At 38.7% G+C, this 72,089-nt stretch overlaps 2 long non-coding RNA genes across 2 annotated transcripts; both read right to left on the bottom strand.

Moving 5' to 3' along the window:
• Positions 1-25,176: 25,176 nt before the first annotated feature.
• LOC135412479 (uncharacterized) lies at positions 25,177-31,129 on the bottom strand. The gene is made up of 3 exons (XR_010429673.1): positions 30,875-31,129; positions 29,508-29,590; positions 25,177-25,308 (listed from the first exon to the last, which is right to left on the bottom strand). It is a non-coding gene; the product is annotated as an uncharacterized LOC135412479 (long non-coding RNA).
• A 5,472-nt stretch (positions 31,130-36,601) lies between these two features.
• Positions 36,602-46,071, bottom strand: LOC135412478 (uncharacterized). Its single transcript, XR_010429672.1, has 3 exons — positions 45,908-46,071; positions 40,764-40,912; positions 36,602-37,214 (listed from the first exon to the last, which is right to left on the bottom strand). It is a non-coding gene; the product is annotated as an uncharacterized LOC135412478 (long non-coding RNA).
• Positions 46,072-72,089: the final 26,018 nt, after the last annotated feature.

Genomic DNA, 72,089 nt, shown 5'->3' with positions numbered 1-72,089 from the left:
TTTGCTGTTTATCCAGGAATGCAAAACCTATCATTACAAGCATGTCACTACCTGGGGTACCCTCACCTCTAAAATGTGTGCCCAAAACAGTCACAAATAGCTCCTGTCCTGAAAAGTGTCAGGATGGAGTTGGCAACTTGCCTGCCCTATCCAGCAGGGAAGCACATAGAAAACAGGCAGTACAAAGACACTAGCATGGCATGTGACAGGCAGACTCAGTACGCTGTGCTATGAGGATTTTTTTGAAGTTAAGTGTATATATAGCTCAGTTGCTTAGACCACCCACATCAATTTACCTAGCCCATCTGAAAAGCTAAGAAAAGAAAAAAAAAAACAAAACAGAAAACAACCCCAAAATTACCAGTAGCCCTCTGATTACAACATTCACCCAGCATGTGTGAGATTGTATTTCAAATCGGTCACACAGAACAAGGATAATAGTATTTATAAAGTGCTTTATCCTCTTTTGGAAGCCTGGAGACCTCAACTACAACACGGTTTAACCAGAAAAAAGCCTGTCTGGAGAGAATTGTCACCAGTAGGTAGAACACTGTATGCGGACAGCTGAGGGACAATTCAGAATGTAAGTTACCAAAGGTGACCTGAGATGACCAAAGGGGCAAAAGGTGGTATAAATGGCTTTAATCATAGATTCAAAGAAAGCTTGAAAATGCAACAATTTTATATCGTATCCTTGCGTACTCTAGATTCAAAACTGAATCGACACATTACACAGCTATTCAGTTTAAAAAACAGAAGCAGGGAGGAAAACAAAACAAAACAAACCCAGACAGGACAGCTGTCTAGATATTTGCATAAACAGACCAGGTTTGCTGCTTTAATTTCAACAAAGTGATGTCTCACTGATGGAGGATCCGGCCAAAGTTTTCAGACTGCATGAAATTCTAACAAATTCCTATTCATGTGAATATGGGGAGTAAGAGATTTTTATTAAATTGTAAATCTGCTGATAATTCATCAGTCTGCTGTGCAGCTGCCAATTATAAAATCCACATATTTTGAGGATAAAAATTAAATGTTTTGACTTTGATGAGACTATTCATGTTTATCACTGTTTATGGGCCCTTCTAGCTGTCGGCCTAACCAAAAATCCTTTATTCTTTAGTGTTACTGGAATAGAAAATAAGTAATAATAGCAGTTTTCACTTTTCTGCAAGAAATTTTAATATTTGGCTTATAGCAGGTATTTCCCTGGGTTTCTCAAGAAACATTAAAACTTAGTGAACCCAGAAGCCTGTTTTTTTTGTCTGCTTATTTGTTTGTTTTTACTGTATTTAAAATCTGATCCATAGTAATACACATAAAAACCATGGGATTTTTCTGTTTGGCAGAATTGGTCAGAGTGGATATTTTTATGCTTATAGGAGATCTGGGGAGGAGCTTTGCATATCTGGGAAAAGAAGCATATGAAATATATCTCCATAGTATATATACTGCAGCAACACAGGAAGATTTAGTGTTTAAGCAATCCAACAAAACCCCTTCTGAATTAATGAAGCAAACTGAGCTACTTTTATTCAAGCAATCTAATACAAAGATAATATTTGGGTTGCTGTTCATCATAGAAAATGTTTGTTGATTAGTTTGGTTTCCCAAAATTAAGAAAAATTATTTTCAAATTACAAAAATAAATTCATCATCTTTTTCATTGAAAATTCAGTTATACAGGAAATTCACTAACTACCTTTGACCAGCTATCATCAACCTATTTATATGGGTTTTACTGCTATAATACACCTCAGCTGCTGACACTCTTACTGGATGAAAACATTTTAAAGACTTGATAACATTTCTATTAATTTTATCCATGTGGAAGTTGGTGTTTATGTAGATGGTACTGAATAAAATTCTCATTTTGTTCAAATTTGGATCCTTGGTTCAAAGTTCCTTATTATGTCAAAATTTTAAGTTCCTAATACAATAAAGTGACAGTCTGAATATGTCCCATTTCTTCTTATAATTGTTTTTCTTGAAAGCTATACGTGTAAGGTTTATTTTCCAGAACATACATGGTCTGATTTTGAACATTCCCTTGAATTATTTAAGAAAGATTCCACATGAATATGAATTAATATTGTTCACTTAAAAAAGGGGAGTACCTTATTTTTTTATAATTTCTGAAATTTGAGATTAAGGAACATTTTCTGAGTTGTTGTTTGATCAACGTATTCAACATAGTGAAAATAATGGTCTGATTTTCAATAACATTTTTTAAATTCTACGTATTACAAGAATAAATTTACAAAGCTGTAAACAATAGTTGAAATGTAAGGGCTTTTGTTTTCTTCAAGCCAGAAAGACCAGGATACAAACACTTCTTCAAAACAGTGCAGTAATTTCACTGATAACTTCTATTAACACTGGAGGAAGGACCATTTTTAAATGGCAAATCCCCAACTTCTGATTCAGAGGATATCACCAAAGCTGAAAAAAAAAAAAAAAAGAAAATTATGAAACAGCATGGAATCTGAGCAAACTATTACAGAAAGACAATTTGCTTATTATTAAGAAGAGGAAGTAAAGCCATCTCTGTACTAATATTACAGAATCATTTAGTCCAGCTGAGAGCTCTAATGCTTCAAGTGCTTCAAAAATTTCTCAACTAGAAATGTAGCAGTGCCAAAATCACAAATGGGCCTTTAAGAAGTCATTCTATGCCATCTGCTATGTTAACACTGCAATTTTTGATCACTGGCTTTAGCTCCAAGAGTTTATGAAATCCCTACAGCACAAACTTACCCTGTTATCTTGTCCACCCAGTAAAGCAAGCAAAATAAAAGGGACATTCTCTAGTTAGACTGCAACATTATTAGCTCATCTGGAAAACACTTGGCAATAGATCACTCAGAATAAGGTAATTATTCCTCTTTTAATCATTTCCAGCTGTTTGAGTGCAGTTGTCATTCCTTCATGCTTCAGACCAGTTCAAGCATTCTCTCAGGACCACCATGGCCCTGTCCCCTTGCAAGAAATAACACAACTAATACAAGGAGTTCTCTCCTCACTGCACAATATGTACACAGGCTCATATACCCATTCTAATTTGGAACTACTAGGTAATCAGACCCCTCTGTAGAATCTGTGCCTCAAGACATAGCAGCAATTGGTCTGATGCCAGATCGGTGGTGATTCCCTTTCTGGTGCTATGCAACAAAGCACCTTCTTCCTGGCCAGTGTATTCCATCAAACTTTGGTTATTCAGTGCTGACTGGAAAGTAATTCTCCTTGTTCTCTGCTCATGACCACCTGCAACCAGTTGATGATTCTCCTGGTCACAGAAGCACAGGCCATTGCAGCAGAGCAACAGAGCATGCTCTCAGGCACACCATGTGATTTCAGGGTTGTCCTGTGCAGGGCCAGGAGCTGGACTTTGATGATCCTTGTGGGTCCTTTCCAGCTAAGGAATGTATGATTCTATGATTTTACTCAACTAGCATACAGACAGGCTTGGTCATGTATCCCTCTGTGACCTGATAAATATTCATGCTCTCAACACAATTTCAGACTTTTCTCACATGAATATATGATTATTGTTTACTGCCTAAAAGTCAAGGTGGGACAGGCTGACTTCCTGCTTGGAAGGCACAGCACCAACAAATGCCTTTTGCTTTTACTGGCCTAAGACTGATATGTCCCTTTACCTCCAAGAACCCAAATAAGAAAGTATTGGGCATCTCACAGGATCTCTTTGATGTAGTGGTGATGCTTTCAAACCTCATTAAGAAACAGCCCCTACAAAGACCCAAGTAAAGTTGTTCTGCTACAAAAGTTGAAGAATGACAATGGTGTAAAGGTAGGTGAAGATACTCCATTCCCATCTGACCTTCAAAAATGTAAGCCAAAATCAAATGCAGCATTATCTAAGAACACCTTTTTTTTTTGCTAAACCACAAACAACCTGGGAACGTACTGCCTTGTAGGGTTAAGTCTCACTGTTTAATGTGAGCGTGCCCAAGTATGAACCAGTCCATTAGCTGTTTACTTAACAGGAGAACAGGCATATCAAATTAAATGTCAGGAACTAACCACCCCCAGCAATTCAAAGCCTGATTGTTCCTACTGTGCCACAGTGATACACTCAACCCAGAAATTCATTCTTTCATTGGTAAATGAATTACTTATAAGTAATTACTTTGGCAAAGCGCAGAAGAATTGATAAATCATGGCAAACAGAGTGGCAGGCACCTCTGCTTCTGAAGCTGGTTATTTGATCATCCCAATTCTTTTCTGAATGCTGCTGGTTTTAAACCGTATTTTACAGGGTAACAGACTGTTCTTCCATCTCTGCCAGGGGAGTAGGGAGGTACATTTGAGGTAGATTTATGAAGTAACAATAGTCCTCGAATCAGTTGCAATTCCATCAACCTTCAGCCAGAAAATTCTCATTCTATTTTGAAGAACCCTGGTGGGATGGAAGTAGTGAAGGCACAGCCCGCTGCTGCGACAAACACAGAATGATTACTTCGGTTTTTAAAGTATGACATGAAAAGTGCATGTAACAGCATAAGACATCTCTGAATCATGCAGAGAGCTGTTCTGAAGCCTCCATCAGCTCAGTTTTTTCTTTCCTCTCCCCCTCAGAAGACACTCATTTCCTGTAGACTCTACATATTTTTCCCCATAGATTTATATGTCTTTTACTATATACAGACATTGTTGAAGCCTGCAGAAGGAACTAAACATACTCCAGCAATATAATTCCAGAAGATGTTCCAACTCAGCTACTTATAAAGCAGTTTATAAAATGACAACTGAAGTAAGCTCAGTAATAAATATTACTATCGACATCCTTCAATTTTTCACCCTGACACATCAACTCTGTCTCACAAAGTGGTTTCTGATTCAAACAGAATCTACAAATCATAGATTTGTGCTAACATACTTCAGTCCAAACACATTTAAAGCTTCACAGTGACCAAAGATGACAATGCCAACACTTGCAAAAGATGTTCTTTAAAACACTCTGTTTGTGACACTAAAATTCTTTCCATAAACAGCCTTTTTTCCAGCATAAATTGTAAGAACAACATTTTAACAGATGTCATATGTTGGTAGTACAGTTTGCATTTCCTTCGTTGTGTTGTATTTTGCTTCCTCCTGCAAGCACTCCTGAAAGTTTTTCTCTAGTACAGTTCCTTGCTTTGCTTCTAGAATTCAGCATTAAAGAGAATATTTTCCAAAACCACAGCCAGTTAATGCTGCATTTCTGTCTTTTGATAAAAACAACCAAGCCTATTCAGCATTCTTAGGAAGTAAATGTACCAGAAATATTTGCAAGACTTTTCAGGAAATCACCTGGGAGGGTCAAAAATTTTAAACCTCTGGCAGGCAATAAAGAACATTTCCCCTCAAAACAGAACATTTATATAATATTCACATGTATATTACAACCAATTCATACATCACAGTCCCAGTTAGACTGAGAGTAACTTTCACAGCTTGATGAAAACAAGTTTTTCTTTCTTGATTTAGAAGGGCCCAATTAAAATGGTCTAGCTGAGCTGCAGAACACCAAAAGTCACAGAAAGTTGGCCAGTGGTTTCCATGTTGAGTCAAAATAATTCACAGGTGCACCAGCACACTCATCTGTCAAAAAGTATCCAGCTACATTTAAAGACTTTACCCAGGGAGCAATATACCATTTTCTGCTTCTTATTTTTCTTGTCTGGCTGATATTTGTATGTCATTGTTTCATAAGGAAATTTTCAGAGTCAGGTATCTCTCCCTCACACAAGAAATTTTAGGCATCAGTAGTTATTTTTTAACTTTTTCTTCAGCATATTAATATTTATACACTCTATTTATAAATTAAAGAAGAAAATCTCAAAAATATGCTGCTTAGTCACGGGGGATGAATAGCATGACTCATAAAGACTTAGATGATAACAAAGCTAATACTAATCATGCACTGTACCAAACGTTCCCATAGACAGGATCTAACAATCGTCAAAATTTTGCTTTCTGTGAAGAATGAAATGGCGTGATGTGTCTCATTATAAGGTTGCTTTAGCCATGGTGGTTTGGTTAGTTTCCGGGATTGTATATACAGTGCACATCAATGAACAAAGGCACCTTTTCATCCATTTTCCATGCAATTTTTGATGGCACATCATCCTGGGCACCTGTGAGTCACAGTGCAGGCTCCTCACAGCTCACTGATGATGTACAGAGATTCCCACACAGCTATCATTATGCCAGGAAAAGGTTTAAGTGCACTTATCATACATTTTAAATAAATGGCTTTCTGCTTTCTCAAACCTTTCAAAACACCTAATTCTGGTGCTAGTATTATAAAACCATCCTTTTGGCAAACATTATTTATCCCTGCACAGCTCATTAACACTTCTCCCTAATGGTTTGATTTTGGACGAAGGACAGGTCCAATTCTTCCTGCTACTCAGGTGATGCTTTAAAAAGGATGGGATCCCCTTTAGGGTGTGTAGGTCATACACACTCTAACAAGGGTTCGTGGACTCCTAAGGTATGCTCATACCATTAAATCCATTTTTAAATGCACTGAAAACCTGTAGACTCTGCTCTATGAAGAAAACTCTAAGGAGTGTTAACATAAGCCAGTCAACACCACTTAGCCTTAAAAGTAAGAACTATTCTCTGGCCTTCTCATATTTAGCAGTAACTACTCTTTCTTATAGCCACAACTAGGGACATTCCTGGGTGAGACAGGAGTGCAGAAAAACAGTTCTTCATTTTGCCTCAGTCAAGACTCAAGTTGAACCCAGAAAGAAATCTTTACGCAGTGTAAAGATTATTCTTGTAGTAAATGAAGAGAGATGAAAGTTGCTTGAGGAAACCACTTGTGCTGCTTGCAAGGTCTTCATGCTCAAAGGGAAAAGCTAGGGGGGAAAAGTATTTGGATGTTAGTGAAGAAAGAGGCTGTGATTGAGGGGGGGTTGGGCTGGTTGGTTTTTAGGGGAGAGGGAACAGGGTATACATAAGTCTTCAAAATCTGACCTAGTTTCTCACAGTTTAAAAGACAAAAATAGCAGATTAATTACATATCCAGATATTAGTTGCTACAAGTGTTTCATCTAAAGCCTGAAAGACAAATATAATTTCATTCGTCACTTTAAAATAGCTGCAAGTAGTGAATTGGCTCAGTGTAATTCTTGTAGTCTCCTCCTCCCTCACTCTATTTCTTTTTCCCATCTTGAGCACTGTGTTTAAAAACAACAAAAAAAATCCCAACACTCTCCCCAAAAAAACAAAGAAAAAATAAACACCAAAGGTAACAAAACAGACCAAACAAATTATTCTAAATATATAATTCCCAACTGCCAGAGACTTCTATTTCACTTTAATTTTAAGAAAAGTATAGAGAGAAAGGTTTGGTTTGCTTCCTATGCCACAGTTTTTAAATTCTATCTGCTCTCCTTGTTTCTGTCTGTTGTAGAACCTTTACTTTTGCCATCTCTTCCATCTATCTGGTATTTTTATTGATGTCCACAGCTACAGCTCAAGTTCCACAGTTCATCATATCCATTCATAATTCAAGTCAGCAATATCACTAGTGCATAAAACTTAATTTCTGTGGTTATCTACAATGAATGCCAAGTGAAATGAAAAAGGTACATCCATAACTCATTCCCAGAAGCCTCTATCCAGTCTTTCATGCCTGTTTCCAACCATGTCACTTGGTGAGGAAAACTAACATTTCTTAGCTTCAAACAAACTCTAAAGTAGTTCAGCTAGTGATGAAACATTGTTCTAATCCTCCATAGTTAGCAAAAGAGAGTGAAATAGATTGAAAAAACTGATGTCAAAATTACTTTCCACAGAGATTAGCATAGAAAGATTAGAAGACTAAGTAGTTTTCCAAAATCAGCAATTTGAAAGAGAAGATTGTGATGAAAATCTTTATATCCTGCATATGGATGAGAAGGAAAATGAATAGCAGACAATTAATCATTAAAAAAGAGGGACACTTCAAAATTGCTGCCCAACTGAAGTCTTTGTACTTTTTCCCTTTTATATAACAATCAAGGAGGAAGAGATAAAATCTGAAGTTACAAAAATTATAAAGATATAGAGAAGGAGGACATCATACTCTTGAAACAGACACACAAAAATTAGACATTAAGAATAAAATGAGAATAGGAGACTTAATTGACATAAGACGCAGTATTTATGCTCATAAACACCAATTAGATACCAAATGGTAAACTGGTAGTTATAGATAGGATTCAAAATAGTTTTGTCCTACAATTACTTTATAAATCATTGAGAGGAACAATTTTCCAGGAAATTTCAGTAGTGAACACACTGCTTAACCCCAGGACATCTGTGTGGGAAGATACATTTGGAGATTCAAGACACGAGGCAGACAGCTTCAAGCCAACATGAACATCAACTGAATTCAATTACTACTAAGTAGAGAAATCCACTGATGACCCGGTTTCTGAACTTTGCTATCAGCTATAAATCTGTTGACTGCAGAAAAGAAGCAAAGGTTCTTGACCAACAGCAGCTCCTCAGGGGTGTTTTCATGCCAGGTATGGCTCTTATTAGTGTTGTCCACAAAGATCGGATCTGTTACCCGGTGTGCAATAACCCAATAATTACGCACTTGAGAGAGACATTGATTATTTATTCTAGAGTTGTGCAAGCCTGGGTGCTCAGTGGTATTCCATAAATCAAACACACCAACTATCAGAACTTTCTGCTATTTATACATTTAAGCAAACATTACTGCTCATTAGATACTAATTAATAAGAGAATTACGTAACTTGTATTTTATCTTCTATTTGTTAATTATTCCCTCTCTTCTCATGCTAATTAGTCCACGTGCTCTGTCTTTCTCTTCTTTTGGGTCAGTGGTCTGTGAGTCAGTGGTCACGGTCTCCCTCTGACGGAATTACCTGTTACTCAGTCAGGGCTGATTTCAGCACAGTTGCTCAGTTGGCTTTGTTGGTTTCTTCCTTATCTTGGGACTTCTGCCAGATGTCCTTCTGGCATTCTTTCTGTCCACTTTCAGCAGTATATCCTTCTTCCCAAGCTTTGTTAACCTCCCTCTAGGTCTGAGATCATTGAAGCATGTCCAGTCCTTAACCTTAACAAGGCAATTCTACCATCAAATAATCTGTTCTTCTAACACATGAACATCACTTCGAGCTCAGTAGCTTAAGTTTAATTAATCTGTGTTTCAAAGATTATCTCTTCCTTCTTGTTGATTAGGCCTGAAAGTATACAAAGATCAAATATTAAAGAGCATCTTTTCTTGATAATATTTGCTATATTCCACATTTTGCAACATTAGTACAAAAAATATTGTTTGGCAGTTGAAAAAAAGAAAAAAGTTGAACAGCCTTAGAAATCAGTAATCAGTGTCAAGAACTGAATTTTGTCTCCTTGACAAGGAGAGCAAAAAACCTATTTATCAATTTTTTATATCTTAGTATTTTATCAAAAATTTTATTTTAACATAGTAAGGTTTTTGAAGGGGGAGGAGAAGGAAGAGGTTAAATATTATATGAATTTTTTCTGAAAGCCTGGCCCTGTTGAAATGAGCGATTTTGCTATTAAGCCCAACCAGGGCAGGATTTCACATGTATATTTTGTGAAATAATCTTACTCAAATTTCACATGCAGCTACTTATGGGAATAATCCAGAGCCTAAGACAAAAATTCTTTCTGGTTTGTGTGAATTTTGGATGAGAATCTGAATAGCATCTTATTTTAGCCTTCTTTTTTTTTAACAAAAAGAAACTAGCAAACACACACACACAAAAATACCAAAATCACCACCAAAGTAACCAAATCAAAGTGAAAAAGGGAAAATGTGAGCTAAATTTTTACTTTAACCTAAAATTATAATTTAATTTTTACTGCAATGTCCTTGGTTTATTAGTCAGTACTCTTATGTCGCACACCTGAATTCATTCACCACCAAAAACTAATAGAAAAAAGGAATTCTGTATATCTGAACCCAACACCAGACCTTGGGGAATGGAAAACCTCAAGTCAAAAGTAACCCAGCTGATTGCTTCACTGTATGCACACTCTAAGTTTACTCTTATTAACTATGGAATGTATGGTGCTTGGGAATGGGAGTGATGTATTATGTGTGAGGATGGGCCTATAAAAATTAAAATTAACCTGTGTTTTCATTAAATTAATAGCCCTGATAAGGTCAAGTAAGAAAGGGTGATATCACTATCTTTCAAATTAAATTCCTGAAATTCACCTCTGTTGAAATATCCTGTATGGGAATGGTGAAGGTCACCACACTGATTAAGAGGACAGCCAGTTCATTGTGGAATTAAAATCCCCTGAAATTATAAGGCTTTAAACAGAGGCAACAGAGGAGGTTTGAGAAGACTGGAGAGGAGCCCACATTGCACCTGACAATGATGTCAGCACTGAGCACAGTAATGTAACTTTTGCAGAGGCCAATGAGAGCAGTATAGCACAGCAAAACCACCACCAATGACTCCCATACTATCTGTTGAGTATCTACCAGGTAACATCATCCCAAGGCAGCAGCAGCAGAAATAGAACCTTATACATGTGCATATGCCTGAATCCTTAGTTTTTAAAGCTTAAATATGCATGCTGCATGGTAAAGAGCAATATAAAAAATATAAAGTTGATCTTTAGAGCTGCAGCACTATCCACAGCTGATCATCTACTGTCAGGGAAACCAAGGTTCTCAGAGCATTTCCAAAGAGATATAAATCAGGATTATGCTACAAAAAATGTAGCACGCTATACTTCACAAGCACTGAGTGAAAATATAGACCTTACTGCAAAATGTTTATGAACTAAATTATAATTAATTGCTTAAACCACATTCTTTTTTTCTCCCGTTGACCATTATCCAATAAATTTTTAATGCAAGCTGGCATAGGTAAATAGCTGTAACTAAACATCTGTTCACCTGATCCAGGAACAGCCTGATTTGTTTAGGCAGATTCAGGTATCACAGTAACATCAAAGAGTACACATAGATTGACCCTATGTTTATGAACTTCAGCTCTCCTGAATACTTCGATATGACCCATTCACTTCACATCAACCAGTCTTCCCTGATGAGTCTTTCTTTAAAATGAAAGAAAATTATCAGCCCAATATTTTGAATTGCAGAAAAGCCTAAGAAAAAACCGTTTGCAGCTCCTGCTCAGATGGAAAACATGAGCAGCAAATTAAATCCATATAATAAATTATTCCACAAAAGCCATGTAATCCTCTGAACTATGCTCATATATTTTCTGGTTTTCATTTTATATGGACACTGACCAAGAAAGCTATTTATACAGGAACATTTTAACACTGCCTGCAATTTGCATGCCACCAGTTTTGCTGCTGACTTCGAAATGGGAAGTAGAATAGACTGACATCCGTGGTGTGCAGATCACAGTGTGTTGGACAGTCCACAAAAGAATTGTTTATCAGTCTCTAAAGCTGGGAAAATATGTTAATTTGTTCCTGGGCCTGTGCATACTGAAAACACTAACGGTGCTAGTGCAACCTTAGAGAAAAACAGAGATTTTTAAGTCAGATCACGACATATAATCCTCCTCTCTGAGCCTGATATCTTATATGCCTGAGCAGTAGGCATCAGGCTGGCCTTTTCTATTATTATTTTTTTAAATAATGTCAGAGTGCTTGAAACCTATTTTGAAACTGGGACAGTACTTGTGTCACCTCTGCTGCTGCTGAATTGATTAATTTCTCATTGACACAAATGGCCTGAGTATGCTAAGGGTGGTTGTTCATTTCCTGCTGACAAGGAGGTTTTGAACCCAAAATTTGATTAAGTCTTATCTAGTTTTGGAACAATTCTCCAAGTAAACCTGATAGGCTATATCATGCATTCTGAAACTAAGACCCAAAATAAAATAACATTATAACGGAGTCTGTCTGTTTCTGAATGTTAAAGTGTCTGCAACAGGGAATGAGGATGATTATTTGTGCCTTAAGTCTGAGGGGATAAGGGGCCAGAGAAGATATGACCAAACACAGCTAAAATGATACTGCCTAAATGTAATACACAGGAATTCTCTGGCTGAATAGCAAAATAATGAGAAAAATGAAAGAAAAGATATACCGAAAAAAATGGCAGTAACATCCTTGATTCCCCAATGCCACTAACAGAACTGCAAACAAGATGCCCAGGCAGTCTAATTTGCAAATCCATCCCCAATATTGTCAAGCTGACAAACTTGCAGAAGGGTTCTAATTCATCAATATTGATAGCTACTAAATATCTTTTCAAAGCAAAGCAATGCATGTAGCTACATGTTATTTCTACGTCTGGAAAACAAATCTATCAAGAGGTAAATAGGGCTCTTGGATAAACTGTCTCCAGCAAATTTTGCAGCAGATTAGATATCCAATGTTGGAAAAGCAGACCACAAGTGAGCATAACACATAAACCACCTAAGCCATGCCACTCTCATGTGAAATAAAGGAAAGTGGATACCTCAAATAAAGCACTTTAAAAAGAACATGCATAATGTTTGACAAACGTAGATCATTACAAGGCAGATGTCCTTCCTCCAGAAACCAGGGAACAAGAGGGTAAAAAAGACTGCAGTAATGAAAGGATACCAAACAGCTACTGTATTTAAAGAGATGTGGCACAAAGATAAGAAAATAATTTGATTCACAGCCAACTCAGACAGAAAATGTGTTTGGGTAAAATATAGTTTACTACAGTCTCCAAGTTGACAGGTCCAATAAAATCATAGTATAACTGACAAAACATCCATAAATGTGATTAGAATTGAGACTTTTATATCAGAGCAAAAGACAGGACAACAGCCAGTTAACAAATAGCTAAATATTACAATTAGCCCAGTGAGTTATTCAGGTGATTTATCTTTCTATCTTGATATTGTTCATCGATACAGCTCTATAGATTTTCAGATATTCTGGTATTAAATTTGCTAACAAAACAGTTTTTATTGGGTGCCTTGTCAAAGGGAATCCAAGTTTTTCATGCAATGACTCATAATTTTTTATAATCCAACTACAGTGGCCTGAAATTGAATACAGATTTAAAAATTCACTTTGTGATTAAGACTTCATAGCTTCATATTCAAATTTGATGACTAATTTAATGACTAATATCTACACTCTAATAAACTAATCACAGTTACAAGGCTTTAGATAATTCTGGTCACTTTTTTAAATTTTCTTGGAACTAAAAGAGAAAACTACAATATTTTCACCTCTCCTTTTAAACAAGAATCAATTTTAGTATTGATAGTGGAGACAAACTTACTTCAGAAACTCTTCAAAGTATACTCTTTTTGTGGAATTTACAATGTCATATTATACGATCCATCATCATGGTTCCCTACTTTTATTTTTGTGTCCTGGTTTCATTTCCAGTCAGAATGCGCACTTTTTGTTCAACAAGCTGCACAAGCAATTACTAATTTTCATCCTTTCTCTTAAACCATTATATAAAAAACTGCAAGTCTTGAAAAGAAGTTCTTCTTATATAGTATCCATTATCTCACAGAAAAAAACCTCCAAAATAAAGCTTAGATGAATCTTACAGAAGAAGGTGTGAAAATTTACCCTATGTGTAATAGACACTTATAATACATATATTTCCCACAATTCTGATTTTGATTTGCATTCTCAACAGACAAATCATAAAAATCAACACAACTTTTTATTCAAACATGAGCTTAATGTCTGACTGTGCACTTCCAAGAAAATATAAGAAATTTTAAAGAAAGAACTCAGCCAAAATCTACCAATTTACCTCAGCCAAATATCACACACAAGAACCAGAATATCACACACTCTACTCATTTTCGCTGAGGTTGCACAGAAACATCTTCAAAACTATTTGGCAGCATGCTGCTATTCAAGTAGGTGTCATTTAAATATTTACAACATGATTACTTAGATAAAATTTCAATAATTTCTGTAAGCAATTCCTGGGGAATCAAACTTGGAAAAACATGGAAATTACTAAAGCACTACATGGTCACACCTGCGGAAATACCAAATTTAATGTGCAGCATGAATCATTTTTAGCCCTGCTCAGAGCTTGAAATAGGAGGAAGTTATCTAGGCTTTTTAATCAAAACAATTTTTTGAACATGCAGGTCACTCCATAAACCAATAAATAAACAGTCTGCATGGACAAAACATACCTAGCTCAGGACATGCTGCAGGAAAGCATGTAAAGAAATAGAACATACAAATCAACAGTTTCAACCAGTCAGCTTTATAGGAGCTGATTCCAATTTGATTTATACTGGTTTAAGTCAGAATCTCATTATATCTACATAACAATCCATCTTCCTGACAAGAGGCTAGGTACCTTTGCAGGCCCAGGCTGCTCAGCAGTTGCTGCAATCCTACAAAGAAATGTTAACTTGGCTATGCTGACTTATTCCAGCATTTGATTTATTTCAGCTGGCAATAAGAGGAGACAGAGTGTGTCTGTGAGAGGTGGAATTTGGCTGGGTAACTGTCAGGTGCGGAATGCCTTTGGTTTGTGGGTTACCTCATTATCAACAAAAAGTCTGTCACCATCCTCCACCTTCCCAGAGCCTTTGCTTGGGTGCAGAAGCCACAGAGCTATATTCCAGCCTAAAGGCTGTCAGAGAGCATGGCGGTTCAGAAAAGCAGAGGAACTCTGCACACACCTTCCAAATCACAGAATCATAGAATCAGCTGGGTTGGAAGGAACCTCCAAGATCATCAAGTCCAACCCCTGATCCACTACTGCTGCAGTTGCTAGACCATGGCACTAAGTGCCACATCCAGTCTCTTCTTAAAAACCTCCAGGGAGAATCCACCACTTCCCTGGGCAGCCCATTCCAATGACTGATTACCTTCTCTGCAAAGAAATTCTTTCTAATATCCAACCTAAACCTCCCCTGGCACAGCTTAAGACCATGCCCTCTTGTCTTGCTGATAGTTGCCTGGGAAAAGAGACCGACCCCCACCTGGCTACAACCTCCTTTCAGGTACTTGTAGAGAGTGATGAGGTCTCCCCTGAGCCTCCTCTTCTCCAGGCTGAACAGCCCCAGCTCCCTCAGCCTCTCCTCCTAGGACTTATGCTCGAGTCCCTTCACTAGCCTAGTTGCCCTCCTCTGGACCTGCTCCAGGACCTCCACATCCTTCCTGAACTGAGGGGCCCAGAACTGGACACAGTACTCGAGGTGTGGCCTCACCAGTGCTGAGTACAGGGGAAGAATCACTTCCTTGGACCTGTTGGCCACACTGTTCCTGATACAGACCAGGATGCCACTGGCCTTCTTGGCCACCTGGGCACACTGCTGGCTCATGTTCAGCTTCCTGTCAATCCAAAATCCCAGGTCCCTTTCTGCCTGGCTGCTCTCCAGCCACTCTGTGCCCAGCCTGTAGCACTGCAGGGGGTTGTTGTGGCCAAAGTGCAGGACCTGGCACTTGGCCTTGTTGAACCTCATCCCACTGGAATCAGTCCAACTCTCCAACCTATCCAGGTCCCTCTGCAGAGCCCTCCTGCCTTCCAGCTGATTGACACTCCCCCCCAGCTTAGTGTCATCTGCAAATTTGCTGATGATGGACTCAATCCCCTCATCTAAATCATCAATAAAGATATCAAACAGGACTGGGCCCAACACTGATCCCAGGGGGACACCACTAGTAACCAGCCACCAACTGGATGCAGCCCCGTTCACCATCACTCTCTGGGCCTGGCCCTCCAGCCAGTTCCTAACCCAGCCTTTGTCCAAGCCGTGGACTGCAGCTTTTTCGGGAGAATGCTGTGGGAGACGGTGTCCGAGGCTTTGCTGAAGTCCAGACAGACACATTCACAGCCTTCCCCTCATCCACCAGGCGGGTCACCTGATCATAAAAGGAGATCAGGTTGGTCAGACAGGACCTGCCCTTCCTAAACCCGTGCTGGCTGGGTCTGATCCCTTGTCCATCCTGTAGGTGCTGTGTGATTGCACTGGAGGATGATCTGCTCCATCAATTCACTGTTTGCATTTGCACATTAATTACTGTTTATATTTTCCTCTAATATGCATATGTATTTTACACCATCCACCAAAATTGTGCTTTTAAAATTAAGAGTAATCTTCAATTACTTCCAGCCTGTGTGTAGCCTGCCAATTAATTAAAGAGTTTGCGAGAAGTGTTTAGAAATTAGGCAATTGAAAGGCTAAATACAGCAGACTTCATCTTGATGAGGCAGGAAATAAAAATGCCCTCAGGTAATTTATGACTTTGTTCCTATGTCCACAACAAAAGACTGAAGGGAACACACTACAACTCAATTGGCAGTTTTCCAGGGTGCCAAAATTATGTTTCCTACATAATAGGTCTCCACAACTTGCAAGATAGGGCATTCCAAACTATGAGACTCTTAAGGGCAACAACAGATCAGTCCTTGTTTTACAAGTTACAAATGCTTTTTAAGAGCTTTTTCCTAACAGTCTTTAGACCTTGTAACAGCTGTAATTAATGCTAACAGGAGCTGTGCTCCCTAATTTTTCATGTTTTGTAGAAAGAAAGATACATTACTGATTTAAAAGCTAGAAAGAAAAAAAGGAACTTCTTGTAGGAAAATACCTGGTTCATTATGTTCGGTCACCTAAAAATACATTTTGTAATGGTTCTGACAACTTCTCGTGTTCCTTCTCCAGACTGCCCCTAAAAGTCTGACTGAAATTACTAGCACTGTTCTTCTAATTTCTAAACTTAAGTATATTAATTCTAGTTTATATCCACTTGCTTTTGTGTCAACATTTTATCCTGAATTAATCAGGTAGGATTTTTTTTCAGAAAAGACATAATTATATTGTGGGATTCAGTACCACAAGATTTTGGAAGTATAAAAGCATAAATTAGAAAATGTGGATTTACATAAGAAATACATAAACTCAAAACCTGAACAGGAAGTCCATCAAGGGCTATTAAAAACTTTATGAAGTTCCTGAACTTCAGAGAATGAAAAGTAGGAAAAAATACAATTCTGCACCTGTCAGTCATTGCCACAAGCATCCAATACTAGCTAGTAGCAAAGAAAAGGCAATGGGATAGAAGATACCTCTGGACTGCCCATAAAAAATATTTTCCATGTAAATATGAATAAGCAAAAGCTGTCATACTTAGTCAAAGGTTCTTTTCCACTTAACTGTTTTCACTTTATCTAAATTACAAAAAAGAAAGCCCTTTACTCTAAGTATTGAAATATGCTGAAGGTCTCCATTGCAGTCACTGCTAGAATCTGTAGTGGAATGCCATTTTATTTTAGAAGAAAATAAGAGATAGCAGTGATTAAACGCTTTTTCTGTTTTCTTTCAATGAATTCTTGAAAAAGCCTCTAGACATTAAATAAGAGCAGCTAAAACCAGGTCCATGATGCAACTGTTCATAAACAAGGCCATAAATAGCAACCTTTTGATTAGCCTTGTCCATGTGAAAGAAGTTTTCCTTTGGATTAATTAACTTTGTCAATAACTATACAGAACACTGAATGTGACTTGACAGCACTTGGTGTGACAGTAACAATAAGACCGATCTTTGCTTCTGAATCATGCACTCTAAATGTATTGCCATGGGAACATTTACCCCTTTACCCCTTTTATGCTGAGATTCATTCCCTTCAACATGTCCAGATACATAAGGCTGTTGGCTTGTATATTTTAATAGCTGATGAGGAAAAGACTGGGGGCCATAGGAAGAGAGAAAAGATGCTTATATAGCCTGGAGCAACATGTTTATGTTTATGAAAATCCCCTCACAGTGAACTATGTCTCCTGACTTGATCAGGCTTTCAGTGTTGCCCCTAAACTATGATCAACCATAGATTCTTAACAAGTATCAAAACACATTACCATATGGAGTTAGCAGGCAGGCAGAAAGTCCTGCCAGAAAATTATATCTCCTGACAGATATACTACAGCAACATCTTCTTTATAATTCAATGGGAATTTATTCAGGCAACAGGTGCAATGGCAGCCTCTGAAAAACCGATGCCAGCTCACATGTCCAAAAAGCAGTACATGCTTCTCCAGAGACCAAGGAAAGCAAATGATTAGGCTATTGGCAAGATTAAGGGCTAAAGGGTGTTTTCTCCTCTCCCTGAGTATGTTTTACTATGTTTAAATAACAGGATTTCGATTGTTGTCACAGAAAACTAAATAGTAATCATAGAACCACAGAATGGTTTGGGTTGGAAGGGACCTTGTACATCCTCTAGTTCCAACCCACTCCATGGTGAGCAGGGACACCTTCCACCAGACCAAATGGACCACAAGGGCTCTCTAACTGCAGGTTTCAGACAGCATGTGTGATTTCAGCTGCAGTCTGGAAACAGTGGTACCACACTGTTGTGAATGAGTATTTTAAAGTCACTTAGAGAATTCTTTAAAGCACTCATTCATGATACACACCAAGACCAAAATGCTGATTTCTTTTAAGTTCTTAGCAGAATTCTTCAAATCCTAGGAGCTTTATCGCTCCTATCAGAGAAGGATACTCATCTAGAGATGAATGTCAAAGCTATTTCCTTGCCTGGAAAAAAGTTTCTAATTTGTAGTTACGTATTGCTATTCCAGAATTATCTAAAATACAAATGTATACATTTTCATCAAGGTATCATAGTTGTTTAATGAAGTAGAAATCATTTATTTACTTATAAATTACTGCTGTTCTCATTTAGATTTTTTTTAAGAGAAAAAAAAGTCATTGTTTACATCAAGTGACCATTTCTGGACTTTAATTCTTATGTGGTATTTTTACCTTGCAAAGGTTTTTGTAGTATTTGTTATCTTGAAAACTTCATCTCATTGGCTCAATTCTTTTCCTCCAGAAAATGCATCTATCCAATTTAGAGAGAGGCACAACCACTCCTAAATCACTACAAACATCCCTGCATCAGCAAAGTGCTAGCTGGGAGTTTCCCATCAGACTGTCTGCACAGACAGGTGCAGAGATCTCCACTATCCATAAACTGCAGGCTAAATGCCCAGGCATTCACAGGTTTAGCTTTCAAGTTTGAGGATTAAATGCAGAAGAGGAGTGCATTTATTTTTAGAGCTGGTCACATATTCTCTATTGCATTAAAGAGAATAAAAAAGCTCCTACCGACTACTGCCTTCAGTTGAGACTCATTGTTTTGAAATTGAAACCACATATATATAATTTTATGATACGCTTCAATAACAAAAGCTTATCTGGAGGGTAATGATGATTTTGGAGTAACATGTCTGAGAAGACTCTGGAGCAAAGAAGAGTCTTTCTTAAGTTTTCAAGAATAATTAACTAAATTAGGAATTTTAATTATGTTTCTGTGCTATCTAAATGTTATGAATGAAGTCTTCTTATATAGAGGGGTTTTCAGAAGTTAAACAGTTTATTGTTATTACACCTAAAAGAAAATTTAAAGATTAAAAAATCTGGAGAATTTTATCAAATCTCATTTTAAAAAGAAGGAAAACTAAGTGAAAATTTACCAGAAAGGAGCAGGTGTTACTCTATGAAGTGACAGTAGAGGAAATGAGAATTACAGCCTGAGAGGAGCTTTGCTCAGAGCCATAATTTCGGGCACTCAACACCCACAATTAGGGTCAGATTCAAAATAAGTTACATGATGTGTGAAATTCTAATATATTCAATTGGATTTTTTCCTAGTTAAAACCTAGCTTTCAATATTAAAATGAGGAAAAAGGAACATATGCTACTGTTTTGGGATGCTGAGCAGTCATTTGTCAGAAACTTTTCAAAATAAATTTTTAATATCATGATATAAAGATAAATTCAAACTCAGTATCTTGCAAAAATAGGACTTTGGTCTGCAAAATATCCCTTAATCATTTGTTTTAACATCAAAACATTTGTATGTTTCATTTCAATACTATTTTATATTTGAAACTTTTTTATTGTACTGCGTTATCATTGCTATTATAATGGAAGTTCAGAACAAAATTAAACAAAAACTATTAAAAAACACACTGTCATTAAAAACAGACAAAAAGAAGACCTCGTTTCCTTCTTAGATATTAAAAAAATGTATGTCTTCAATCAGATTCAGAAAAAAAGCAACGTTCTTTTTCACAGTTCCCATCCTCCACACAGCTCAGCATGTAGCATTTCTGCTGGGATTTCTGCGTATCCCAATAGAATGTCACCAAAAATGTACCTGTTCACCTGAAGTTGAGAGTCAATAAATATTTTATTGCTGGAAAGAATTGCCCTTGGACCCATACAGTGTTACTGTAATTAAGTGAAAAATATATGATTGTTGCAGAGGGCACTTGTTGCCTAGGTTTGCAGAATCTATCCCAGCAATTATGCTCATACATGTCATAAGCTGAAAATTTCTTCAATAACTTGTTTGCTAAATTTGACTCCTACCTACAAAAGTGCTTTAATTCCTTAATTTGAAAAATACCTTAGCATATAAGCATCAAAGCTGTTTTAAGAGCTACAGAAGTGTCATCCACTATAAAAGATAACAGCAAATTAAATTGGGAGTGGGAGAGAGGAGGGAAAAATTATAATGGGTGTTTGTATAGAGGTGTACAGAAAATCAGAGTATTGAGTAAGAAAGGTACATTTAGACTAAAGAAGGCTTTCTTTCAACCAAGTGTACTAACCAGGATTAACCCACTGTTAGATTTTGACTTGGCACTTGGGCTTATTTATGGGAATAGAAGTTTGAGCTGCTCTTAGGTCAGAGAAATCCAGTATCTGTCACTGGGAGACCATATGTTCCCTCCCAATTCAAACTCATCAAACATCGGTAGGTGAGCAAATTTTTAAAGCAGCATGTCTAAAAATATCACAGTGAAGTGAAATATCTCCCATCAGAGATACCCAGTGCAGAGAAAACCACTTCCCAGAGGTTTGGGGGAAGGACAATAGCATGAAGACACAGTTGAGTCCAGTGAATGAGATCAGCCACAAGACAGAGAATGCTGCATTTCTGCAATGAATATTATTGCCTCTGGAAGAAATAAAAGCTGGATAGCATGCAATCTTTATATTTCTGAGAGCTTGAAATTGTTGTCAATCAGAACAAGGTGAACTGCCTGAATAAAAGACACTCCTCTCCCAGAAAAGCACAAAGACAAAACACCAAACTGGCAATAGAGCAAAGAAGAAAGAATTGATGCTCCCACACTATTCTCAATCTCTGCAAAATTTTTTTTCCTGCTTGTTTATTCTTGTTCCATCTTATATAAGTAATCAAGTAACCATCCAAGATTTATTCTTGTATAAGAATTTATTCTTATATAAGTAATCTCTTACTTTAAGAATTATCAAAAATGAGAATGATCAGTGCTGGAATGTAAGAAATTCGGTGTCTAATGACTTTTAGTAGTTCCTACATTTAGTTACTTTTTAAAATCCTTCTTAGCAGGGAGAATTGGATTAAAATCAGATTGCAGAGCAAAAACTTGGTAGTGAGTGACCATGCCAGCCTTCACCATGTGAATGTGGTATACAGTGGCAAGCAACTATAGGCAGTAGATATGATGGAATGAATTATATTTCAAAAGGGAATTTCACATTTCCCAAGATGCAACAGGACATAATGCTGCACTGCTTTACACATATGTGCACAAGAATAAGTTAGAGGAGGCAATATCAATATCTTCGTTTTAAAATATATTTCTTGTCTGTTAACTATTTTCCATATATATCCCACCTTAAAATTCAGTGCATGCCTTCAGTTCAATGAGACTGAAGTGTTTTGCTAAGGAGGATGATTATGAGGAAGACCAAGCTCCTCCCTCTAAGCAATCGTAAATCCGAAATTAAGAAGCTCCAATTGAGGAAGTATGGAGAAAGAAAAAAAGATAACAACCCTTTATTAAAGGATATGGCAGAACAACAAAAAGAACACAAAAACAACTAAACAATAATCCTGTACCCAAAAGTCCCCTTCAAAAAGGAAACAGTTCAGCACTTTCTGCCTTTTGGTGCAATTCTAACCACGACCAGCAGGGGGCACTGTTGGGCTCTGGCGGTCACCGCGTGAGGGCCCCGGAGCGTGGGAGGAGCTGAAATGGAGATTCCCCCACACTGAGAAGGGGAAGGGGAAACAGAGGGGAAAAAGGGGCTCTTCCCACAAACTCACGCTGTCAGCGGCTGGCTCCGGCCGGGACTCCCCCAAAAGTTCCTTCGCAGAAGGGCCAAGCCTCTCCGATGAAATCTGAACAAGTCCAGGCTGGGGGCAGAACAGGGCGCAGGAGAACGGAGGCAAACTGGGGCCAGAAGCAGCCAGATGACCCGGCCGAAAACAAAATGAACCACGGAAATCCCTCTATGAGAAATAAAAATATGGGTTTATAGGCGTATCGCGAAGTTGTAAGATATCCAAGTCTCGGAGTGGACTTGAGTGTCAGGGTCTTTTTTTAGGCCGGTTAAGGGAAATATAAAATTCCTAAAAATTAAAATCTTTCGGGGCCATGTGAGAGTTTGGTACACAGGGGTTTCTTTTCTCTCTTTGGGCTAAGAACAAAGGAAGATCCATCACTTTTGACAGGGTATGGCCAGTGGCCAATTAGAAAGAAGGGAAAGCCCTTTTTCAGAGAAAACAAACCTTTATAGGTAAAAGTGAATATATTAAGCTTATCTGAAAAAGGTGGGATTTTGTAAAACTATAAAATGCATGAAATCTAAACCCAAAGGGTCTTTTCTCCCTAAAGAACTTGGTGTGAGACTAGACCCAGCACACTGAATAAATTCTTTCTTTTTGTTTCCTCAGTTTTTGTTGTCCTTCTAAATTCAAGGGAGAAGTTTTTCTCACAGCTCCACACACACCCCCTCCCTGAGTCAGGGCAAAAATGGAGTCCTCCCGTTTCCTGAGGAGAGATAAAAAAACTCGATCACCTCGACCCGCACAGTCTACTGAGGGCTATCAACCTGGACTGTGGGCTGTGGCCAGTTCTTTTGTGTGTGTCAATCACCCTAGGAAAAAGAATCACCATCCCCCTCCCTCGTTCAACATCCCCCTTTCATAATGATGCAGGGAAAAGAAAAAAATAATCCCACTTGTTTTTTTTACAACAAGTAAACCTATGGCATAATAAATTTAACAATTTATTAGATGGAGTGCACTGACGATTTCTCTAAGTCTTAAAATGAGCTAAATCAAAAATGGAGGAAGGTACTCCAAGAAATTCCTGGGCAATTGTTTTTTCAACCAACTTCAACCCTTCCTTAAGCAGTCACACTGCCTGAGAATCTACTGAAGGCAGAAGACTATTTCATTGTGGGATCTAAACATCAAGCAAATATTAATAGGCAATGGAAGACCTGGATTAAGACGGAAATAATTCTGTAACCTCAGCTATAGGCTTCTGCTCAATGATTAAAGAGAAAGCAGTTCTAACAGGTAGAATCATTAGTGTCATTGCACAATCTCCTCAGAACAGGTTTATTAAACCAACAAAGGTAGACCTGCATGCTTAGAAGAAAAACCTGCTTGTGCCATTCTGAATCTTCTCCAGTAAAATAAGTCCACCTTTGTAAATGGGGACAGAGGAAAGGAAACTTGAGATGCAGGAGAGTAATAAACTCCACAACATTCCCTTTATCACTAGAGTTTTCTTGAAGAGTGTTCTTTCCAAACAAAAAGATATACTGCAAGTATTGAACAAAGTACTGTACTCAGTCATGGTTTTGTGATGCAATCAGGTTTTAAACATTAGCGGGACAGTAATCTTCCTTACGGTGCCCATAGAAATGTGTGTTTTCAGCAAAAAAAAAATAGACACAAAGTCTATCACATCTAACACTGAAGACAGAGAGCCCGTGCCTAATGGGCTGGAGAAAAAGTCTAAAAGCAGTTCATATCTCTGAACTCCCTGAGCGACCCCTGTAATGCCGTTGCATCTAGCAAGACATATTGAGCAAAATGAGCAAGGGACAAGTGCGTCAATGACAGTTAAAACTTGAGCACTTGGTCAGTTTTTCAAAACATTTTGAGGCAAGATGTCAGCTTGCCTCCTAATTCATCTGAACAGCCTAACGTGGCCACCTTCAGTACTGTCGACAGATTAATCTACATGCTGCCAAAAAGCTTAAAGCTAAAAATGTAGCACTTAGCCAAGAGAGCTCTAAATGAGATACATTATTTTCTATCTGTGTTTAGACACTATGTGCAAAACACAAATAGGTGTAAACCTATAGTTACTGCCAAGGCTTTACCAAAGCTTGTAAGTGTTGTACTTCCTACAGCCCCCAACAGCATCACATCCCCAATCTCCTTACACCACAACAGCATCAACAAGGAAGAGCAAGCAGTTGTTACCCCCAAGACAGCCATATTCACACAGTGTGAATGAGACAGTCACATAACCCACTAGGCAAACTTAGGACAGATGCAGTGTCAGACCTCTTTATTGCTGGACACTGCTTTGAAAACAGTACTGGCTCTCCGAAACAGAAGAGATGACCAAGTGACAGAGGGATTACTTTGTTTCATCCAAACTCCAGCAGTCTTTTGCTTTCCAGGTTGTGGCCTCAAAATGTGGAGCACACAAAATCCAAGTACGAATTCAGCTTAGTGAATTTGTATGTTCATTCAACATTCAGTGAATGTTGAAATATTTACCCTAGAAGTTTCTTATAGAAAACCCTGGCAATTTTGCTTCCCAGCTAGACTGCTGTCTAAACCAAAGCAAAAAACCCCAAACAAACCAACAACAAAACAATGAAAAAAAAAGAAGGCAAACCATGCAGGATGGACAAGTCTCCTATGAATTTTGTTGCTTTTCATTCAACGTGGATACACAAAACACTCCAGTTTTGTGTAGGTATGTCTTAGGGTAGGCATGTCCCTGTTCACTAAGAAAAAGGACCAAAATCACAGGAAGAAGATCAGGTTGGCCACTGTCTGCCCTCTGGCATGCTGAATACACCAGCCTGCCTGGTATTGAGAGGCAGCATCACTGGGAAGTCTGGTAAAAAACAGCTTTTCTTTCTGTTGACTGGAGCAAGTTACAATTAAGTTGGTGAAACAGTCAAATTAAATGGGGTGTGAAATTTAGAGGGGAAGGGAGAGTGAGTAGAAGTTTTTTCTTTGTATTGTTCACAAAGCCCAGCATTGGTAAACTCTGAGAAGGGGCAGTGATACAGTGACATTTTCCCACCCTGCAGTTCAGGACTCTATTGCTCCCAGCTGTGAAGCAAACAGAATACTACATCTCCCCCTGGCACATACTTTGTCAGCAGCAGCAGCAGCCTCAGTTGTCCCTTCTCTCTCAGTAGCATTTCAGGTAAAACTGAAGGAGTGAAATGACAGAGTCACTTCGGGATTACATCTGACTTGCCAAGCCTCTTCTACTGTCTGTGATCTGCAAATCAGGAAAAAGATTGTTTTGTGCCAGGTTGTTTGCAAAGCTGGTAGGAAGAATTTGGTGGTTTGGCTATAGGCCCCCTGAACTAGGTTAAAATAAATTAGCAAGTTTTAGGATAAAATAACTTAGCAATTATTTTCTGATAACAGAAACAATTTCCTGAAGTCCCACTTCATTCTCACATTTCCCAGAACAAAAATTTTGCGTGGGTCTTTATATAATAAAGAAATGGACTCAGCTCCTCTATGAGATGGCAATCAAAGAGGTTTATTCAAACTCGGCGCTCCTTCTTATCCCACATGACCTTGTAATCAATGGGGTTGTCTATTTCGGCACATGTCCCTTGGGCTCCTCTGCCCTCAGTGTGTCCTCTGCACCTTTGGACACACCTCCTACACAAAAACATTTTTTGAGGGGAAATTGTCTGCAGAAAGAGCACTAGGTGTTTTGCACCCCTTTATTCCTTAAATTAAATGCCTGTAGTAATTATTAAGAGGCCAGCAAAATAGGAAAAGGATATTGCATCTTCCCATAGCAAGCAGGAAGAAAGGTCATCACTGACCTTTATATTGCAGTTCAGAAACCTTGAAACTTCTGTTGAACTTACTGGTACCACCCCACACACAGAGCCCTTTGAAAAGCAGATCTGTGTCTCTGTTAAGGTCAATTCTGCCAGCAGTGTCCTCTCTCAGGGCTGGAGAAACTCCCAGAAGTCTTCCAATAAATATCCCACAATGAAACAGAAGAGAGGGTTGGTGTTTTAGCTCTCTTGTGATTTTCCTCAGTGTTCAGTGCACTAAGCAATAAAAGGCAACCTTAAAATTACAAATCAGAGCTATATATCAACTCTGCTTGGCTCCACCACAGAAAGAAAATTCTGAACTACATCCCTCCATATTCTCTCTTGCTCTCTGGCTGAGGACACCAGAACAACTGCTCTGCATTGAAATTTTGGCTTAAAAATATTGAGCTGTAATTTAGCACCTGCAGACTACTGTAGTGATGTTGCACAAAAGGCACACATTCTTTTTTCTTAACTGTATTTCTAAGCAGCTTCTTACTGCTCTAACCTTTTTTTGGGGGGGGAGGGGAAGGAGGGCATTATAGAGATTTCCCTGGCATTGAAGAATGCAAATTCTGCCACAGATTTCAATACCCGGGATTAGTTTTAGCATCAGGGTTAAATCTTTACTCTTCGTAGCCTGAGAGGAGAAATTTTTGAAAACTTATATCAGTCAGATCACTGGGGTTTTTACTCCATTCTAAGCCTGGTTTTGTCCCAGAAGACCTTAAGAGTTATGAAGTATCATTATTCTTGTTGCAATATATGTTTGTACCTGGAAACATTGAGGTGAATTCTAGTTCAATCTATTCTAATTCTGATTTTAAAATAATAACAACCCTTCTTATTTAACAGCCAGTTCATTCCTGAAATTCATTTAATCTTGAGATTCAAAGTACTGCCACTCAGATAAAAAAAGTTTTAATTTTACCCAGAAGCAGGCAGACTAGATAGGCAAAGCTTTCTTTTTTTCCTTTCCTTCTTATACAAGAGTAGAACAGAACTTCAAAACAGCTAAGGCAGAGAGGAAGGTCCATAGCCTTTACTGTCACTTGTTTTGAAAGGAGAACGATTCCCCCCCAGCCCCAGCCTTCAAATCCTCAGCATTGAATTCAAGCCCAAAACATATTTCCTGCTGCAATTGGTGGAGGAGCTGAAAGACAACAGAAAAATCCATGTGCTCTGACATGTTCACTTATCTTGAATCAATAGTCATGAAATAGCAGTACTAAGCTCTTATCTATGTGTGTAATAAATAGGGGAGATGAGGTGGACACAACATACCCACAGGGGTGCTATACATCATCCACTTACATCTGGGGAGCGGCAAGAGAAGAAATTAAAGGGTTTTACGTGATACTGAGATAATTCTACATGATTTGCCTTTTATCCCTTCTCTTTCTGCTGTTAGCAATGTCAGCATCACTGACCAATTAATGGACACTTGAGTAATGCTAATCAAGGCAGAGAACACGCCTATTCGATGCATAAAGTTGATTTTACTGCACCAACTTGTCTGCGGAGCACATGGAAACACAGGAAAGGCAGACACCGTGAGAAGCAGGGCAGACCAGCAGAAGGAGGCCCCGACACTCCTGAGGGAAGGTGCATTGCCGGCACTAGCTCTGTCATTGACCAGCTGCCTGCATTTGCCCTCTGCATCTATAACATGAAGACAAAGGTGTTTACTGCAATTTTAAATGATTTTGGGATGTGAAGCATGCATAAAATCTGTCTGGCAGTTTTGCATCCCTACCAACAAGTCCACTGTCTCCAGTTATAGGGGAAAGAAGAAAAAATGAAATAGTAATGGTTTCCTGCGCTATTTAGAAAATCATGCCACATCCCTGGGCCCTGAACTGCCTACTCATCTCTGCTGCATCCATTGACTACCAAATTCTATTTAATATTTCATTAATGTCTTGGATGATGGACTAGAACATACACTTGTAAAATCAGCACAAGGAGAGGGTGGTGCAAGCGGGCTGAGGGACTGAATCAGAATCCAAAATAAACCTGATAAATTAGAGAGATTTATATCAACAAGATATATTTCGATAAAGACAGGCTCAAACCACTACACAGAGTAAAAAGAAACTGAAAACAGAAATACAAACTGGTGATGCAGCCATGCAACAGAAAAAGAGATGAGACCTAAGTTTGTAACACAGAGAGGATACGTACACATCAACCACTGGACAGTGCAGACAAAACAGCCAACTGTAATTCCAAGTACATTAATGTCATGTCACACACCTCCTAAGAGTTATTTTTTTGTCACTCAGGTGAGGCCTCAATATGTAGCCAGTTTTGCATGGAGTGCTTGCAATAGCAAACAGATTGATTTGACATAATCCAGGAGAAAACAAGAGGACTAATCAGGGTGGGGGAAAGAATTAGGAGAAAAGTTAAAGAGATTGATAGCAAACACAGAGGTTTTCTATGAAAGGAGGGCAAGAGGCAGCTTATTTGGAGTGGTCTTAAGAGATTATGGCAACTCTAATCATCAGAATCATGAAACATGGAAATTGGCTGTGTAGGACTGTTGTGGCAGCTCCATAACTGGAAGCTATTAAGGAAAAGGTCAGTAAGGCATAATGTGGGTACGCTTGTCCGGGCATGTCAGAAATATGGTTTCATGACCTATTGTGGTCCAGAAGAGCCCTGCCTAAGTCATAAAGTGGAAAATTCATATTTTTATCTAGTACTGAAAATGTACTATGTATGATGGGAGTTCAGTGTCATAAAATTTTGTTGTTTCATTTTTTGGGGGGATAATTTAAAGTTCTGAGAAATAACATTTATCTAGAGCAAGAAAAGGAACAAAAATGAGGACCAAGCATATTAAAGCAAGGGTAGGTTGAATCTTTACATAGTACTGAGATAGAGATCAAAGAAAATGTAACAGCAGGCAACATAAGAAAATGTGAGCAGACAAGGAGAAGCTACATAAGCCTAGAATGTATGAATCTGTGCCAACACAGCCTGCTGTGGCAGATTACACTGGCATGCACAAGAGAACTCTTGCCTGTTTGGTGTTTGTTCATTCTTTCCCTCATTCTTGCCCCCAGTGCGGAAAACATTCAGCCCTTGAATTTCAAGTGCCAGTGTTTGCCAGCCCCTTTTCTGATTGCTTCTTCTTTGTTAAAATTACAAGCTTTTAGCAGTAAGCACATTGTTTCATATTATGCTACAAAACACCCACCACTGTGCTGATATTCTAACAAAGACAGACAAGACAATGGTATTTCAAAAGGCTGATTAAGAGAAGCTATTACTCATCTCCAGGGTCTCAGAGAATTCCCTTCAGGAAGATAAATAGTGCTACAAATATAGGCCTTTGCGAATAAGGCACTGAGATGATAAGAACTTAATTTCCATAGGAGGAAAGATACACATTTGAGTTATAACTGCTTTTATTTCTTGTGTGGGAGCTTCCAGCCAGAATTTAGCTGCAGCATCACTGAGAAAAAAAAAATTTTTAAAAAGTTGAAGTTATATTAAAGCATACGGCATCTATACATTACTGAAGAGACTTTGGCAGTAACCACCATGCAATAAGAAAGTATGTAGTTAATGCAGAAGTCCACAAGCAAATAAGTTTGTTGAGGGATATGAAACTGGCCTAACTAACCTTGAATCTTACATGAATCTTCCAAGCTTCCAATCTTCCATCTTCAACCACTCTGCCTCAAACAGCTAAAACAAAGGCTCGCACTGGAAAAAAGAAGAGACAAAATAGGCAGTTCATGAGTTTCTAAAGACTCACGAAGACTAGTTTCCCCTTAAGGATTTACTGGTATTACTGGAAGTTAAACGTGCATCCAGAGGAGAAAAGGACTTCAGGTGTATAATCTGCAAAAGTAATGAATGTTCAAAAAGACAAATAGATGAACACTGTGTGCTAAAGGGAGAAAGGGAAAGTGCAAGTTTATGCTATTGAAGTATTCTGCCTTCTGGTTTTAAGAATAAGGCCCATCTGGATTTTTGAGCATTTCACAACAGTGTCAGAAAAAGAAGTACTGTAAATAAAAGTTCCAATTTAAATGACGCTAGTATGTTTTACGTTGTTTGTGGCATTAAAATTCCACTGGGTAGGAAAGTTTGCAGGGTAAGTACACTTTCTACAAACCTATATTTGTTTCTCTTCATACAGCTTAAAGATGTAGCCATTATAAGAATTCTCATAGGCACCATATATACCAGTGTAACTAAGTTGACAGCCTTCACATACTGCATGATATGTTTGACTTGAGTTCTTCCCAAAACTACTAGAACTCCATCATACAGAAAAAAAATTGTCTAAACAGTCCTAGCATCTTTTCCATTCCAATTCGGGAAGCTGGGCAATGGATCCTATTCCCAGCTGCACCAAAGGGACTACTCTGAAAAACCCTCCAAAAAACAAGAGCAAACATTAAATGTGAAGGAATTCAAGGGGGAAGTTGGGCTGAATTTCTGCAATCTGATGCAAGAAAAGTAGTGAGATTCTAAAGATCTCATTTTTTATGACACACCTCTCCAGTGGAGGAATTCTTTACTTTAAAATACTACCACAGGCTGATTTGCCTTACTTTGCCAACACCTTCAGAAACGGAAATCACAGTTAACAGCCAAGGCTGTTTCCATATTAAAACCTATTTAAAAAAGCAGAATTTCTGAAGAGGAATTGTTTCCTAAACAATTAAAAACTCAATTAGCAATTCCTCCTGCATTTTAAAAGACTTATCCAAAGACTTATAAATGGCTATCAACTACCTGGTTATTCAACAAGAAATGTCAAAATGTATCTATGCAGATTTAAATTCCTCCTATTTAGAGGGAAAAAAATACTAAAAAACTAATCACAATGTTCATATACCTTATACTGTCAAAGACCAACAGGACCCAGAAATAAAGATTCCCTGATGTCAAAAAATATCTAGAAAGCTCTTGAGACAGATGTCTTATTTAACGATTCCTTTTAAAACAAGAAAAAAACAGCCATTCTCAAGCACCCACCTCATTTGGGTGTTCATCCAACCAAATGTAATTTCTACTTTCTTCTTTTTCCCTGAAAGGAAATAAAGATCTCAGAGTATCTTTAATGTGGGTTCTAAAGTCTGCTAAACTGAAACAGCAGAACATCTATGTTGCACGAAATTAATTAACTGTGTAAACTGCCAGCATGTGGAACAGGTAGCTGGACTTCTCCTAATAGACCATCATAAAGCCTGTGTTTAAATTTACTTCCATATAATATTACAAAATATAGATATTAAAAACAGCAGCACAGCGTGGTTGTGCTCCATCCAGCATGGATTTCTCCTGATATCTATGGATTTTTTTGATTTTTAGCTTTTTGTAGATTTTAGAAGTAGCTGTAGGCAGCTCACCTGTAGCACAGTAGTTTACACATTTACCCAACCCTATTACCCAATTTCATATCTAATTTTCTAAATGCCTTTAGCTTGTTTAGACTTCTCTCAAGGTAGGCCTTCTTTCTGTTTAAGAACATCACACCCCAGGCCTCTACAAGAAGATACCATGACAGACAAAGCATCCTTCAAAATCCAGAACTTTGGAGGAGCTCCAAGGACTGAACGTGCTGTGATGAAGAGGAAGATGAGGAAGAGGGGGTCTTAGGACCCCCAACTGAATTTCCAGATGGACATGCCAGGGGCAGAACTGGGAGGATCTGGGGAGCGGATAGATCTGGGATTGGATGGACAAACACCTTAAATTGTGGAACTCCCTGGACACATGGCGTGCAAGCATTCTGTACTCCCATGGTGGTTGAAGGCCTTCTATTAAAGCTGCTCTCTTATCTTATCTCTACTAATAATTGCCTGGTGAGTAATTTTTTGGCTCCCGATCTAAGACAACACTCCAGACATGTTAAGTAGCCACAACAGAAGAGTGGGGAGGAATTTAAGTTGTATTTTTCTAATAACAAACATGGAATATGACAATAATGTTCAGGAAGAGATCACCCACAAAGTAAAAACTGTATTTTCTACTCATCAGGGTTATGTCAGGATTGTAGATTTGAATGACAAAAGCGACACACAGCTGCTATTTTTTATTCTGATGAGGTTTGTGAAACAAGAAGAGCCAAGAGAGAAGGAGCCCCATTCTCAACACCACTGCTAATGAAGGCTTATTTGTTCTCTTCTCTATGGAAATCCACTGAGATGACTCTGGAGGCAGGAAAACCTTAACTATTTTCCCTAGTTAACTCTGGGATTTTTTTAGGTTTTACAGTCAGACAAAAAATAAAGTGCATATCCAAATTTACAACTCTTTCAAGCTCCACTGTGTCTCTCAGCAGTCATTCCATGTCTGTCTGCTACTTAGTTCTCAAGTCACAGTGTCATGGACAAAAATGTATCACCAAAAATCTTGATGTGGGGAGGGCAGATACCTGCTGTGACCCCTGCATTTTCACCAATTTATTCTGTCACACTCAGCCTGCCCTTCTATATGGAGGCTCTTTATTTTGAGATACTTGGGGGTACAAATCTCATTAGCACTATCAGTATATTTCTGCACAATAAGTCTACCAACATGTAAAGAAAAACAAAGGGAGGAACACTGCTGGAATTTTGGTTGCCAGAATAATTTTTCAGGCTTGCCAATGGGGAGAAGATATGGAAGCCTTCAAAATTAATATGAAACTCTGTAATGTATTTTCTACCAAAAAAAATTCCTTTTGACAGATGTGAGCTTTCAGGCTTGTTTTTCTGTACTCTGCATATTTAAAAATTAATATTAATATGAACACTTAATGCAGCTTTGATCTTTCTTAGTAATGCTCCCTATAAAAGGGAGTTAGTCCCAAAGTACCCTATTCAGCACATGGCTCAAGGGAATTAGCTTGTTCAGAGCCATCGAGGTGTTAGCTAATACAACACAGAGATGCCTTGACTGTCTTTATGGATCTAACTCAATTATAATTTATTGATACAGATACGAAGTACGTAATTTGCACTTGATATAGTAATAAGGTAATCTACTTTTTTAAAAAGTCTTAATTTTTTTTTATATAAAGTAATTAATGGGGTTTTTTGAATACTGTTTTGGTATAACAGAAGTTTTCTTAGTTTTCAGGCATTCCAGTCCTTTTCTAAGTTTCTGTTTAAAAAATAATTGAAGTTTCTTTTTTATACCAGCAGATAGATATGCTATATAACTATTCAAGAAAAACAGTCAGAAATATTTAATTAGCTGAAGCTCCTGGAGGAATTGGAGGTAAGCAGAATGTAATGACCCAAAGCAGAACTTACTCTCAAAATTATGATTAATTTCTGCAGAGGACAGAGAGAATTTTAGAGGCAATAAATCAATGGAATCTGAACTTTACATCACATTTGAGATATTTTTTTCCAGCAAATTAAGAGACCATTTGTTTCGATGAGGATATGTGCATACAGATGTGTGCACAAAGGAAGAAGAGAAGGGTATTCTTGCCTACTTTAGAATAAAGGGTCAGCATCTAAACAACAGCTGATACAACTCATGATTTTTCCTGGAATATCACTGATTTTTTAAATTAGTGTGATTTTTTTCTTAATTATAACAAAAAATTTTTGAAACAAAAAAGCCACATGGAAATATTCCTATGAGTAGTTTTCAAGAAAATGCAATCCTCATCCATCTCACCTTCTACCTACTGAATTTTTCTCTTACAATGACATCAGTTTCTATATTCATCCACACTCTAAAGAACAATATTATTTACTAATTTCTTAAATTATTTATTTTTTTATAAAAGTCAATAAACTCAAGATTCCTCTTTAAATCCTCTCTCATATGTATTATTGACACAAATGAAAAGATATTTGGTTGGACACAATCTGTCTCGCCCAAGATCCCCTACATTTACCCTTTCAGTTGAGTGAAAAACACAGCCTTCCATACTTTCTTAATTTAGGCAACCACATGCCCCAAGTTTTCTGGCAGAAATCATCAGGAATATGCTGTGACTGAAATGGTATTTCAAGGAAAACCTTGTGGGGAGACTTGGGATTTTTGTGAACCGGTTAAACACACAAGAACCTGCAATGGACCTGGTAAATTTGGAGGTGTTTGTGGCTTTTGTTAGACAGCAGGACATCATTAGCTTAAATTTGGTTTGCTGTGCTCATGCATTTTAGGTTGATTGTCAGGAGAACTACATTAATTTAATCAAGCAAAACTGATTATATGTATGCATTTAGACACTGATTTCTACCAAGGATCTTCAATGCTCTACTCCACACAATAAGAATGACTGCAATCAACATCTTAGGAGTAAACAAACCATAACCCTAAAAATTCCTTTCTTTACCAAGGACTGTGTCATAAATTTTCTATTTTGTGGTAGTGTTTCTTGTTTATAGTAATGCAGTATTCAGAGTAGACTTAATTTTGCATGTCAGCAAGCCTGCCATTATATTCTTACTGGAGTTTTAATTTTTCAATACAGTAATTAGTACATTTGTATTCTAATTGATAATTTTCACTGTACTCTCATGAGCAGTAAAGTTTCTCACGTTTCAAATATTTCAAAATCACTTGAGCTGTAAGATTTTTTTGAGGTAGCTAAATTCTACTCAGCTATGTACTGTCTACTGCAGGGCCCTGCAGGCATGTTGTGGTAAAGAGGTTTTGATGTTCAGCTGCTAAATAACTAGAAGGTAAAAGCCAAATGGAAATTTACTTCAATTCAATTACACTTTATACCTTTGTATTTATATCTAGAAAGTTGTCAGGTGCTGATTAACCAGGGCTGTTCAGAATTCTTTTGATGAGGCAGTCAGAATATGGGGAAGACCAAAAAAACAAATAGATTATTTTGTGAAGAGAAGTAAAAAGGGGGGGGGGGAGGGGGAAGGAATAAAAATTGCTGACATGATGGGTTTGGACATATATCTTTTGGAATTAATCAGCATTATTGCCAGCATTTTATTTAGATGATGAAAATGAAATAATTTGATCTGTCAACAGTAACAAGATAAAACCATAAAGTATTAAACTTTTTACAACAGGACCATACATGGGCACACTGTATAAGCTTCAGCTTGTTAATAGCCTGGGTTTTTTGTACCTATAATAAAGACAGACATATAATTCATCTCTGATGAAGCTTCAAAATCTCCTTAATCAGTAAAAGCCACCTGGATAAAGCAATTTAGACAGCTGTATAGAACCAACTAGTATTGTCAGCATTATTGTTCCCCAGAACCAAGAAACTGGAATATTATAACCAAAACCCACACATAGCCGCAAAGAAATGACACAGTTATCTTAATGATTAGTTTAAATAAAATCATAAGCATAAATGAATAGGCAGCATAAATGAATAGGCAGCTATTCATATCACTATGGAAGTAGCCGATGGGGGGGTTTTGTCGAAATGTGATGTAAAGGATCACTTTTACACAACTCTTGCCCCACAATGCTACAAGAATACCTTTCATATTTCTTTCATTTGCTGTTGGGGAAAGCCTTGAAGGCTTCAGCAAAGCTCAGAGAAGGAAATGCTAAATATCCTTCCAGTAACTGAACACAAGTAACAAAATTGATGAAGTAGAGCTATGAAAGAAGAGCAAATAGGTATATAGTCAATTCAGGTGAGTTTAGAACTACTTATTACCTACAGCAGAAAATGTCTGGTTTTTTTTTTCCTCCACAGATTTAGGATATAAGTAATTTTCCATTAAAATTAATGAAAATTCTCATCAAATTCAATGAAACAGGATCAATCCTATAATTCTGTCTAACTCTAATGGCAGTTATAGCTACAAAACAGGTGCCTAAGGGGACTTAAGGCAAAATGGCAAAATGCTGAGATTATTTAGTGCAGGTGAAAATGACACTGAGATCATAAAACACAAGAATAGAGACTGCTTAGACTAGGGAAAATGAAGACATGGGGGAAAAAAGCTCCAACCTAACTGTTGTTGCCGGTTGTATTGATCAGGATCAGAAAGCAGAAGAACTTTCCAGCACAGAGAGAAGGCAACAAAAAGAGATCTCTAAGTTGAAACTGATGAAGTGAGTGATAGGTTAAAATAATCAATCCTGTCTGCCCCTCCATGGATCAATCCACATATACAATATGACAACAATTCATTGTTACCTATTCATCTTGGTGCTTGCTATCCCAAAGATGGCAACCCCAACATAAAGCTTATCTGGCTTAAAAATTTCTTCCCCAGAAAGAATCCACGCCTTGCAGTCTGTAATGTCCGTGCCCGTGTGAAATGCCACAACCTCTCCTGGGCACAGGGAGGGTGGGACCCTCTCAGCCTGTGAAGAAACATTCATACACTGCTCTGCAGGCTGTCAGGGCTTCAGCTGCCCTCTCTCTATTCCAGTGGTCTAACAGATACAACGTTTTTCCCCACAGTGAGATTACTTCTGATCACCTTAAATCAATCCTTCCTTGTCTTTGTACCTTTGAATATTAGTTTTCAGACTTCTGCTTTGCTTCTCTTACCTCCCAAAGTCCCCTCCACTTCATTAGAATTGTTTTGATTCCAAGTGTGCTTCTAAAAGACAGAATTTAGTTTCAATAAAACACTGTATCTTATCTCTTGAACACATTATTGGGGCTCTCACTTCCTTCTGTTTTTTTTTCCTTTCCTTTTATATTCTGGGGTGTGCACACTTTCCCCTCTGTGATGCTAATAAGGTATTCATTATGCACCTCCATGCTGAGTCCAGGGATTTAATTTCTTAACTTTTTCCTTTCAGGTGGTTTCTAATTTCTTTTAAATAAAAAAAAAGTTTCCTTCTTGCAGTCTACTATTGCTTTTTTACCCCATGGTGTGATACCTCTGAACAACGTTTGAATTGCTGACCTCGCCCTGTCACTCATCTCCTCATAGATGCTCAGAACTACAGAGAGACATACCTGGCATTTTTACCTCTGTCATTGTGGTTAACTGACTTAGTAATTCTACAAAAAAAATTACTTTCACAGAGGTGTTAACACTGTTCGTTTTGTGGAGTAGGTGGAGATCCACAGACAGACACAACCAATACCCATGGCGAAGTCCTGAGGAGCTGTGGAGGGCTCCGGTGCAGTTTCTAACCATAGCTCTTCACACAGCTTTTTTGAGGGCCAGCTCAGCTGCCTAAGAGCATTGTTTGGGCATCTGAAGTACTTTGAAAAATGTTATTTTATTGCTATTCTGTTACTTACCTGCCTTGCACCAGGGCTGCAGAGCTGTATGTATTGTCTCAAGGGAGGGAGGGACCCTGACAGTGGTGTCCCAGCTGGTGACAGGAAAGCGGCAGCTCTGCAACCCGGAGCTCCTGCTCCCGAGGCAGCGATTCCCTCCTGAGGCATGTTGGCTGTGGGGAGAGATGTCCCCTGAGGAGAGACCAGGGCCAGACACACAGGAAGGAGTTGTTTTAATATACATAATGCTTTCAGAGTTTACCTTTTGGTTTCTCTCTAGTGAATTGTGAGGATCAGCTGCAAAATATATACAATTATCAGCCAGGTTATTGAGACAGGTAAAGGTTATTCTGCTAGGTAGAGGGAAGTAGAGAGTGGGGCTGCTGAGGCTGTAGGTGCAATTAAAGTCAGTGTATAAATGTTTACCTTTCATTTAAAAAACTGTGAGAAAATACTTGATTATATTCCTAAATTTAATTCTCCATGGTTGTTGTAGTTGAAAAGGGAGAGGACATTTTCACGAGGAAGAGGCCAGGAGCACTGTGCAATGGGAAGAAATGTGATCTGTAATGTGACCTCTGTGAAAACCTGTGAAACAGTGTGAAGACATCTGTTTTACGATGGTTAAGTAATACCCAAGCCTACTCATTTTCATTTGTGTCAGAGCTGCCTTGCCATCTGACTGTCATCTGGCTTCCTTTCCAATTTTATTACATTAGGGAAGTGGATGGAGAAAACTCTGAAAACACACAATAAGCAATAAAATAAATAAAAGAAAGCAAACTAGATTTATTAAATCAAGCAACTTATGCAACATAAGGCAGTTACTTATAGTGCTTGCATTTTAAAAAGGTCAAATTAAATTAACCATTATTTTTTACCAGCATTGCCCACAATTGTCTCAGAAATTTAATCTAAATGGGACGATATAAAGCATTAATTTGCTCAAACACTCTCAATCACTTTCTTACTGGACACAAACCAAGTGCAATGAAGGAGGAGACTCATTTTTGGATTATTTGTGTATCTGATAGATTTGCAGTTAGGACTGCTGTTATTATTTTTTAGGCATGATCAGAATTAAACAGGCTGGACAGAAACTGTTCTTTCTTATTGTTTCTTTGGGTGAAGTTACAGAAAGCAAAAGAAAATGGTTTTACTCCTGCATAGTAGAAATGCGTTCATAAAATTTTTAAATGGCTCAACTGAAATGCCTACAAGCTTCACTGCTGCCCACATGAAATGAAAAATTTTTTATATGCTTATACCTCCATGTGCCCAATATATTATTTATATTGGAGAAAGATGAGACAAGAGAGAAAAAGGCTGCTGTACTCAGGAAAGCAGACTAAACAGTCTCTTGATAAAAAATAAAACAACAAAAGATCCCTAAGTACATTCAGTACTTTTATTTACCTCTTTCACTATTTTAATTTTAGCTAGCAAAGTAAAAAATTATTTGAATTTGTTACTCCAGAACAAAACAGGAATTCCTCCTCTGTCTATTAGCCACAAATATCATTTTGTCAATGTTTTCTGTGGTATTTTTTCAGAGATATTCAGAAACCTTTGTGACTCCTCTGCTGTGCCCAGGAGAGAGGGAATCACAGCAGCTACCAGACAATACTTCCATTACAGAATATCCAACAATTTCAGAAATATCCTAATATTTTACAGGGAACTTTTATCCCTCAAGGCACATAACATCGCATCTGACATCAATCTCTCCAATAGCTAGTGGCATTTGAGGACTAATATCAAGCATCTACAGAATATGTGAAAGATTACAGAGATGTTGGAAGTGATGCAATTGCTTCACAATTTAAACCAGAGGGTCTGTGAAGTCACCACCACCTTTTTAGGGCTGTTTCTTGTGCCACAAGACATGCACGTGAAAAATGTAAGCAGTGTCCTGCTCCACTTACTGTGCCCCATCTTGCAAATCTAGGCTAGATTTAAAATTTCATGTGATTCTATTTCAAACTAAAGTTTGCCTGTGGTGAACTTAAATTCTTGCTAACTATACTGGCAGGAAAGTTGTCACCTTTCACAGCAAAGAAGCCAAAACTGGAACTAGGATAGAGAAAGAAGAATCTTCCTGATTACAAACTCTTTAAGCAGGTTCCTGGAGACTCTGATGACTAGGTCAGCTTGGATGGATGCACAGAGAAGTGCTCTGTTCAGTCGTGAAACAAGGAGGTAGTAAGCTCTCAAAGGTAACAAACAAGTTGTTCCGAGACAAGTAGAATGAATGCCACCTTTCTCTGTGGATTTGTGTCTTTAAGTTCCACACTCTGGAAGTAAAAATGTCATTTAACAGAGTTAATGACATCAGTTCCCCTTCCTATTCACTGTGCTCTTGCTTCAGTAACCATTAGTCCTATTCCCTAGCCAAGAGAGCAGTATCTCCAGTATACCCCATGCTTCTTCCCAGTCCCTTGCCACCTTCCCTTCATACCCTATGCTTCCTTTCCCTAGTTGCAAAGTGATATGAGGTTGCATTGCTGCAGTTTGAAACTAGACACCTATGCTAACTGGCCAAACATGCGTTGAATGGTGAAGCGACAGGCCAACAAGAACAAATATACTACTTGGCTACTTTTTCCTGAGGATAAAACTGTCACGGTCTCTTTCTTCTACAAAGCCACTGATTTTCATGAAACTTGTAGAAATGTAATTATCTTTCAGATCTCCAACCTTTTGTCTGGAGTGCTTAAAACTTGACATTGCTTTCTGGGTAATGGGTGTGTAAAACTCCGAGCCCGGGGAGCTGCCGGCTCACAGGATTGGCTATGAAGTTTTGCTTTAATATATTGATATAGGGTTCTTTAATACCTCGAGATAGCATCAAGAGAATAAGCCACAGCCTTGTTCCCAAGGAATTTTTTTATTAATTTAAGGGAGAAAATAAGGGGACTTGGCCAAAGTTCAAAAGGACACCACACAAGCTAGACAAAATATTCCACCACAATACTGATTCAACATATACTATTAATCCACAACAGTTAAGTCAAAATCCAGTAAACTAGCAACACTTAAATGAAGATCCAATACACCAACAACACAATGCAAAATCCAACCAAGTCCACAATGCCTAAATTAAGATTCAATCCCTCCAGCTTCAAACCACCCTAACCCTCAAGAAGGGAGCAGAGAAAGAGAAGCAGAGGGATCAAGAGAGGAGAAAGAGGGAGAGACATATTATATAGCTACCACTGAGGCCTTGTAGAAGACCAGCTCTCACAAGTCATTGGACCATAACAGGGCCACGACACGAGGCAAACACACTCTCTTGGTTTTATCTGCTCTGGTCTCTATGGCCAACCCCTCCAGGAGGGGTCTCTGACCCACCAGCCACCCTGGGGGTTCCAGGCCAGGGTGAGTGTCCTCACTCTCCCTGCCAATCTGAGCCTGGCTTAGAGGCTCAAGGAGCTGTGGTGTGTTATGGTTTTCCTGGGCTGTTCGTGACTGACAGCTACTCCAGGGCTTCCCCATGTGGGCTCCAGGGGCTGCCATGAAGGATGGAATGCCACCCTAGGTGGAGGTTCAACCCATCCCTTCACCCTCTACACACACACACACACACACACACATTCCCCACAAGTTGGTTCTGATCCAGTAATAACTGATCTGGTGTCTAACAGGGTGGGAGGAAGTCCCCTGGCAGAGAGCAAACTTAATTTTTCCTTCAGAAAATAAGATAAAATAGTATCTGGAATGTGTTCATCCTAATAAACTTACCCTTGACCAACTGATCATGTAGGTTTCTGGGACGGGAACAGCATCTATCACAAGAGTGAAGTTCTTGAGTGCAGCATATGCTGCATATCTTCCATTCTTGCAGTTGTCTTTACAGAACATGTCTTATTCTTCAAAGATCTCAGAATAATCTGTAAAAATGGAGAAGGAAAGAACATTTTAAGGACAATCACACCCGAAATCAGGGTTAGGAAGAAAAAGGAAATAGGAACAGGGCAGAAATAGGCAACTCTGCATTAGTCAGCAGGAAATCCTGCTGTTAGGCTTTGACAATTGATTTAATTTAGATTTAAATTTAGCCTGATTAGTTTATTTTTAGTTGCTGCAATTAACATATCTATTAAAACAGATAATTAGACTTATGTTTAAATGTAGTTCCTGGAATCAACAAGAACAAGCACAAAAGAGTTATTCCCATGGGTGTTACACGTGTTTGTAACCTGAGCCTATACTCCTGAGTGAATCACTGGGAGCCTGACAGTTGATATACCCAGGCACTGACATGTGTATAACAGGAGTTAAGTATGATCCACATTTGGGTTTCAGGTTTTCTGTAGTTGCAAAGTGAATTGCATGATGTGGGCTACCTTACTCTGGGTGTGAGCAGAACCCATCTAGACCATCGCTACCACTTCACCTGCAGGAAGGTGCTGGGCACCGCATGCTAAAGTTACTGCCCGTGCACTAGGGCAGGGATACAAAGATGTCAGACCTATTGTAGAAGTATGTCATTCCTACATCACTCCTGCACACCAAATCCAGTACTTTTCACAGTGCCAGTCTTCCTGCACAGGACATCGCTGAATTCTTTCCTCTTGGGCGGCTGGACAGACAGCAGCCTGGCCAGACCTAACAAGCAGTCTCCCATCGAGGTCGCTGCCCTTCTCAACAGATGTAGGAAGGGCTCAGAATCCACACTGATAAAATTTCCACGTGCAACATGTTCAATAATATCTAGATGTGGGAGTTTCAAGCACCACACAATGTGAAAAGTTTAGCCCTGAGGCCTCTGGTGAAAGGAGAAAAGAGGAGATCTGGTGGGAATACCCAGATTCTCCGTTTCCAGTATTCTTTAGCCTCACAAGGCATAGGTAATGAAATACAGAGAAATTAGTCTGAGTATTTATCAGCTAGGCAAATTGCAGGCAGGAACATTAGCACAGACACCAGATATTTAATGTATTTTCTTGCTAATCTTAATTTTTCTGACACACTCTACCAATGCATATCATTCTAAGAGAGCTTCAGAATACAAACCAGGTAGAAGTTCATGGTCTACACTGATCTTTTGTCCTAGGTCAAGCCGAAATGCTTCTCTCACACGGACAAGCATCTAAGTTCCCTTTTAGACAGATGTTAGAACAATGTTGCCATGCAAATAAAGTTCTACACTGTCTTTGACACTCCAACCAAACGTTCATGCATTGAAAAAGCTAATTACCAGTTTTTTTTTCAAAGAACACAAATCCTATTCCTTAGGCTTTCTGTAAAATAGCTATATTACGAATACCATTTATGAGCTGCCCAAAAAGCACAAAGCCATGTTCCCTGACAAAGGCCTTCACACTATTTTTATAATTTGACATTTTCAAAACAAGCTAATTAATGGAGTCAGCTCTTAAAACTCTAATTGAACATCAAAGTATGCCAGTTAATTAAATTACAAAGAGTACATTAGAGCCAGGACCTGGACTTCCTTCCAGCATTCTAAGAGTTTGGTACGAATGTTAGCATTCAGACAAAAGGAAGTTTCTTATGTATGTGTATATATATATATACACACATATGGATTTATATTTATAAGGCTCAGTATGGTGGTCAAATTTTTGTCTTCAGTTAACATTATAAAATAATCAACTGTCAACATAAATTCAACAGTTTCACCTCAAATGAGATAAATATTAATGCAAACTTTCTCTGCCCTTTGGGCAGAACAAAACTGAATATACTCAAACTTATGTCTTGATTTTGCAAGTGTAAATTTTTCTGCATGCAAGAGAAAATGCAGGATCTTTATAACATAAGCTTGTAATGTGTGCAAAAGTTCTATCATATCTGTAAATGCTTACATACAAAATCCATATGCTAGGATACAGACGGGCTTAATTTGCTTAAACAAAAAAATATAGAAATAGTTCATAACAACTTGTCATTACTGAAAGTTCAGTGATTTAGCACTAGGTTCTGAGTGTGATCTGGATTTAATTCTGTATCAACAGCCACCATTGATAAAACTGATTCACACTTTAGTTAAATAAATAAATATTTATTTGACAGAGTTTTGTTTTTCAATTAAAAATTTATCCTGACCAAAGAGGACACATTGTTAAAAGAGCTTGCTACTAGAAAAAAAAGTATACATTCAATAATTTGGGGAGGTTCTGACACACTATCTAAACAATAGTTGTATTCTATTTGTAATGTGTAAGGCACTGAGCTAGATGACATTGCATTACAGCTGATAATAAAGAGGCTTTTCCAAAGCAAATATATCATTCATCAATAATTTCAGATCTTTCCACTTGAAAAGTCTCTGGAGATTATGCACACATTTTATATCTATGTATACATACACCTCCTTATAAATAAGTATATAATCAACATCACACTTTGCCAAACCCCCTGCACTCCCAGTAGAACATAAAGGGAATGAAAAAGATCACAAAATCATAGAATCACAGAATGGTTTGTGTTGCAAGGGTCCTTAAAGACCATCTAGTTCCTACACCCCTCCCATAGGCAGGGACATCTTTCACTAGACCAGGTTTCTCAGAGCTCCATCTAGCCTGGCCTTGAACACTTCCAGGGATGGGCCACCCACAACTTCTCTGGGCAACCTATTCCAGTGTTTCACCACCTTCACAGCAAAGAACTTCCTCTTAATTCTAAACTAAACCCTCTCTCTTTCAGTTTGAATCCACTCCCCCTTGTCCTGTACTATATGCTCTTGTATATAGTCCCTTCCCATCTTTCCTATGGTTCCCTTCAGGTACCAGAAGGCTGCAATTAGGTCAACCTGAAGCCTTCTCTTTTCCAGGCTGAACAAACCCAGTTTCCCCAGCCTTTCCTCACAGGAGAGGTGCTCCATCCCTCTGATCAACTTGGTGGCCCTCCTCTGGACTTGCTTGTTCCTTCTGTGCTGGGGGCCCCAGACCTGGACACAGCATTTCAGGTGGGATCTCACCAGAGGAGAGGAGAGGGAGAGAATCACCTCCCTTGACCTACTGCCCACGCTGCTTTTGATGCAGCCCAGGACAAGAAGGGCTTGCTGGGCTTCAAGTGGGTCATTTCCAGCCTCTCATCCACCAGCACCCCCAAGTCCTCGTCAGGGTTGCTCTCAACCTGTTCATCCCCCAGCCTGTATTGATACTGGGGGTTGCCCCAATCCAGGTGCAGCACCTTGAACTTGGAATTGTTAAACTGCATGAGATTCCCACTCTCAAGCTTGTCCTCGTCGTCCTGTATGACACCAAGATAACATTGTTAGAATTAAATGTGTAATGTAATGTTGTAGCGACTGATTTCATGGACCCAGGTTGTATGGACAAACTGAACCTTTTATTGATTACAACCTTTGGTATATATAGGGTTTGGGGAAGGGGTGGGCATGCCATTCCTTTCATAGCCGGGTTTGGAGGAATGGACACACAAGGGGTATTTTTCCATTAAATAGGTAAGCAAGCAGTTTTTCATTACAATTACAACCACTGATGGGGCAAAACAAAGCCATAAAGAGAGCTATCAGGTGTGGTTTACAAGACTGTTGGTTTGTCTTGCTTATCACAGATGGTGCAAGACTTCAATCAGTGAGTGCAAACAGTTCTTCCTTGCTTTTGCTTAAATCCCAAGGCTTTTTGCTGAGATCTCTTCTCACTTCTGCAGTGTCATGAAGAATTTGCATTCCCACATAATATTTCAAAAGCAGTCTACTTGCTTCAACACTAAAAAATATCAAGGAGACTAAATTAATTTGAGCTTTAAACTTAAGAACATTTCATGGCTCTGATTTCTGTATTCTTTGCTATTTGGTATGGAAAAAGCAATGAGATTAAAGCTTTTGAATAAGAAAGTGCTAACTTGTTTATACTATATTTTGGCAATAATCCAAGTGGGGGAAAAGAAAAGGTGTCTGGCAAGAAGCTCCAAACAAAGGAATTAAAAATTAGGTTTCATAATGCATAAATAAAAAAAAGAACTCAATTGTTTTCTTAATAGTCAAAAATTCTCTGAGGTTCAGGATATCCTTGATCAGTTCCCTTGTGATATTTTCCAGAAGAAATCCCACCCCCCCAAAGTTCCAAATTAATATGAAGCATTCACTTCTGCTTGGCAACAGCTAATTATGCATTTGCAGTACAACTCATCATAGAGGAATACAAGGTAATTACTGTCCCAGAGGTATTCCTTGTACTGTAGTTGGGATGACATATACTGTATACTGTAGTTGAGGTGATGCATCTTGTGTCCAAGTATTATTTCTAAAAGCACACACCTCGACTACTCTTCAGGTGCATTTCTCTACTGATGAATGTACTAAAGGTTCTACCTCAATGGGGAAAAGAATTAGCATACTTTCTACCTGGAAAGTGACTTAAATGTTTGCAGTGTAGACAGGTCAGAAACTTGCTGGGTTCCACCTAATCATGCCAAGGAAGAAAAAGTCATGAGGAACATGTGACAGACAGCAACCTACCCTTAGAAACCATGTGTATTCCTCTTATGTCCAGAGGCAGGGTTTTTCGGAGCAAAACCAAGCCTCCAACAAACCAGAGCACTAGTTCTTCTAGACACAAACACCAGAAAGTACAGCTGACACTACTGATATGGAAATGACAAATGCATGGTGTAAGGTTTTTTGTGAATGGAATAGAAGACAGGAGCAGCAGGTTTATGCAGCTGGTGGAGCAGGATGGGGCATAGCCTGCTTGTCTGGAAAACAGACATCTTGACACCACCTTGCAGCACTTCCCTCCAGCAGCCCAAGGTCAGTACATTTCACATTTTCATGATCAAAGATCAACAGGCAGTGTAGAGCAATTCACTCCAGGGAATGCAGAAGGTGCCTGACAACCAGACCTTCTCCATTATTGTGGAGTTTAAAGCAGCACAACAAAATGGCACATTACCCAGACAGCTGAATGTCTCCATCAATGGCTTGAGCATGGCAGTGAGATGCAGCAGAGAAGGCTCTGATCTAGAATACCTCAGATTTCAACTGCACTTCCAGCACAAGCATTGACCTGCTGGGTGATCTTGCACTAAACCCTGTTACCTCCCCAAGTTCGTTTGCTTTTTCATCCTTTCTTAACTCTGAGGGAGCAGGAACTTTGGAGTTTGATCTGTAAGCTTCAAGGGTGCCCTGAAGCACTCCAGGAACTCAAATCAAAAAGTTTACATCAAAAGTACAAAGTTACAGATTTTTTAGTTGTCACCTCGGATGCCCCTAGTGTCCAGCAACCAGCCCAAACCTACACTGAGGGTAAAAGGCAGAAAAATGTCCTTACTGTCTTTCTGGGTGGGCAAGATTGTGAAGCTCCTATAACTAATCTCCACAGTGACACATGTCAACTGATCAGCCATGGGCAATTTTAGACTTAAATGGAAAAAGACAGTGACAATTGAGTAAGAGCAGCATCATCTGAGGCTAAAAGATAACAAAGAGTTGCTGAAGTGAAAGCAGCACCAAATTCCTCTTCTACTTTATCTGTTGGCTTCACCTCCAACTCTTGGCTATTCTTTTGTCTTCCAATACTAAAAGCCATCACCAGGTCCTGCATCAGCCAACAGATGAAGAGCATGTTACCCACTTACTTAGTCAGCAAAGCTCAATGTAAAAGCACAAAGAAAAGCTGACATGCAAGGTTGCAGCAACACAGGGTAGTGAGGGATCACTCAGGAATTCTCACATACCAAGCCAATGTTTAACAGCAGTATAAACATAGGCTCCAGGAATGTCTGTAAAAATGAATCTGCTCAAACAAAAGAGCTTATAAACTAAGTTAAGAGAAAAGTGAAGGAGAAGGAAGGGTGAGGCAGAAGGACACGGGGATTATGTGGTTGCTTGGGAAACTAATACATATCAATAGAAGATAAGACAGTAGAATTGTTTGGGGATTTTTTAAATGCAACTGTCTTAACTTTTAGTCTATAAATAGCCACGGTCAAAAGTCTCCTTAGGGAAACATGCTCAAGGAGTAATTTCAGCAGAAGAATGTAGGATGCCTGTCCTGTGGAAGCAGGCATGGAGATTCTGGCAAAGGAGACATTGGGCATGAAAGGGAAAATTGCAGTGAGCTTAGCTTACTTTGAGCAGACCAGGCAGTCACGACAGCATATGTCAAAGAAACAAAAAGTAAAAAAGAGATGACTTCAAGTGCTGAGAGTCTCTAGACTGAGAAAACCTTAGAAAAACCCCTAAATTACATTTTCTATTTGAATTAAACAAAACTAAGGCACTGGCTACACTCATATGCCACTTACAGGTTTTTTTCTGACTTGTTGGTTTATTTTTGTCCTAGTTAAAATGCAACATAATTAAACGAAATTTAACACACCTTAGTATTTAAAAAATATTATAAATAAATATCTGAAAGGGATATGCCCATCAAAAAACCCAATAGCCCCAAGAAAGCAGTAGGTTGCAAAGAATGTAGATATCAAGCTTCAAATGGTGTGGCAATAAGGTAAGAGGAAAATGTTCCAGCTTGAGCAATCTGAAAAGTAAGTAACTGTCATGGTTTCATCTCAGCCAGCAACCAAGCACCATTCAGCCACTCGCTCACTCCCCCACCAGTAGGATCAAAGTAATTGGAAGGGTGAAAGCCAGAAACCTCATGGGTTGAGATAAAGACACTTTAACAGAGGAAGCAAAAGCCATGCATACAAGTAAAGAAAAACAAATAACTAGTTCTTTGCTACCCATGGGTAGGCATGTGTTCAGCCATCTCCAGGAGAGTATCATGCGTAACAGTTACTTGGGAAGACAAACACCATCATTTCAAACGTCCCCCACCACCACCGCTTCCTCCTTCTTCCACTTTATATACTGATACTCCACTTTATGAGGATGATGTCATATGGTATGGAATATCCATTTGGTCAGTTTGGCTCACCTGTCCCTGCTTTGTCTCCTCCCAGCCTCTCATGCACCCCCAACTTCCTTGCCAGTGTGGCAATACAAGAAGCAGAAAAGGCCTTGGCTCTGTGTAAGCACTGTTCAGCAATAACAAAAACATCCATACCATCATCACTGTGTTCAGCACAAATCCAAAACATAGCCCCACACTAGCCACTGTGAAGATAATTAATTCTACCCCAGCCAAAACCAGCACAGTAACTTTGATTGCCTTTTAGACATAAGCCACACAAAAAAGAAATGTAATGTGCATGGGCCAACGATGGCTCATACATAAGCTTATATATATAGATTATATCCATGAGTACTAAAGCACAAACATGGAAACTGATGCCTTAAGCCTTTAATGGTTTTTTTTATTTTTCTAATATTGGTAAGCCTTATAAGTTTTATAAGTAGATTTTAAAAGCAGCAACCCTTCCTCCCTTGTTCCTTTCCCTCTAGCACCCTTAGTTTACACATTCCTTAACCCTCTTACCCCATTCTATGCTCCCTATATCACTCCTACCCCCGAATACAGCAGAAATGTTTAGTCTTTTGTCAAGGCAAGGCCCAGATTGTTTGGAGAATGCTTGTATCTTGGCCTAAACCACAGAACACGGTCAAAAACTGGGTGACTATATACCCTTTGTGCTCTGATGAAGATGAAGATGGGATGAACAGAGGGTCCCGAAAACCCCCAGACCCATTTCTCAGGGGGTAGACCCGGGGCAGTCCAGAGTAAAGGCCACAGAGTGGACATATCTGGGATTGGATGGATGGTATTATAAAATGTAACATCTCAGGAACGGCCGGCGGGCGTCTTGTAACATCTTTGCCTTGGCATAATAAACCCTTTCTTATCTCACCCCTAGTTAACTGCTCCGGGAGATTTTTTCAGCACCTAACTCCCACGGCAACAAAACACTCCAGAAATTTCTAAACAAAAAAAGGGAAATAGCAGTCATATACTCTGTGTGCTTAATCAGAGAATCACAGAGACCTCTGCTGTGAGAAGACCACAAAACCACAAGCTTAAGAGAGAAAAGTAAACACGGAGAAATTGGTTTGGTAAAGTCTGATAAGCTCCAGACAAATATTCCTGCAAAATCAGGAAGAAATTATAAAGTTGGGACAAACTTTAGTCTGCCAAAAAGTCTGCCAAAGTCCAGATGTCACACACTGGCATCAACACGGTGGCATATACATCTAGTGGATGAAGAAGCAAGCCCCAAAAAGGTGGCGGCTTGCTCAACACAGGTAAAGACGACAAGACTGTACTTACACCTGTTGAAACACAGGAGCTTCTCAAGGACCTTCTGAACATCTATCTACCCATCTATCTACCCTACCTATTTCCTTGCATGTTAGTATAACCCTCCTTTTGCCACCCACACTCAGGGAACAGCTGGCTGAGTCAAGTCTATTGTCTGTCAGTAGGTGACATATTATCCATTTCCTATTTTGAGATTTATGAGGCTGTTATAGGTGAAGGGGGAGGGTGTATGTGTGTTGCACTCTCTCACCAAGATGAGGGGAAAAAAATGAGGGAAGTTGGTGAATAGGCATTCTGCCATTATTGCCACATTTGCAGACAATGAGTAATTTGTGAGCAGCTACTTTGTTTCTGTCAGTCTGAGGCTTCCAGTGAATTCTGAACTGTGTTTGCTTCAGTCTTGGCAACACTCAAAAGACCATATTGAGGAGCCCCAAAAGTAAAGGTGTCCACTGAATTATATAAATAAAAAGTTCATGCAAAATTGAATGTATTATAATGAGGATACTATCTAATCAGCAGCTCAGTTAATGATGGTGCACTGCCAGTGACCCTCTAGTCTGGATAATATACATAAAGTCTGTCTTTTGGTGTTCCTGAGAGGCAGAGTCCAGTGCTATGATCTACTGTCACTTTGCACCTCAGCAAACAAAATGACACATCAGAAGCAGAAACTACTGAATGCCTGACTCTGTGGGACAAATAACAGACACTCTTCTGTCTAAAGGACAGACCAGCATGCACCCAAAACATTGCTTTTCTTTCTCATCTCTGGTTTTATTTCTTTTCCATCCTGTTATTATTCTTTTTTGTATTACCTCAATGTCCAGAGTCCACAGTACTTAAATCATGCAAACATGTAATGGGGAAACAGTTGAGTTTCCAACTGAAACAAACAGAAAAAGATGTAAGCTTAAAAGCACATGCTGAGAACAGAGATGCAGATAGTTTAAGTGACTTGTCCAAAGTCAGAGGTGAATTCTGATGACAGAATTAATCTATGCACTTTCTTTGTGATTAATCCAATTCAGGAAGAGAATTTATATTTTCCCCAAGGGCTGTGTATAGGAGAACTGCTTTGCTGAAAGATCAGATCAGAGTAATTTCTTCTGTAGTGAACAGCATGCACCAACACCCTCCTTCAGAAAGCTAAATTTAAGGTCATGGACTTCAACCAGATTAAAACTAAACACATAATTAAGATCTTGGCTGGAAAGGGGGTTAAGTTAAGCTTGCAAACTGGTGGACAACCATCCCCTGATTTCAGACCAACTGTACTTCTGCAACAATCCCTGTTCTCAGATATGAAAAGGAGTTGCACGCGGATGTATCAACAGGAATCACATTTTTGTGTCAGGAAGGTATAATTTGCTTCACTTAGGAACCAATGGAGTTCTCCCAGATTTTCATCTGCATAATAAAATGAAAATTTCTGTTCCGTTTCATTCTTGATATCTTGCTGATTTTTCCCTCCCACTGAATAGCTAAATTATTTTCCAGATATATTAAGTTCACTTCCTTGAACTTTATTTTTTGTAATATTTTTTTTGCAACATATTTTTTGCCCCCCTCTTCAGCTTCTAAGTGCTTGTGTAAAATTAAACTTGTCCACCCTCACCAGCATTCACCACTTTTCCTGATTTAGCTACCTCTGGGAATTTCCATTTTATTTCTCTTCCAGATCAAAACAAAAGATAATTAGTAAGATCTGAAAGTTGCTCAATTAGATGTCTTTCCTTTGTATCTATCACCAGATATTCCAGTTTTCACACCACGTGACAATACCCTTTATAAGTCAATCTGAAATAATTTTAAAATAAGCATTCAGAAGGCATTTAAACTTCTGTCTCAAATCTCCTGTGAAGTTCGTAGGCACATTCATAGGCACAATATAGTCAATGGTACAATGGGATACCTGTGGAGACTAAGAGGTTTATCCAAATACAAAAGATGACTTACTTACAAATTTATAATTATGGACAGTGTATGGTAAGACTTGGAGTGTGTCACCCTCCCTCCATCACCTTCAAAGCATCTCCTCTGAGTTCCCTCTCTGAAGCCAAAGGACTTTCCTCACCTGATTCTCATCTGTGCAAGCACCAGTTACACAGCCTGAATGAAAACCCCATACTGAGCAAAGAGCTTTTCCTCAACTACAACAAAATAAGTGACAGAGGTTTTTGTGCACACAAATAGCCCTTCCCAACTTTCTAACCTCTCTCATTCCTCTCAGTGGATTTGTTTGTGATTTCCTCTAAGTGCGAACTCTTAGCACTGTTCCTGACTTTTCATTGAGTACATTAGTAGAGAACTCACATTTTATCTCTAGCACACACTGGAATCTCTGTTATCTCACTTAGTAATACATTTCTGCTTCTGTTCTTTAAAGCATTTTAAAACTCAAACATTTTTGTATTTCTTTAAAAAACACAAGTATTTTCCCTAACAGTTCTGTCCCTGCGGTTTCTGCTTTCACATCCAGTATTTTATTCCTGCTGATGTGCAATTTCAAAATGACTAGCACATTAAATTATAAACATCCTCTAAATAGATTATTTGCTGCCAGAGCACTCTATTAAATCTATCAACTCCTCCTTTGGATTACTAATTCAATGCCAATTTTGAAGGACAAAGTTATGAAGGTACATACAGCTATTGCAGCATTTATTATTTAAAATAACCTATTATAAACTCAGGTATCACCACAGACATCTGTGAAGCATGAAAAAGGTAAAACCCACCAAAACCAAACCATATGACCCTTGAAGGATGGCTTCTTTTTTCTGACTTTTAACCAGAACACAGGTAGTAGACGCATGATCATTTATATACATCCCACTTAAAAAACAGATACTTTTACTGTAAAGACCAATTCTTTCTTTATCTTTGTATTCCTTGATTTTTTCACATAATTTAAAATATGAAACAGAATGGAAGATCTTTCTGGATTATTACACTCAGGTAAGAATTCTGTTTTATGAAATTAGAGTCAATCTCAAGAATTTTAAAGTCATTCCAGAGGAACTATGCTAACTAGAACAACAGGGTTAGAAGTACGACAAAAAATATTTCCTTCTTTCTAAAACCAGATTTTTAGTGAAACTTGTCTGCTCTTTTATAATACATATTCCTCCACTTTCCTTCATGAGAAACATCTAATCTGCCACCTTGTTTTAGCTATTCATCTGTGCACACAAACCTGGTAAGAGGTATAAATATGCAAGTTTTTTTTGAAATTTTGAATTCTGTACACTTTTTAAAAGACCAGGCCATAGTGTCTCAACTACTTTCCTCACTGTCTTTAATCAAGTGCCTTATTCAGTACTTAAACACAATACTCACAACTATCAACAAGGTAAAATAGAGAAAACGAGAGAAAAGGATAAGAGCTCTTGCACAGGAAATTAACAGATTTATGACAACAGCAACAATTAAATGTGAATTAATGTGTAACCAGTGAGTGATAAGTCCTTAAAGCAATCTGTCATACAAGTATGTCTGAACAGATAAATCAAGGTAGAAGAGAGATTTACTAAGTGTTTGCTTACATTTGACAGAAAATGTTTATTTTAAGAATAATTCATGATGTACTGTGATTCAACTGCTCCTTTCCTTTTTTGGACTTGGATGTTGTGAATGTTGTGACTGTCATTTAACAAGCTGTACTTATTATTTAAAATAGCATTTCTTCTAGACTCCTCATTTCCAGAAGTATTGGCAGAAAAGAAAAAGCTGAAAAAGGAGCACTAAAGAGATTGACCTACAAGGAAAGACAGATCTGCCAAAATGGATATACTTTCTCTGAAGTACCTGGACAGACTCAGTCAGCTTTTCAAAGGTCTGTCTTACAAGATAGCATAATGGTTCAGTTGTTAGGGCCCAAAACTAGAACTTGAGGCAGCCGGTTTCAGCTACACCTGTCATGGATGACCACTCGTGTGACCTTGGGTAGAGATACTTGGGACTGAGAATAAATCAGCTTAACCCAAAGATCAACTGCAGCTCAATACCAGACCAGTTTTAGATTGGGCACTGTAGCCCTTCAGCTGATGTGACATGAAGTGACTCACTTGAGTGGCCACCCAGGTACCATGTGGCTTTTGCACTAGACTTCAAATTGAAGGTGGTCATACGAGTTTCAAGCCAGCTCAGACAGGCCTACCTTTGGAGCTTTGCTTTTTTTCATTCCCACCTCTTCCTCTAATGGCATTGCAAGTGTAAAGGAAAGCTTGTTAGCACTCAAATTTCAGGAACAGAAAGAGGGAAGGAGTGAAATAGTGTCACCTATAATGGGTAAATATGAATATGAATATTAGAGAAATAACCTGTCAAGTTCGGACTGGCTCAGGAGTAGACTTTTAAGTGAAGCTGCAGAAGTCCAACCATCCATCAACAATTTTCGGACTAATGCCATTGCCATTATAGCTAACACAGAGGAAAGACTAACCACAAAAACATGGAAAAGCTTAGGTTGTACCCCAGTGCATCTGGGTTTTTTACTTTTAAAAGCAGAAAAAAAAGGAAAACATTGAAAACACAGAAAAGAGGTGAAACAGTGACATCTGTCTGATTTTGTGAAGGACCTACAAGAGCTCTCACCAAGACATCCCATTCATTTCCATGTGCATGATCTCAGAAGTCATGATCATAATTTACTGGCCTCAATGATGTCTATGTCAGTGCTCATCAACAAAAGTAAGTTTGGAAAGGGAAGACCATACTCCAAAGTTCTACACTGGTGACCCTTTTATAGTCATGCTCTGAACAAATACCATACAGAAAGAAATAAAACATACAAATACAGCCTACTCTCTTTAAACAAAATCTGCCTTCCAGATCTGGGGAAGAAAAAAAGCAGAGCGCTGTCTTGCATAAGTAAGGCAAAAGCAAAATGGAGGCAGAAATCCAGCACTGGATGGCAGAGGTCTCCTGAAAGATATTTCTCTTCAGCATTATTTGTATAGTGATTTGACCTGCTGCCATCGGAATGACTGGATTTCACACCCTGCTTTCCCTGCTCTCCTGTTAGCTTTTATTTTTGCATGCAACAGTCTGTGTTTAACACAATTTCAAACCATATACAGTACTGTGTATCACTGCTGTAACATGATACAGAAAGAAACAGCTACTCCTCTCAAAAGCCTGAAAGCAAACCTGGTAGCAACCACCATGTGAAAAAAAAGAGAGAATGGCACATCAGAGCAGTGCTGCTCTCTGCAGGACAGGCTGACACTTATCCCAGGTGCCACTGCCTCTGAACCCCTGCCAGACAATAGGTATCTACTTCTTAAGCATCTTTTAATGGAAGCAGGAGTTGTGAAATCCTTAGGAGAACATAAGGCCTGAGATACAAATAAATCTGGGAATAAGAATATATTAGAAAGAATAGAAAATAATGTCTATCTATCTTTTAAAAGAGCTTACTCTATACATCAGATTGATCTACTGGGTGTGCTTACAGGTTTTCTTTGTTAATTAATTTTCTACAGCAACAAGACCTTTGTCTTATAATCCTTCTGCTATTTCTGACAACTTGTGATGTTGTAGACATACTTTTTGAAATGCAGTCCCAGTATAAAATTAGTGGTTTGAGGCTCTGATCTAGGTGGGGACCTCATCTGCCAGGGGTCCTGGAAAGTGTGAACCAATTCAGGCACACAAGAGTTAACAGTAGGATGCTGTGTGATTTAAGGGGGATGTGAATCAACTTGTACTGCCTAAAGTAATAACAGTGCTTTTGAGGCCAGATGAGACAGAAAGTATAATGCCTTGAATTTAGGTGGTTGGAACCATAGGGACACAACAGTGCAGAGGAGAGGGAGGTCTTCAGTTACTTGGTTTTTTACTATACATAAATCTTGTAATTCTTTTTTCTCCTCAAGAGTATATCCATAATTTAGATTTCTAAAGCCCAAACTTAAAATCTACAAAACATGCATTTAAACAGTACAAATAAATTATGTATATGCCAAGGATGCGTAGGTGTAAGTCTATAAGGAACCACAGGATATTCTTGTCTTGGCATTAATAAATCTTGGATTAGGAAAAGTGAAATTTCACCAGCTACCCAAAATTCAAAACCTGTCATCACTGCTCACTCTATTTTCATTTGACTGAGTGCTGGTACAAAAGTATTTAGAACTTGATATTCTTCCTTGTACTTACTAGCCATAAAGTTTCCCATGGCTTTTATATTCTTCTCTCTTTGTCTTGATTTTATCTCATTTAATATTAATTGATATTCTCTTTAAATACACAGAACCGTGGAAATGTGGAAATTAAGGCAGGCAGTGGTCTCTGGAGCACACCTTGGCTGCCATGGAAAAAGGGTATAAGATGTGTCTAAAGGGTTGGAAGAAAGTTAACCCGTCATTCCCATGAGGGCAATACCCAAGGAGCAGGAGGCTGCAGATACTGGGAAGAAAAAAAATATCTTTTGCAAATTTCCTCTTGATTTGTTGAGAATCAATAATTTATTCAGCCTTCCACCTGTAACTGTCTTCCCTCTTGTGTACTTCTGTCCAAGTAGAAAGAATAATTCATAGTCAGGTAAGGCAAATATATGTTAGAACAACCTCAAAATTTCCATAACAAAACCACTTTCCTATCAATTTTCCTACAGTCTCCTGGTGAAGTAGTTGCACGGCTTAACATTTCATTGACCTACAGGAAAAAGAGCTTGAAGGCTACATAAATGGGTCAAGGCCATCACTCTAGGATGGAAAAGCTGTCTCAGTAGTAAAATAAATTATCCCAGGCACATGTCTGTTCTACTATACACAGATTATTACACGTATCCATCCTAGCTAGATTTAAATCCAATTAAAGCAAAACCTAAGTGCATAAGAAATGCCGCAGTGTACTGGAGCAGTCATCCTCCCAGCCCAGCACTCTGTCTGTCTGTCTGTCTGTATGTGGTAGGAGGGCACACCGGTCAGGACATGTCTGGGCACTCGCTGCTATTGGTTCCCCAGCATCCACAGCTATTGCCATTGGGTTGAAGGAGGGCACCCCCCTTCCTGTTCCTGATGACAAAACTTTTCATGAATGTGGTAATGCGTCTTTGATCCTGCTGATACAGCCTGCCCTCTGTCTATGACTCAGCTTCTGTGAGTCTATGTCCTCTTCTGGCAACAAATTCCAGATGTTCACTAGCCCCCAGGTAAGGAAGTACTTCCTTTAACTTTCTCAGGTGATAGTTTTAAGAAATACCCTTAGAACTGAAGTTATACATTTGTTCTATTCACCACCTCCTAGAATTTGTACATCTCAGTCCTACCCTTCTCAGCCTCATACTGTTTAAAACATGTGCCAAACCAGTCTCCCTACTGCCTCCTTGTACAGCAGAAGTTACATCCCCAGCATCAGTCTGGTTGCCTTTACTCATGTCTGCTCTTAGCTTTGTCCTGTCTGAGATGTGGATACCAGAATGGCAGCAGTCTTGTACCCACCACAGATCTGCACAGGAGTACAACCATTCCCTCCATCTTTTCCCACTACCTCTTCTACTGAGCAGACACTGCACAAGGTGTCTGCATATAACCCATTTAAACTGTTTGTGAATCAAACACAGAACAATTTATGTGATTATTCCACGTCCTTCCTTCTGCTTCCTAATTCTCTTTTCTGCCCAAAGCAGAAGTAAAATGGCAATTTTTACAGCAGATCATAATACTTTTAAGCCAAGGGCAACACATGCAGAAAACATATGCATCTTTTTTATCGGATTAGGACCATTTCCATGTTTACCATTAGATCTTTCCTCACAAACAGTGGTTTAACTGTAGCCTCTTCAATGCTAGCTCCAATGCTGTCAGGACAGAGCTGTACAGGAAGGCCTTAATGCAATTTCCCATTCAGGGTCAAAAGGCAGAACAGATCATTAATTTTCCTGAAAGTAAGCAAATATTCAAACACTCAGAAGGGAAATGCTTAAGTGCATTCTCAATATTAGGCACGTTATTTAAATATCAGCAAGAATAAAGGCTCAAATTAGCTACACCAGCCACAATGTCTTTACCAATACCTGTGTCCATTAATTACATCTCATCCTAAACCTTTTCATCAGAGATGACTGTTCTCAAAACATGTTCATCTGAAAAACTATTTTCTGTTTCTCTCAACTGCAATGAGCTGTACAAGCAGCTCAACTGTAAAGAGATTATGAAATGGCAAATATAAATAGTATAATCCAAAAGTAGAACATAGTATCTTTTAAAAGTCTTTTCAATGTAAAATTATTAACAGCAATTAATGCTTTTTGAATAGCCAGCTCACTTGGGTTTTCAAGTTTTATTTTCAGAGCTTTACATACATATATACAATTCTAAGGGTATGCTTTAAAGGAGGGAAAATAAAGTTAATTGCCCAGTGTTAATACATCACAGTCATCTACAATCATCAAGGAACTGTCACCAATCAACAACAAACAGCAAATACAAAATCCAAGAGGAAACCAGTAACATAAATTTGTCAACTCAAAAACTTGAAGTTAGGAAGATAAGTAGCAACTGCATCTAACAGAACATGAAAAGAATACATTGCCATAAATTAGCAGCTACTAAATCAAGCAATCTCATGATCCTGCAGGTTTGAAGAATGAATAACTCTTTGCATAGGCAGAGACTAACAAGGTCGGTTTTTAATAATCTTTTTTATTACTGCATAAAAAAATCCTTACATAAAGGCTGACAGCATTGTGTAGAAGTAGTTCATCTGACTCTTCACATCCAATTGAGCTTCAGAGTGGGGTTTTTTGTCCATCTAGGTCCATTATCAATGGCTCTTTTCAGGACATCTCTGGATAAAACAGGTCCCCAGCAATCTTTCAGCTCTCAAATTTCTTCACCTGAAACTGTTTTCCCATTTTATTTTCACTTCTCCTATTTTGTTATCTGCCTCCATTTGTCAGAGGACAATATTTTTTCTTTAGTCTCCCAACACTGTACTTAATGCCATACTCCTGCCAATATTCTCTGTATTCTCTGTATCATTTCTTGTGCCTTTTCAGACTGGAGCTTCAGGAGGATGCTCTTTCTCTCTCTGTGAATAAGACAACACTGGCATAATTTTTTTCCTAACCTGCTGAAATCTGAACAGACACATATCAGACATCAATACTAAGTCTGACCACAATTGAGAGCTTCTTGCAAGCAGAGCTGCACCTTTGAAACTCTGTGGCAAACAGATTGGGGTCCTTTGATACTCGGTAAATTTACATTAACTACAAATATATTCTAGTGAGAATTAGTCATGGATCTTTCCCCCTTTTTCCTGAAACATCTGTCTTTTCACACAGTTTCACATGGTTTTAATCAAAACAGAGAAAGATTTTACATTTCTGCATGGATACTCAGTAAGAATATTTAGCTGACAAGACCTCGCAGGTGTTCCAATATTTCTCTGCAACAGGAACATATTTGCAACATTTTTTTCTCTACTTTTCAGTTTTTGTAATGCTTGTCTCGCAGCCAATTTAAACAAAACCTCTAAAAAATATTTCAGAACTTTAAGGTTTTTGACATCTATGTTATAACACACTTACCAATGTGTATTTCTGAGCTAATTAAAGAACTGCCCTTAACATATCTATTACTGCAGTTTTACACCTTAATGAAAACTGACAAGAAAAAGATTAAATATTTTGAACCTGCAACCTCAACAAATACCCTACAAGCTGCCTTAAGGCCCATGTTTCTATAGCAATAAGCTACTAAAATTTCTTCCTCACTATCAGCCACTGTTATATGTTTGATTAACTTAGACCCAAAATGTTGCCCTCTCTTCTTTTTTACTAAGAAAATGCTAAGAACTTGATTATTTCTTTTTGACTAACCATTTCAGTTGTCAAAGGTGGTAGAAAATATCTTGGTTTTTTAATAGTTAAATTTAGAGATGCTAATAAGTAAGCTTCTCAAACTTTCAGTCCCTCTTTCTTACAATAATCAGAATTTTTAGGATTCTGTCTCATAACAGCATGCCTGAATTCTCTTACTCATCTGAGACATCTGACATTTACAAAGGAAAAAAAAAATCCTTCCCTAATCAAACCTAAAAAAGAAACATTTTTTGCATATGCAAGATAGAATTAATTTAAATGTGTGAAGAAAGGTATGATTTCCCTCTCTAAGCCGTAAGGATTTGTACAGAACAAAAATCTTCAGAACTACTAGTATATCATTTTTCCCAAAATAATTATGGAACTGATTCACTCTTGTATTACTTCAGTCCCAAAATACATTGAAATCAACTGACTTCAAAATTAGAATTATACAGCAATGAATCAGTTTTTACATATATTTATAAACCAAACTATTTCCAGATATGTGTCCTTTTAATATTAAACACCCTCTACAATGCACGTGTTTCTGCACCTGAATATCAAACTACCTACGTGTGCTCTAACTAAACCTTAGAGATTCCCTTAGCCACTTATTTTTGTTTGTACAAGACACAGAAATTATGAAATACTGAAAAATTATATAAAAGAATAATGAGGAATGAAGAGCTCTATTTTCTCATCTTCCCTCATAATGGCCTGCAAGTTCTGCTCTGTTTTTAGCTTCACAAAGAGGCATATACCCCTTTTCCTTAAGGATCCCTTTCCTGGCCAAGTATTATGGGGCTTTAAAAATCCATGTCCTTTTCAGTATCTTTCCATCTCATGACTACAGATGAATGTCCAAACTAGAAGTTTCCTTACAGTATGTATTTTACAAACTATGGAAGTATTTATGTTATCTATATAACATGGAAACCATCTTGTTCCTCAGCTACTACTGAGGGCAGCCGCACTATAGAAAGGCGAGTGGATTGAAGTTGTACATAGTTTAAGGAGGGTGGGGAGAAAGCATCAGATGCAAAACTACAAGACTCTTGTGCTACTACTGACTTTTCAGGGTTATCTCTCTGTGCACCCTGTAAATAAAAGTATTTTACATACCAGAAGGGAAAAGTAAAAGATGGGGAAAGAGCTCTATTATTGCCTCTTCCAAAATATACTTTCAAAAGTTGTCACAAAAAGAGTCATTACAAAGAAGGTGGGTGGAGTTTTTTAGTTCTGGCTATTCAATGTCATCCACATCACACCAGGGGGGGCATGGGTTGGTGAGGTTTTTTTTGCCAGGAAAAAGAAAGAAACACCAGTGCCGGAAGGAGGAAGGAGCATTCCTTTTCTCTCTCTGCTGCCACCACCAGAGCCAGTATTTTCAGCAGCATAACTCCTTTCAGATGAAACAGCTATCCAGGTTTTGATTTGTCCCTGCTCTCCATTGTTTTTCTGGCTGGGAAAGGGCGTTACACCGTGGAAACTCCTTTGCCGCATTGTTTTCCTTGTTCCCCTGAGCCATGTGGTTTCATCTTACGAAAGATATTAGCAGAACAGTGAGCTTGAATTTCTGCTCAACTTATTTTTTCAGTAGGCTTGCTAAAAGTAGCAGTTACATTTACAGTTAGAAATCAAGAATTACATGAGAAAAAGAAATTTTAAAAAATCCCCACTGCTGAAAATATAGCTACTTATAGACCAAACTCTCTCAAGCTATGCTTGATTTCACAGATAAATCCACTATGTTACAAACTCAGTATCAAAATTGAAATTAAAATTTCACATTATTCATCAATACATACATAAGAATATACAAAGAAAGACACATTTTCTGAGCTGCGTATTCACCTGTCTAACCATGACTTCTGATACAGCTAGAAAATCTTTGTATTTACTCAGTTTTCATATTAAATGTATCAACTCTTTACTGAGTCTTTAGAAAAAACAAGCAGATCAAAACTTTAAGCAAATCACAACCACTACTTGATGATGATTTTTGCCTATGGGCATCTTAAATTGACACAGATATTGGATTAAGTGCTAGAGAAGACAGGATGAGTCTGTTTTCTGTACAATCACAAAGAGCACGATTGAGACTTAGCAGCTTCTGTCCAAGTCTCTGCACCATGTTGGAAGCTCACACTATGGCCATCCTGTGATAATGGCTGCGATAACAGATATTCACTTCTATCTGCCTCCTCAGGCAGTTGTTATTGTCACTTACTGTCTAAGCAGTAGTCAGCAAGGACATATGTGTCCAGAATTTAGATCAAACAAAATAACAGTCAAAAAATTAACTGGTTTTAAACGACAGAAGACACATATAAAGCACTCATGCATGTGGTCTGGTCTGACTGGTGATAGTAGCTCGAAGCAACCAGCAGTTATAAACAACACCCAACATCACTGTGCAAGTTTGGAGTTGGCTTCCTGCCAAATCTCCGAAACTCGACAACAGGGTCTCCTTCCCAGAGAGGGAAGGAAAAAAAACCTAAAAACCAGGCAGCCAAAGTTCTAGCAAAAATATATATATATATTATGTATAAAACAGAGATATACAATGAGAATTATATATATGAATCTATGACCCCAAATAGCTTCCCGAAGTTGAAGGGAAGAGGGGGGAAGGGAGAAGGGAAAAGGATAAAATAGGGTGAAAAGGGACAAATAATAAAACAGATCTACACAATCTAAAAACCCAGCAAAGCTGAAGAATTGGCAAGAGCTCACCATTTCCCTTGAAAGAAAGCAGTACGTCTGGACACGGTCCAGCACTCCCCCCTCACGCGTGGCCGATAACAGCAGTTACTGTAGGCCTCAGCTCCAGATAAGCCAGGCCCAGACAGGGACCACCGTTCTCCAACCTCGCCGGAAGAGAAGAGAGCGAACTCTCTTATCAATGCCTTATTTATACCCTAGGTTACGTAAAGGAATAGCATGGAATACTTCCTTGGTCACCTTCCCAGTTCCTTCCTGGTTACAAGCTGGTTTCCAGGAAGGCCTAGACTGAAACCATCACAATCGCTTCCCGCAACTGCACATTAACACAGGCACTGAAAAGACTTAGGAGTTCTATCTCTCCTGCCTCATATATATATATATATATAAATTCTACTAAAGTAACTAGGTTCTGATTTCCATGGTCCTCAAATATCAGTGAACAGTTCCTTGACAGTTCAAAGCCTCCAACGACTTACTGACAGCAAGGAGCACCAAGAGGAAAACTCCAGCTCCTGCTGATGGGGCAGCCATGTAAATAAGTTGCCTGGGTTTGGCCATATGAAGAAGACAGTAGGAACTGAAAAGTATGGGATGAGGGAGGAATTGGTGACCTAAAGCATTTGTAAGTGTGCAAGTTTGCCAGATTGCAGTCTCCTGTATTACTTTTACTGCTCCACTGTAAGAAGCTTAGTCTGTAGGACACTGGTAATGCAGGACACATCTACAATACTCTCTAAAGTCTACAAAACCTACAGAAATAACCCAACAGAAATTTGGAGGCAGGATTTTTCTCTGATGTGATGCAGGTTAACGTACCACGGCAAGATATTACATAGAGCATGGAGCATCTGATTTATTCATAGGAACATGCTACGACCTCTACTTTAAGTTTCAGATGATCAGAATAAGGTTACTGTTCAATAAGGATGTTGCTGTTCAAAAAGGATACGTGATGCATAATAAAAATGTACAAGTAAACAAAATAGGGTATATAAACCCACAGCATAGTCCATTTTTCTAAGTAGTAGGTGCAGGGGTTTTTTTTACATGCACAATGACAGTGTGAAATGTCAAATAAAACACTACCCCAAGGAATGTGGTATTGATCAAATCTGAGGCTTTAAAAGTAAAGATTGCTGTTGCTGAGTAGATCTTAATTATAAGGAAAGTGAATTAAAAAAATCACTTTTACTATTCGATGGAACTGAAAATAAAAGTATCTTCAGTTGCGAAGCCAAATCAACATGAGTTAATGGTGTTCAACAAGATATTTGCTTTCAGTTTTCTAAAGGACTGTGTGCAGGCCTAGTGCCTGATAAAGAATCCAAAGACCTCAGTGTGTACACATAAACAGCCCAGAATTCAGTACCTATTGATTTGGCTGAAAACCTGTACCTAACTTGAAAAAATGTAAATATATATAAATGAAGAGCAGGTCCTCTTGGACATATTTTTGAGAACATGAATGAGAAAATACTGAAAACAGCCAGCATATATTTACTGCAAGTAAGTTACGACTGACCAACCTGATCACCTTCTAGACTGAAATGAATGGATCTGGGAATCAGAGAGAGAGCAACAGAGGCAATTTACCTCAACTTTTTCAAAGCTTTTGACACTTTATCCCAAAACAGCCATCTATCCATATATGGACATTACAGTCTGTATATGTAACCCACTACGTGGATGGAAAATGGTAAAATGGGCAGGGTCAGAGGGCAGAGATTCATGGTTATGCTCTACCTGAAGATAATAAGGAGAATACTGTCTTGGTCTGAGACAATTTGGAGGGGCGGAGACCTCAGACAGAAGTCTCCTCCCTTGGATTCAATACCCCTGGTTTCTCCAATACAGAGGGAGAGACCAAATACACCTGGATGTAAGTGAAAAAATAACTCTTTCCCAAGAAGAAGGCTAATAACAATACTGATAAAAGTGGGCTAAGCCAACCGATGAGGAGAAACTTCCCAAGCCCTGCACCCCTGACCAAATTAAGATGGTGGCCAGCCTCCTCCATCCAGAAAAAAAACCCCACACATGGCTACAGGACTGAGACAAGATGTCCGCTATTCCATGTGGTTTGCCTCCCCCATGCCTGGAAAACCTGGCAGGAACGGTTGGAGAGTCAGCACTGGGAGGAAATGGCAGATAGCTGGGATTCTATACCGGCAGACAGTTGCACGGCGCTGGATTGAGGCTGTGCTACCGGTACCGGCAGTTGGAGCAGGGCTGTGGATCCCCCCAGGCAACTGCAAGAACCCACAAGACACCTTCTAAGATGTTGCAGCTGTCCCTTATGTTAGTGTAGCTGAGTCTATTACAACTCATTATATCAAGAAGACATTCAGTCTGGTTGTGAATGTTCCAGGGAGATATAACAGCCGAGTCATTTGTGCAAGGAAAAGAAACACTGTCACATCCTGAAGGGTTTGCCCCTTTCCTTACCTTGTTTAACACCCAGCTTATAGCCTGAGATGTTGGATGTGCACACCTTCAGCACCTGGTCTGGGTGGCCACTCTGCACCTTGTTGGCAAAGCAGGCTGAGGATTGAGTCATTAGCACCAATAGTCCAGTCTCTCATAGCACCTGGGCGGTCACTGCAGGTGGTCGAGTGTTTGAGTCAATAATGGCTAGCAGTTCAATCTCTTTAAAGAAGGCAAAACAGCAAAAAGCCAAAAAGACATATTTGGAGAAAAGAGAAAAGAAAAAGTAGATTACCAGAATTTTTGCGTAACCCAGGACAATATTCTTGAGGTCTATTCTGGGATCTGCCCTCCTTCATACAATCATCTGTAATGTGGAGGAAGGAGGCCATGGAGGCCACTCTCATCAAACTTGTGCCAAATTGGTGGTGGTTTCAGTTGTTTCACTTAAGGGCAAGGGTGCCATTCAGAGTGAGGCTGAAAGAATGGACCAACAGGAACCCTGTGAAATTCAACAGGGACCAAGGCCAAATCCTGCACCTGGGAAAGAGGAACCCCTTGCCAGAGCACAGCCTTCTAGCTCTGTGGAAAAGAAACATCAGGTCTTGTCAACATTGACCTGGCTGTGCATCAGCAAGGGCCCCCTGGCAGCAGCGAAGGCCAAGGGCATCCTAACCCAATTTTGAGGTCTCAAACACAACCCAGCCACCAATACATTGGAACAAATTCAGCAGAGGGCCATCAAAATGATTATGTCTGGAGCACTTACCCTGGGAGGACAGACTGAGGGAGTTGGGTTTATTCAGTTTGGACAAGAGATACTTTTTGTCAAGCAGCCTGACAGTGCCTATGACATGGTTATAGAAGACACAGAACCAGGTTCTTTGCAGTGTTGCATGGCAGGAGTGACTTCAGGGTTTAGAGACGTAACAAGAACTAACAGTGTTTGTGTTTTGGTTTACTGACACAATGTCCCAGTTTTGATGTTTGGAAAACAATCAGTTTCACAGATATCGCTATATTCTAATATTGCCTCAATAATTCTGACCTCTATACAAAAAGGCATGTACAATTTTTCTTGTACGACACAGCCTCTGAATACCACATGCATACACATATATTACCATTAAAATGCCATTATTTTAGTAGCTGCAGTGTGACAACAGCCATAAGAATTAGCAGGGGAAACCCTGCAAGTATTTTCATGGAGTTTATTTAAAATCTTTTATTGTTAAAAAGTCTGGAGGATAGAGCCTCCTACTAAATTAGCTGAAGAGTTTATGAGCCTTTGCAGGCCAGATATGCATTAGTCTTTGGCTTGTTAACTCAGAATATAGTTTTAAGCTTACTGAATCTACACAACAATAAAGCTTTGGTCTCTAAAAAAAGTTAAAATGGATATATTCCAAAATAACTTCAAATTCTGACAATCTTAAATGATTAATTAGGCTACTGTACCCAGTTTATTTTAAAATTATTTGCCTAATTAAGAAAAAAAATCCACAGTTTTCTAACTCTTAAGGCCTCTAACCTGATCATTCATTTAACAACATGAAAATATGGCCTTTTAATCAGAGATTATAGAATCATAGAATCGTAGAATCAAACGGGTTGGAAAAGACCTCTGAGATCATCAAGTCCAACCCTTGATCCAACACCACTGTGGTTACCAGACCATGGCACTAAGTGCCACATCCAGTCTCATTTTAAAACCCTCCAGGGATGGAGAATCCACCACTTCCCTGGGCAGCCCATTCCAATGGATGATTACCCTCTCTGTAAAAAATTTCTTCCTAATATCCAACCTAAACTTGCCCTGGCAGAGCTTAAGACTGTGCCCTCTTGTCCTGCTGTTGGTTGCCTGGGAGAAGAGATCGACCCCCACCTGGCTACAACCTCCTTTCAGGGAGTTGTAGATCTGCAACAAATCCATCCTTGACTGTGTTTATGGTTCACATGCAATCTGCCAGAAGGGACACAGAAGAGATACAGTTTCTACAGAGTAAAAAACACTCTGAACACAGTAGGAGCCTCTCCAAAAAAATGTGTTACTGAAAATGTTCTCCATATATAGCATATGAATATAAAACCTTGATTTGTTTTGTTATTTCAATGCCCTTATGGGCATAGGAGCATGGAGAAGAGGTGGTATAGGTAGATTTTCACCTGAAGATATGACTCTTCCCTGCATTTCAGTTGTTTTTTCTATTATAGCAGTTTCTCACTCTGCAAGTGCATAGTAGCTCTTTAATTCCCTGAATACTATGTAAAGTTTTGGGATGTATCTGAACAGACATGGTTTTCAAATCAGAAATTAAGACAAATAGACATCTCTGCCAATGTGCTCTGGGTGTGCACCAACTCTGACAACCGAGTTGTTACTATGCCAGTGTCTGATTACAGAAGGACAAGACAAAGAATTTCAGGCAGTTACCATTCATTCATCTGTTGCATTTGTATTGCTGCTGTTTGATCAGAAGAAAGGGCTTGAAAATGCTGAATTTCCCTTTTTACTGCATTTTGTCAAAAGCTTTCTGAGGTTTTTGGAGTTTGTTTGGGTTTTGTTTTGTGTAATATGTCTCATATTTTGCAAATTATCAGTTCAGTGGAAATAAAATGTTACTAGAGCAGGACAGACTTATTCTGACAGCTCAGCAGCTTCACAGATTCCCCAAACCACAACAGCAACTCATGAGAGGACTGGTCTCTTGTTCCTCCAGTTTTCCACCTCTGCATTTTTATTTTTATTTTTTAAATTTGTCTAAAGAAGGCTGCATTTTCCAACTGTTTTCAAGAAATTACTCCCTCCTTGCTGCCCTGGTCCATGTTATCTCTCCACCCATAGCAAATTTTCACATCTCCTTTTTCTCATTAATTTATTTGGGTACCAATTTGCAGTAAGAAATTACTCAAAGGCTATGTTATTGCATAATATTTTTTTTTCTATTATTTAATTAAATTTCCAGCCCAAAAAACTTCCTTATGCCTTGTATCTTGAGAGAATACTGGGGACCCTGGGAGCACTTCACTCATACCCAGAAAGCCAAAATGGTCTACACAGAGCACCATACTGTATCTAGAGCTGTCAGCAGCTCAACACTGCCATGAACTTACAGTATAGCACAAAACCCCAGAAAGTGCCAGTACAAAAAAAAAAAATAAAATAAAAAAAAAAAGAGAGAAAATCATAAAAGAGAAAATCACTCGTGAACAAGAAAAGCACAAAGCTGATTGAAGTTTAGTGCTGGATTCAGAGGGCTTATGGATCAAGACCTCTGAAGAGAAACAGATTTTCAGCTTTGTACCACACCCATTCCTTAGGACACAAAAAAGCCCATTTTTTAACGAAAAAATGAAACAAGGGTTATGACCACCACTAGCTAAAAACAAAGAGGAAAAAATCATCAGACATTCATGAACTTAGTCTCTCCAGTATAATATCACTACTAGAAATCCCATGGAGATATAGTGATTTCAATCAATTAAAAAAACAAAAACAAAACCAAAAACTTCTAAAGTACAATATTACATGTTATAAATATTTGCGGAGTCACTTTATTTTTCAGCCCTTCAGGAAAACTATTTGAAATGTCTGGAAAGTTGGATTAAAAAAAAAAAACAGGCATTATTTAACCAGAATTTCCAAGAGAGATGGAATAAATTCTTCTCTCAAGAATGGCAAAATTGGAGCACCATGATCCAAGAAGTACAAAAGAGCCTCCATCCCCCAAAACTGGAACCAACTGAAAAGAGACCAAGTGTGCTAATTATTATCTACAAGAAAGAAGGGTATTTTCTGGTTTTCCTTTTAGCCTTGAAGAATGGCCTTAAGGGGGCTCTCATTTATACCAGGTTTTTGCTGATAGCACAAAACTGTGCTGCCTTTGTTGTGGAAGCCAAAAAAAGATTTTACTCTGCGTTCCCCTGATATCCAGAAACTAGATTAAATGGCACACTGAAACACGGGTTAGTCTGGTTTTATTATTGCTCTGTGTATATGCGTCTGTATATACACATATACCAGAGCAAATTAAAGTGCCTACAGCGTTTTGAATTTTAGGATCTTAAAATGATCAACTTCTGAGTCTTTATCAGCCGTACTAGTACATTAAAACTACACTATTCCCAGAATATTCTTGTGTCATTCAATAACTCTGCATTTACAGCTGTCTCTCTCCCCCTTTTCCTTTCTTCATATCTATGGTTGCCTTTCTGTTTCTCCATAGCCGATGTTATCCCTCCAAGGAGCAAAGCATAACAGTTCAGTATTGCTCAGGAAAATGAATCCACCTCCTGACTCCCAGTTGTGATACAAGAGTGTGCACTGAACATCACACCAAGCAAGATATTTCACCTGCACATCCCTCCAAGCAATCAGATTAAAAATAAGAGCCAGTAATTCATAACAAAAATATTCACATTAAAGTGACAATTAGAGGCATTCTATGTAGACAGCTCCAGCAATACCAAAAATACTACAGCTGAAGAAGAATTATTGTGGCAAACAAAATGGCTGTGGAATATTTGTATTTCCTGACCGGGTTATGTTCTGAAATGCAACACCAAAATTGGTTTTATTTTCCTCCTTCACTATTTTGCTTTTATATCACCAATGTTTTTGTACCACAGATATTGTATTAATTCTTCTCAAGGTTATTCTTTTTATTTATGGCACTGTAAGTTCCCTCCAACCCCATATACCTCAGTCAGGTTGCTTCCCAGAGGCCACACACCTTTCTGGGCACCAGGGCTTTGTTGCTGAAGTGCTGTTACGTTTAGAGATTTTATGGTAGGCTTTTCTGGTTCCAGCATTGGAAGAGAGCTGAGGTGAGGAAGGAAAGGAAAGAAGCAGGTATAAGGTCTAGGTCCAATATTTGAATTAATGTTTTTCTTGACATAACCTGAAAGCCCTACACCAGCATTCGGCCTGAAAGGGTTGCTAAGTAAATAAATGGTTTAAAAAAAAAAGGAGTTAAAAAAACCTGGTATTAAATCAGAGCATCTGACCAGCAACAAGATTCCTGAAGAACAGCGCAGTATGGAGAAGTTAAGTGTATTCCCAAACAACCATAAATAAACACATACATCTATGCATCTGTCTACATCTACATGTGGAGACAGAATGTATTTTCTGGGCTACTTATGTGAAAACTTATGCATTTCTTATCTATTGCCCTGTTTCTTTTTCCTTCTCTTAATCTATGTCCATGAAAAGGTGAACTGTGTAAGCCTCAGGGAGGAGCAAGACTGGAGCTCTCAAACACAGAAAGTTGAGTAACTGGGGGCATCATTTACCCTTAGCAGCTGGAAGGCAGAGCCCCAGCTCTCACAGAGGTGGGGTTTGATTGTTCTGAAAGTCCATCCTCACCCTGCTCAAGTTCAGGAAAGATTTGGAAAATCCCAAGTGTAATATACAGGCTCTAAACTGAGAAATGCAGAAAGCTCTACTGGCACAGATTTCCCGGCTTATTGGTATCATTTATTAGTCATTATTGCAATTCCTCCAAAACAAGAAGCTTCTCTATTATCCTTTTGTTCAGCTTTTTTTTTTTTTTTGAGAATAATCTTTAAAGCATTGTTAGCAGAAATTATCCTGCATTTGTGAGATAATTACTGATTTATGTCTAGCGTAATGTTACATATGTCACATCCTTAAAGCTTTTAGAATCAACAGAGACAAGAGGACTAAGAAAGACCTCAGTATGCGAATTTTCAGCTTTATTTGTAGGACCTGTATTTGTAAAAGACAGAATGTTATTGACTATCTAAGTGCCTAAGGGCAATACTACTAACCAAAGAAACCTCAAAATACATATATTAAATACTCAAAACTCCTATTGGAAATATAGTCCAGTAAATGTCAAGATGAAGTGAATCCTACATTTAACTCATTTTTATTTTCTGAAGTGAGTTGAATTTTTATTCTCTACAGAGCTATACTTCCTACATATACATCCTTACTTATTGCCATAACATTGCATGTGGATCAGAGCAATAAATCTACAGAGTTAATTGACTTTTGGGGATCATTTTATCAAAATATTTCCTCCCTTCAACAGGAATTCCAAGTCTCCAATTACAACTCTCCAAGAGAATGCTGGAAAGGGACAGACAAGGTCTGGGTTCTCCTGAGTGCTGAATATTCATAGAAAATGCCTACAATGATGTAATCAGATGAATGATATCTAGGTATTCATCTTATACCTATTTAAGATAAGTTTGTTTTAAACCTATGTCAATACAAACACACTGGGTATATTCAAAATATGAAGAGTTCTCCATGAACAAGTTAAAGAGCATGTGACTGTAAGTGATCAGATAGCAGAATTCCTGGATATTAATGAGACTTTTGGCCAAGTGGGAGGAATAATTCCTCTTAGAACAAAGACCTTGGTATATCCAGCATATATCAATGCACATGGCTTTTGGCTTGGTGCAGATTTATTGTTTCACTGTATACAATTCCACCTGACTGGGCTGCACTATTTAACAAATTTCTTCTAGACATATAGTTCTATAGTCCTTTGACTGTCTAGGACTCTTCCAAAGTAGTTCTACCTTTTGATCCTATTTTTGGAGCTGAAAGCTCTAGATGTGGTTATCTGACTGTTTGTTAGTGACTTAAGTGAGAATACAAAGCCCAAGGTTTATGCTGCTATTTGGCAGACTGAAATTTCACTGTAGGTTAGGCGAGTGCTCTCTCTGACACCTATCATGTTTAATTCACTAGTCACAAATAAATTGTCATGATATGTCAGATGTTTCTACTATCCCATTGTAGAAAGTAAAGTGCAAGAAACCAAATTAGACATTCTTAGGAGGTTCACGCCCCTCTTCTGAGAAGTGGCATTATATACAGATTTTTGCTTCCTATAACTTCCCAAACTACAAGCAGCTACAGCTTATGGCGTGTGTAGTGCCATAACTCACTGTGTATTTACTTTAATGCAGTAACTTGGGTTCCTCACCTCTATATATCTCACTACAGCCACAAACAGATCCCTTCATTCTCAAGTAATAAAAGACAAAATTAGAGCAGTGAACTGAAGTATCAGAGGTTGTCTCAGCTGCAGCGATTACTATAAGATGTAATGATTGAAAGTAGAGTGACCTCGGACAGTGTCACTGCACAGAGGTTCCAGAGGAGGATACAAGTTCATAGCAGAGATTAAATTGTCATCCTGAGATCTAAGGGAGTGAACAACTTCCCTCTCTTAATGAGTTACACCTGACAGTGGCACCTAGTGAGCACCCCAAGGAAGAGTCCTGGGAATGTGGCACATCGAAGGTTCAAAGAAAACCAAACCAGCTACATACAGAAGGACTAAACAGAGGCTCTGCTTTTTGAAAACCTTGGCCCAAGTATTGCCAGAATTGTCTTATTTCAATAATTATCATAATTTATGGGAAGAGTATATGCCTGTAGTGTGCAAGATGCTCGTATGGTATTCATGGGGGTTTTTTGGTTCGCACTTGTAGTGGGTTTCTGTGGCTGGCTTTTGGTAGCGGGGAGTGGCTACAGGGGTGGCTTCTCCTAGAAGCTGCTAGAAGCTTCCCCTGTCAGGTGGAGCCAATACCAGCCAGCTCCAGGACGGACTTCCTGCCACTGGCCAGGGCCAAGTCAATCAGGAGTGATAACATATTTAAGAACAGAAGGTTGTGGTGCAGAAAGAATACCAGCCAGGGGAGAGCAGAGTGGGAACATGGGAACAAGGTAGACACCAAGGTCAGTGCAGAAGGAGGGGGAGGAGGTGCTCCAGGCACCAGAGCTGAGGCCCTGCAGCCCGTGGTGCAGAGCATGGTGGGGCAGCTGTGCCCCTGCAGCCCATGGAGGAGCCCATGCTGGAGCAGGTGGATGCATGAAGGAGGCTGTGATCCCGTGGGAGGCCCAAGATGGAGCAGGTTTTTCCTGGGTAGGACTTGTGACCCCTGTGGGGGACCCACGTT

Source organism: Pseudopipra pipra, chromosome 3 (genome assembly GCF_036250125.1).
Source record: "Pseudopipra pipra isolate bDixPip1 chromosome 3, bDixPip1.hap1, whole genome shotgun sequence".
NCBI lineage: Eukaryota > Metazoa > Chordata > Aves > Passeriformes > Pipridae > Pseudopipra > Pseudopipra pipra.
The sequence above is the reverse complement of the archived record's forward strand: the minus strand, read 5'-3'. Positions and strand labels throughout refer to the sequence as shown.